The sequence below is a fragment of the Triticum urartu genome, chromosome 7A (assembly GCF_056163025.1).
Source record: "Triticum urartu cultivar PI428250 chromosome 7A, HENAU_Tu73, whole genome shotgun sequence".
NCBI lineage: Eukaryota > Viridiplantae > Streptophyta > Magnoliopsida > Poales > Poaceae > Triticum > Triticum urartu.
The window spans coordinates 106,850,740-106,922,320 of NC_141879.1; the positions used below are offsets into that span (position 1 = coordinate 106,850,740).

At 45.7% G+C, this 71,581-nt stretch overlaps 4 protein-coding genes across 9 annotated transcripts; 2 read left to right on the top strand and 2 right to left on the bottom strand.

The window, feature by feature from the left end:
• Positions 1-3,719: 3,719 nt before the first annotated feature.
• On the top strand, positions 3,720-13,197 carry LOC147958331 (uncharacterized). Its single transcript, XM_087536986.1, has 3 exons — positions 3,720-11,994; positions 12,091-12,178; positions 12,260-13,197. The coding sequence occupies exons 1-3, from the start codon at positions 11,945-11,947 to the stop codon at positions 12,962-12,964; spliced, it is 843 nt and encodes a 280-aa protein (XP_087393112.1). The 5' UTR covers positions 3,720-11,944; the 3' UTR covers positions 12,965-13,197.
• Positions 13,198-30,707: 17,510 nt separating this feature from the next.
• On the bottom strand, positions 30,708-32,283 carry LOC147958332 (uncharacterized). Its single transcript, XM_087536302.1, has 2 exons — positions 32,158-32,283; positions 30,708-31,829 (listed from the first exon to the last, which is right to left on the bottom strand). The coding sequence occupies exons 1-2, from the start codon at positions 32,241-32,243 to the stop codon at positions 31,283-31,285; spliced, it is 633 nt and encodes a 210-aa protein (XP_087392428.1). The 5' UTR covers positions 32,244-32,283; the 3' UTR covers positions 30,708-31,282.
• On the top strand, positions 30,783-36,795 carry LOC125522864 (LRR receptor kinase SERK2). Of its 6 annotated transcripts, none has more exons than XM_048687906.2 (12): positions 30,783-31,026; positions 32,296-32,499; positions 33,055-33,187; positions 33,458-33,550; positions 33,851-33,994; positions 34,063-34,134; positions 34,281-34,346; positions 34,445-34,512; positions 34,610-34,747; positions 34,877-35,224; positions 35,529-35,923; positions 36,189-36,795. In XM_048687906.2, exons 2-12 carry the CDS (start codon positions 32,430-32,432, stop codon positions 36,510-36,512), a joined length of 1,851 nt encoding a protein of 616 aa, XP_048543863.2. In that variant the 5' UTR covers positions 30,783-31,026; positions 32,296-32,429; the 3' UTR covers positions 36,513-36,795. The 6 variants fall into 6 exon arrangements, with proteins under 6 accessions (XP_048543863.2, XP_048543868.2, XP_048543866.2 ...); XM_048687911.2 differs by having other exon boundaries at positions 33,479-33,550; XM_048687909.2 differs by lacking the exon at positions 30,783-31,026 and adding an exon at positions 31,055-31,070.
• A 28-nt stretch (positions 36,796-36,823) lies between these two features.
• Positions 36,824-41,011, bottom strand: LOC125522863 (Pentatricopeptide repeat (PPR-like) superfamily protein). Its single transcript, XM_048687901.2, has 4 exons — positions 38,805-41,011; positions 38,599-38,699; positions 38,302-38,484; positions 36,824-37,734 (listed from the first exon to the last, which is right to left on the bottom strand). Exon 1 carries the CDS (start codon positions 40,946-40,948, stop codon positions 38,930-38,932), a length of 2,019 nt encoding a protein of 672 aa, XP_048543858.2. The 5' UTR covers positions 40,949-41,011; the 3' UTR covers positions 36,824-37,734; positions 38,302-38,484; positions 38,599-38,699; positions 38,805-38,929.
• Between the last annotated feature and the right edge of the window lie 30,570 nt (positions 41,012-71,581).

Sequence of the window (71,581 nt, forward strand, 5' to 3'; positions counted from 1 at the left end):
CCCACATCTCATTATCTTCTCACACCCACACATACCAACATAAACACCACACACAGAGAAAATTTCTCTTGGTGCCTCTATTCCCTCCCCCCTTGCATATACACACTCAAGGGAATGGAATCTCTTGTCGTGACATCATATTCGTCTCTCTCTCTCTAGACCACTCTCATTTCTCGTGCTATCTCTCCCACCCCCCCCACCCCCCCGTCGGCCCCTCTATCCATGCCTCTCTCGAATACGTAATACACACACATACCTCTCTAGGGCCCGCCAAATGCATCAACTACACATTCACACATGTTACATCACGTACCCCATTGATCTAAAAAGCCCTCTCTTCACGTTTATTTCGCATACAACATTCCTTTTGAATAAAGTGTGGCCAAAAAATTATTTTAGAGTTTCTACATATATACAACATTACAAAGTTATATGGAGGAGTATGAACGCTAATTTGCATTGCATGGTGCCCACAATGATATTTATTCCGCACTATGAATTTGTATATTTTTATACTATATACAAAGTTAGTCATAATAAAGAGAAACGCATACCCCCCTTGTACGCCCCTTTCAGGTATGCACACAAAACTATCTCCAGGTCCTCTAAAAGTAAGCCCCTAGAAAATTCACGCATGTTTCATCTTTCTCTCGCGATATATGCAATGACGATCATTGTATTTGAAGCGAAAGCACGATACGTACATTGGACTTCAGAATCCACTCATTACGGTCACCATTTACGGGCTCACCGTACAACTCTGTATTTGCTCATGACATGACTAGTTGACCAGTTAAACGCTCCACGTGGCACCTCTAGTGTTGCATCACATTATCTCACTACCATCGTGCCCACCTGTCGACTTGTATCTACTCTACATCTACACTCTTATAAAATACATAAAATACACTCTTATAAAAAACAGAGTTGGTGATGATGGTGTGCCTGCCATCCTGCAATATAGGCCGTCCGATTTATATTTGATAGATAGGAAAGAAACTATGGCAATTTTGCAAAAAGGTACCCACACACCTCTCCACATTTGCAAATAAGACCTTCCCTCATTCATCCTTTTCTCTCACAAGATAAACAAGTCATGCAAATGCATCTTGATGTTACATGCAACGCACGGGCATCTTGCTAGTAAGAATGAAAACAAACGACAAAAAAATATTTGTACGGTGGTTCAAAGTCATGACCGCGGGCATAGCGGACAAGGTGGCCTTGTATTGGTATGCTGAGTCGTCTGTTTTAACAGACAGGAGCTGGTGTGGTGATTATACACACACGCACGCATGCACACGAACTGCATCCACGCAACACTCACACAAACACATGCACCCACGCACGCACACAACACTCACACGTACACACGCAGCCACGCACGCACACAACACTCACACGCACACACGCACGCATGCATGCACACATTAGTACACCACACGACCAACACACACTCTCACGCTCAAGTGCTCAACCTACACGTGCATGCGCACACATCAGGCCCTGATAGACACATACACAACCAGGTGATTCTCGTGCACGGGTTGGAGCCTTGTCGCGCCTGTGTAAATTTGTGTTTATCTGACCTTTTGCCTATGCGAACTGACAGGTGGGACCCACAATGAATGTGGTCAATTTAACTAGTCAACATGGTGCCACGCAGACTATTTGGCCGGTCAACAGAGTGCAATCCGATGCTGAGATGTGAGCAAGTGACCGTATAATCACCACAAAACGTAATCAGCTTATTATGAAGTTCGGTGACCGTATTACGCTTTTCTCTCTGTAGGCCCTCCAAAACTACATCTCTACACGTTCTCGCATGATACATCTAACAACTATGCAATACAGCACTACTACTACACTCTAACACAATAAATCATATGTGTTTTTAGTTTTACTAGATATCATATTGTTACTTATAATTATTCAGTTTGCATACATTAAAATTGCCTTTGAAATGTATGGTCAGTATCATCTACCGCGCGGGAAAAATCCCGCCCTTTCCTGTTTAATCGGGTTTGTATCGATGGATCGTGCGAAACAACAAAACTATAGTACTATATAGTACAAGTGACAGTTCACTGGGCCGTCGTGTTGTCTACTCCTCTATCGTAAGAGTGGAGCGCTCGCTTTCATAAATCTTCTAGTACCTTTCGCTGACATGTGGGACATCAAGCTACCGGGTCCACGTGCCATACCGGAATACAGTGCAGAGCAGCCGGGGTGAAGCACCCTAGTCATGGCGTCAGCGTAGTAATGAGCAATGAGGCGTCAAATCACAAACCTGCACCTATCCCGCAGTTAAGTTGGAGGGACGAAGCAACCATCATTTCACTCGTTGCTGAATCCGCTTCTCCCTCATCTTCCTCAACTTAACCATGTGTTGCTTCTGTCGTTGTTCTGCCTCATGTGGGACGTGGATCGGCTTGGTAAAGCACTGACACATGGGACCGCATGTTAGCAAACCTCCAGGACAACGTCCTCCGAAAATAAGAAGCCTAATCCTAGACTTACAAAGGGCTACGTAGCTGCTACGTATACTTTCCATCAAATCTATATATGCCCCCCCTGATTTTCAGGTGGGGTGGGCCTAATCCTCTCCTTTAATCCAATCAAATAGTCCCACATCACATCAGTTCGTAACTTTACGTAAACCATTACATGGATGTAGCATTGCTCAAATAAGAAACCTCCCCCGCCATCCGTGCGGCAAAATCACCTCCTTTTTACTAATCTCGATTCTATAATTTTTTAGATCAATATAATTGAGATTTGTATAGATAGCACACAGGAGCAAAACCAAGTGGTACGGTTAAGGGCATCCACAATGTGTAGCCAAATGTGAAAATAGCTTTTGGCATCGTGGGAACCATTGTGGATGGTGTTGCCAAAGCCAAAAAGATGGAACCGAAGCTCCCTAATTGATTGATTGAAGGAATAGAAAAATGCAACGTCTCTCCTCTTTCTCCCATGCTTGGACGCATGTAGTACAGTATAGAGCACAGAGTCTACTCCCATGTCCCTTCTTTCACAAATCACAAAGCAGTGAGGCGTCAAATCACAAAAGCACGGACGAAGCAACCATCATTTCACTCTTCGCTGACTCCGCTTCTCCATCGTCTTCTTCGAGAAGCCATCTCACCGCATTAGTTATAGTAGTACTAGTAAAGGACTTCCTGGATGCAAATAAGGCGGTTGTCTCGGCTTGCAGGCGGCACTTGCGAACGACTTACCGTGGTCTCCCTCAATGGTGTTCTCCGTCGAACGCACTTTGCCAAACCACCAAAAAAAATATCGTCGACGTCACCGCAATGGGGAAGTCAAATATAGTTACTACCTCCATTTTTTTGTACACAAGGCCAGTATATCAAAATTACAATTTGCAAAGGGCCACTAACACTAATCAAGGCAAAATTGATGGGGTTAGCAACCAAGGACATTAATATCCCCTGCATGCATGCGGAAGTGAGAAGGTTGGTTTGCATGGTGCTGCATTAATCAAGCGATGAGGAGTGAGATGGTTAGCTCTTTGGTCTTTGGAGAAAAAAATACGCATTAATTGACACGTGAAACGAGGATTTGTATCGATTAAATCCCGCGAAGGAAAACCCAGCCTTTCTTTTTTAACACTAGTACTCCTGGTACGTATGTACTTATCCTGTTTGGGTCTAGGCCTTGCATTGCCAAACTTCGCCACACATTTTTGCCAAGCTTGCCTAAAGTTTTCAAAATGAGAAGGAGGTACACTTGCGCACGGCTATCGCGGTCGCACCGCACCCTCACACGGTCGCTCCTGCACGCCGCAGTCGCACCGCACCCTCACACGGTCGCTCCTGCATGCCGCAAACCCAACCAAGGGAACGCACCCTCACTGACACGTGTTGTCGCATGTGAACACACCAAACTCAGCCATCCTTTCGCTGACACATAATTTTCGTTCATAGAGTATGTTTCCAACCGCATGTTGGGGAGTATCCGTACGGCCCGTGCGGTGGTCTGTTGGGGAAGAAGAAGAGGTGAGGAAGAAGAAAAGAAGGGTTAGGAGACGTAGGATATTCATCCAACCGCCTGAAATGGTAGACTGACCCAAGTCAGGCGACTTGCATAACAAATATATGTTTTTACACAGCAAAAGATCCATAAAAACAACAACATAAAGAAAAACTATCACTCCTTGCGGAAAGAGACAACCTCGTCATCTTTGGCTGCCGGCGCGAACCAGCCGTCGCTGCCGACGTGTGTCTCCGCACCGTGGTTGTCCTCGGCCTCCAGCTACTCGTTCAAGCGGAGCGCGCAGGCGCTCTGCACAGACGAGAGCACAGCCCGGTTCAAGTCGAGGACGTCTGGTTCCGCCTGCAGGAGGGCCTCGATGGCAGCGGCATCCGCGCGCTCCGCGTCGAGTCAAGCCTCCGCCGCCCGGTTCAAGTCCAGGACGTCCGGTTCTGCCTGCAGGAGTGCGCCGATGAGAGCGGCATCCGCGCTCTGCGTCGAGTCGAGCCTCTGCCGCCCGGTTCAAGTCCAGGACGTCCGGTTCCGCCTGCAGGAGGGCCTCGATGGTAGCGGCATCCACGCGCTCCGCCTCAAGTTGAGCCTCCGCCGCCCGGTTCACATCCACGACATCCGGTTCCGCCTGCAGGAGAGCCTCGATGGCAGCGGCATGCACGCGCTCCGCATCGAGTTGAGCCTCTGCCTCCCGGTCCTCCTTTAGTATCGCCATGTTGAACCGCTGGTCTGCCTGCACCATGGGGGACTCGGACGCCGGCACAAAGTCGACGTCCATCGTCTCATACCCATCGGGGGCCTTCTGCGCCGCGACCTCCGCCATGAACATTGGATTGGCTTCCTCCTCCTCGTAGCTTGGCTTCGGAGAACTTGGTGATTGGCCCGCCGCAAAGGGAGCTTGGGAACGGAGGTCTGTGGCGCCGACCGCCGCCGCGATTTCTGCGCGGCGCTCCGGCGTCAGCATCTTGTAGTAAGTGATCTTGCGGCGCACCATGGCTTTCCGGCGAACTAGGGGACGCTTGATGCGGGCTAGGGGAACGAAAGGTGGGGAATGGGCTGGAGATTTGATGTGGTTTTAGGGCAGTGGCTGGCGTAGGCCGAGCAGCGAACGTTCTGGTGTGAATAGTCGTTCCGATGATGACCAGTCAATCGGTTTTGACTGTACATCGCTCTTGTCGCGTTCGCGTTGCATCCCGGCACGCTAGACCCTCCACGTCGCTCACCGAATGGAACGCGCTTGGTCTTGCATTTTCGCTCGCTTGTGGGACCGCAGTTGAGAGCAAACCGACGTCCCTCCCCCTCCCCCGCCCGCGTCATTTATTATACCACCACTCCCTCCGTTTTATGTGGAGTAAATAAAAACAGAGGGAGTATACTACGGATGAGGATCCCTTGACATGGCCAAACCCATTGAGTAACTGACATGTGGGGCCTAGCAAGCATGGGGTCCGCCAGTAAGTGACCGAAAGGGAGGGTAAGGCAGGGATACCTACGTCAGAGGATCCACTTCCACTATACTACTTTGACCAAATTTAGAGTAATAATATATGACATGCAACTTACACAAATGTTAGAGTAATAATAAATGACATGCAACTTACACAAAGCATGCAGGGTCTAATGCATTTTTCGAGGCTAACTTTGACCAAATGTTAGAGTAATAATATGTGACATGCAACTTACACAAAGCATACGGTCAAATTCGTATGTGAAAGGAGTTTCCAATGATATAATTTTCACATTATACATCTCATGTACTATTAATCTTGTCAGTAGTCAAACTGGAAACCATCTCGAGTACAAATCTAGGAGTACGTACGAATCTAACAATATTGATTGGGCATTGTTGAATGTTGATACCTTTTTGAGCAAAGTAGATATACTTTGACCACACATAAAACTTATATGTAAACAAGAAAGGATAGGAGGGAGTATATTGTACGTTCAAAAACGAAACGAACATTGAATACCCTTTATATATGATTTGCGGATGCTATGATCACCGGTTCAAAATTTTGAATCCGCCTTAGGTATCACGTGCCCCCACTCGTTCCCTCTTGATTTCATCTCGGGGTCCGGAGATCTATTGAAAGAGGACTAGGGTGGGTACATGCGAATGATACTCGGCGGAATGTTCAAATGAGGCATGCGGGAGGATGGACTCGACTGGAGGGCGACATGATCGATGGAGAAGAGGGTTGGAGAGGAATGAGAAATAAGCAAACGCCACATGATTATACTTGAATGGCTCAAATAAACAATAAGTTGTCTCGCTTGTCCTACATAGTGAAAGGCCTAATGCGCAACGCGGAGCACTGACGCTCGAATATGGCCGGGAAACAGGGAAACAAACATGTGGGGCACACCCGTCGGGACGACGTAGCGTAGACTAGTCCAATGGAGGAGTTGGCCCACGACCTCCTCGCCACCGACAACCGTTCATGTTGGTCGTTGGGGCCAACAACGGGGTGCAGCTCCAGCACCGTCTCTGGACACGGCGACCGCGGTGAGCGACACGCTCATATCGTCGCTAGACACGGTCAGTTTCAGTTTGCCGAGGGTGGCATTAGTGCTGTGGCACGACCAACGGTATGTTTGGTTTGTGCCCAAGGTTGCCCCATCAAAGCATTGGGTGGCCAAAATTTTGGTTGAGGTATTGGTTGCCCATGATTTGGCCGACATTGGCAAGAAAAATGAACTTGAGTTGGCTAGAGTTCATTGGCATGCCAAAGAAATGGCAACCATCCAAACAAAGACCAATCTTTGGGTCATGACCAAAATTTTGGTTGAGGTATTGGTTGCCCATGATTTGGCCGACATTGGCAAGAAAAATGAACTAGAGTTGGCTAGAGTTCATTGGCATGCCAAAAAAATGGCAACCATCCAAACAAAGACCAATCTTTTGGTCATGACCAAAATTTTGGCAAGGTGCACTTTGGCCACAATCCAAACACACCCCAACACCCGGCTCGTCGAGGATGCACGGGGTGCCACGACGCGTCTGCGGAGTGGTGTAGCGCGGCCAACTGCATCCTCTGGACCTGAGACCATGCCGGGTCGTCTTGCTTTTTCAGTGACATGTGGGGATCGCATGTGAGCAAAGGGCATCTCCAACGTTGCCACGACCACAGCTGACTACCCTGGCACACCAAAACCCTCGTCCCTCGCGCCGTCGCGCGGTGCATTCCCAGCCGGCGCCAGCTGCCCGCATTCATGTCGTCCGTTCGTATGTCGTCATTAAGAGGCTCGGTGCCTGCGGAACCAACTCCGGCGACTTAATGACGCACCCGGACGCTTGGCCTCACCGGAATGCACTACTTAAAGCGGCAACGCCCAGCTAACCTCCACACCATAGCGCATCGTCCTCCTACCTGGAACCACATCCGCCATGACCGCAAGCGCGAACGCTCTGTGGGAGAGCTTGTCTTCGGGGATGGAGCTCGAGGTTGCCGCCCTCGCTCAAGTCGCCGCACAAGCGGTGGCCACGCTGGCGGCCGATGACGGGAGCACCGTTAGCCACGCGTCCTACTTGCCGCCGTCCAACGTCCGGCACCGCCGAGGTTGGGGACTCCTCCGAGGATGAGTAGGGCATGGGAGGCGGCAGGGCATGATGTGCCAACTGGCCGGTCCATCTCCCGTGTTCTACTTTTCCTCGCCGGAGACCGCACCTTCACTTCACGGGTCTTGAACCCCGCCCCCGTATATGGAGATCACAGATGGAGGACGTTGGTCGCCGCCGTAGAATAGGATTGGTGTCGGGTTTCTTTTATTTTTTTGTCCTATAAAAGTTTGAAATGTAATGAAAATCTGCCGTGTTTGCATTAATCTCGGCCGGTGTATATGAACTTTCACAATAATATACATATTGTAGGAGTACTAGCAAGATGCCCGTGCGTTGCACGGAAGATCAAGATCTTGTGGGAGAAAAGGATGAAGGAGGGAAAGCCTTATCTGCAAATGTGGAGAGGAGTGCGGGTAAATTTTCATAGTTTCCTTCATATCCGTTAGATATAGATCGGACGGCCTATATTGCAGGATCGGACACATCTTTCTACATCTACGGGAACCTACGAAAGGGTTAACGTAAATTGCCTCTCTCTCTCCTCCCCTGATTTTCATGGTGGTGGGCCCCTCCCTCCCCCCAATCTACCATCAACAGCTCACACATTTCACATTACGTTAATTACGTAACTGGGATTACGTAGGTGTAGCATTACTCGTCCTAAAAAACCCAACTAAGCCAACCTCCCAGCATATCGCGCGGGAAAAGACCCGGCGGCGCCGTTTTAGTCGGGATTACCGGATTACTAGTAGTAGTATCGATGGATCGCGCGAAGCAACAGATATTTTTTTGAGGGGGTGAAGCACCTAGTTTAAAAGGAAAAATGTGGTACACTCACAACACTCCTGTCGCGGTCGCATTGCACCCCACACACGTTCGGTCCTGCACATGGCTCACGCAAACGGAACGTGCTTCGGCTTGCCTCTTCACTGACACGTGGGACTGCACTTGGAGAAACCGACCATGCACCAAACTCCCCCCGCCCACCGCGCGAAAATCCTCCCCCCCCCCCACACACACACACCCAAAAATTCCCCCCAAATCTGATTCAACCGCCCTTCGGCCAACTAGCCAATAATATTCCCCAAACCCCCCTCCCCCCTGTCCCCCTCCACTCCATTCGCTCCGCCAAAGCCGCCCTCCCCGCCGCACCGATATGTCAGCGCCGCGGTTCGGCGATCCTCTCGCTCCCACAGTACTCTCTCGTAGACTGCCATCCTCTAGCCGCGCCGCCACCTCTGGCTACGTTCTTGTGGAGGCGCACGGCGGTCAGCACCGCCACCGCTGGCGACGTTCGTGTGAAGACGCACAGCGGTCAGCTTCTCCCACGGTACGCGCATTCTAGACTGAGGCCCCGTTCATGTCGGTGTAGCGCTGAATGTTAGTTGATAGACGCTGTTAATATCACTGTTTGCTGAAGTAGTTTACTGTCAATATGCTCTGTTTAAGAAGCTTCCTTACCCTGTTCTGCACTCAATCTGCTTAGCTGAGATGGCATGCCAAGGCCGATTAGTTGCTAAAATATCCTGCCATATATTTATTGTGACGTAGATTTCCATGGTCTAGTAGCCAATCTGTTAGCTGAAATAGCTCTACACCGTTTTATACTCAATCTTTGTTGCTGCGATGGCCTTCGATAGTTCGATGGCTGTGTGCTCAGCCTCATTGACTGCTGAAACAGCCTGCCATAATTTCGCACTCAAATCTATTTACTGAATTAGCTTTACATATATTTTGTTACTCAGATCTGCTCGTCCAAATATCTTGCCATAGCTTTAGACATCTACCTAGGTATTTTTTTCTGGACTTCATAAAAAAGCATATATGTTTTTCCTGTAATATCTAGTAGAAGAACTAATTTGTATGTCTAACAGATGGACAGGACTTGGATAACTTCTGCTCAAAGATTCTCCGCTACATATGTCGAGGGGGTTGAAAACTTCATGAACTTTATCAAAGCTGAGTACGGTGGTTCGAAATCAGATGTGCTCTGCCCATGTAGCAGTTGTATGAATTCAGTTACAAGACCCCAGTCAACTGTGCAAAATCATCTACACTTGTATGGGATGTCGGTCACATATACTAGGTGGGTTCATCATGGTGAAGCTGTGAACATCAATGTTATTGACTACGTGGAAGCAGCAGATCACCATCTTGATCTGCCTGATGCTCAGGTGGAAGCGGAGGAGGAGGTGGTGGTGGCGGAGCCAGTGAGTTTGACCAACATTGAAACAATGCTATGAAATGCTCGTGCATTCCGTGAACTTTCACCTGCAGAAGAAAAACGGTGGGCCCGCATGTTGGAACAATGCAATGTTGCTGTCACCCCAGGAAATAAGCTGTCAGTATTCTCAGCTATGGTCACCTTTCTTCAGGTGAAGACATCTGAGCGGATGACCAACAAATCATTCGATGCGATGTTGGCTTCTTTCTATGAATCTTTCCCAGATGCGTTTGAGTTGCCACACACCTACAGTAAAATGAAGAATTTCCTTCGTGTAGTTTGGAATTGAATATGATATGATCCATGTTTGTAAGAATATTTGTGTTCTGTTCCGGAAGGATTATGCCAACTTAAGTGAATGCCCGAAATGCAAATCATCAAGATGGAAAGATGGCGATGCTATGAAGAGGATTCCTCATAATGTTCTCAGACATTTTCCAATTACACTAAGATTGCAGAGGTTGTTTCATGATGTTGAAACAAGATAGGATGTACTGTGGCATTCTGGGAACCAGGAGTACAGAGATCAGAATGTAATGAGCCATCCATCTCATGGTAGTGAGTGGAAAAGCTTCAATGATAAACACAAAGAGTTTTCTACTGACCCGAGAAACATTAGACTTGGCTTAGCTTCAGATGGATTTAACCCATTTGGCCACCAGAGTGCCACATATAGCATGTGGCCAGTGCTTGTTATCCCTTACAACATGCCTCCAAATGTCTGGACCAAAGAATCAAACTACATGATAGCCTTGCTCATCCCAGGTCCAAAAAGCCCTGGAAAGGATTTTGATTTGTTCATGGAGCCTCTTGTGGAGGAACTTCAACAGCTATGGAAGGGTGTTCTCACTCGAGACCTATATAGCAGCCCACCAGCTGATTTCTTTCTGCGTGCTGTTATAATTTGGTGCATCCATGATTATCCGGCTTTGGGCACTATGTCAGGGCGAACGACACATGGTTACAATGCATGTGTTCGCTGTGACAGGAATCCGCTGTCATACGCAATACTTAGCAAGATCTGTTACATTGGACACCGCCGCTTCCTTGCCCAAGGACAAGCCACATCCTAGAAAATACCGAAGACATGTGTTCAATGCAAAGCATGAAAACCGTGATGCGCCAAAGAGGCTCACCGCCGATGAGTTGCAAGTGGAATTAGAGAAGGTCAGGCATATTACACCAGGAAACCATCCTGGTAATGGTAGCGGGAAAAGGAAGCGTGGCAGGGTAGAATAGAGATTATTGTTTACCCGCAGGTCCACTTTGTGGGACTTGGAGTATTGGAAAGATTTGGATCTAAGGCATAATCTTGATGTGATGCACATCGAGAAAAATATATGTGACAGCATTATCGGCACACTTCTTAATATTGAAGGCAAGACGAAAGATACCTTAAAATCTAGGATTGATTTGACACACCTGGGCATCAAAAAGGATTTGCGGGTGCAAGATGAAGGTAAACCACGGGATATGGCACCAGCTGTGTACGTCTTGGACAAGGTAAAAAGAAAAGAATTGTGCGAGGTCCTGTCACGTGTGAGATTCCCACATGGATTTGCTTCCAACCCTGAAAGGAGAGTCAGTGCAGATGGAAACAAGGTACAAGGGTTGAAAACTCATGACTGCCACGTCCTACTTTAAAGGGTTTTACCTGTTATCCTTAGAGGATTGGGTCGCCCTGACTTATACAGAGCAGTTGCAGAGTTGCGACAATTCTTCAGGGAACTCTGCAGTAGGAATATCAGGATAGATGCTTTGGAGCGTCTTAGAGACAAGATACCAACTATCCAATGCGACCTTGAGAAGATATATCCTCCAGCCTTCTTTGATGTGATGGTGCATTTGGCTGTTCATCTACCTGATGAGGCACTATTTAGAGGTCCAGTACAGTATGGCTGGATGTACCCTATTGAAAGGAGGCTAGGCACTTTCAAGGGCTATGTTAGGAACAAAGCTAGACCCGAGGGTTCCATTGCAGAGGCCTACATTGCTACAGAAGCGTTGACATTCTGCTCAAAATACATTGAAACAGCTGATCAGCTTAGCAAAGAGGTGGGTGAAGACAATCCGGGCTCAATGTTTTCGATTATTCTGTTTGAGTTACAGGGAAGAGTCGACAAGAGGACAAACCTAAAGATTTGGACAAAATGGTTTGGTATGTGTTGAATAACTGTCCTGAGATACTACCTTATATCAAGTAAGTGCAGTAATGCAGCTTATACATCATAATCTACTAAACTTGCAGCACATTCTTATATATTTAGATGTTTGACGCGATCACTATGTTGTGCAGCATCTACAAAGAGGAGTTACTGCTGCAAAATCCAAGAAACATTGACAAACTGGTTATGGCAGGATTTGCGAAATGGTTCAAGAACCATGTAAGATTTTGAAGTACACTGTCAGTTTTTTTGATATATTGAGTACATAAGATGATCAGCTTGTCTATTTTCTAACCATAGGTTAAGAAGATGCGGGAGGATGGGCAGGCGGTTGATGATGCCCTTTACTCACTAGCAATGGGTCCTGATACTTGGGTAAGACATTATGAATCTTGCGTTGTTGAAGATGTGCGCTACAACACCCTTGCACGAGACGAAGGCAGGAAGACACAAAACAGTGACATCATGAGCACGGATACGTATGACAAAGAGACAACTGAAATGTATGCTAACATAACAGACATTATTCAGTTGCAGTATATCTCCAGTTTCGAGGATCATCGGTGTGTGGTTCTATTGTGCTGTCGTTGGTATAACCTGTTTTCCAGGATCGCAAAACCCAGAGCTAATGATTATTTCAAATCCATCAATGTCAAGGCGACGTACCATACCAACGAGCCTTTTATTTTGGCAAATCAAGCAACACAGATATTTTTCTTGGAAGACACATTTGCACGTAGCGATGACTGGAGAGTATTGCAAAGGTTTGAGCAGAGGAATTCATTTAATGAAGTTGCGCAACAAGATGATGCTTACACTAATCCTGATGTACAAGATAACACAGATGTTCCTAATATCTTTGAGAACCATCACGTCAATGACGCCGGCGAAAATATTGCCTGTCGTGTTGTGGACATACAAGAGTTGATCAAGAAGAAGCCAATGTTCGAGGACGTTGAGGACGAAGAAGAAGATGACACCGTGGGGAATTACGATTCAGACTGATACACATGGCAAAGATGTTGACGCTGCTGCTGCGGATGATGATTACATTGCTTTTGTCGTACTTGCCTATCAGAAGACGTTTTTTATCTACTATGTGAAATTGTGTTTGCTATGACAACTGAAACCTGATGAACATGTTGTTTAGTATTTTGCTATGAGAACATCACTTGTTATGTATGCTGATTTGTGTTTGGTGATTGTATGACAAATAAAACATGATGACATGTTGTTTAGTTGTACTCATATTTGGCTGTGAAACTTGAATTTGATGACATAGTTTGCTGTTGGACTGCAATTTGCTCGACGTCTTCGAATGAGAACAAAGCTGACCCGACAGGGCCTCTGCTATTTATTTATTTATATGAGCAAAAGGGGATACCCCCTGATTTCCGTTAATAGAAATCATTAGATGTTCACAACACTACACCCAGCTTGCTACACAGGTTTCATTCATTACTAGTTTCAGCAAAGTGCTCATGTCGTAGCCAGTGAATACATCACGAGTGCTACATACACTGCAAATAAAGAGACAATCATCCTACAGAGCACATCAATTTTGCCCATTATCTTCACAAGCTCTTTCATCTCCTCATTGTTGTCAAGGCCGTACACCAGCTGTTGCTTGGCCATGATCAGAGGAACTGCATCTTTAAGCTTCTGCTCTGCATCTTCCTCTTCTGTCGTTCCTTCGGTTACTTGTCCAACACCCCAACTTGCTGGTATTGGGATTCCTCGGCTAACCAAATAATCAGCGTAGTTGCATTCCCCCACATCAGCAACTTCCCAGAAATACAAATCACACGAATCTTCCCTTTTCTGCACGAATCAAATTGGTAGATCATCAACCAAACTATTAAAAAAATCAGCAACTGAAAGCAACAGAACAACACTTAAACATATTATTACCCCATGATTTGGGCATTTGTAGAAGACTCGGCCAGGGTTGCGGATTGTGGTTGAGACGCGACGGATGACTCTGCGTGATTTGCAGCAGTGGCACCACACCAACGGCAGCGGGTTGCGATGAGCAATCGGCTGCGGTGCGCGTGCCGGCGAGGGTGTGATGAGACCCACGGGCGATGGTACAGGTTGCGACTTGGCGCATATCTGGTTGTTGCCTGCTGAAGAGCAGGTGGACGAGTAGCCAGCGGACATGGTTGTTGCGGCCAGAGCTTCTGATGCTAGGCAGAGTAAGTAGAGAAGAGGAGAAGCGAACGTTGGATATGTCAGTTTCATTACTTGTAAAGTAGCATAGCACGATATATAGTCATAGTCTAGGTTTGGATTCGAACCAGCTACAGGAGCATGTCTTTCTTTTTTCTAAAACTCGGCAATGTCTCATTACTAGTACACTAGCTTGTTTTGTACGCCTTCCCAAGTCTTTGATTTTCTTTCCCTTTTTTGCGAGGAAGGAAGGAGGAAAAAATTGAGAGTTCCTGGGACTCAAACCCAAGACCTCTCGATTGAAAACCAAGGGTGCTAGTCACTTATGTGGCGAACGTTCCCTGTGAGGAGGACGGCAGACGAACGCATTTTCCTCGCAGTTTTCTTCCTATATATAAAAAAGTATGCTACTTGGTGTCCGCTTAGTCAACAAAACGATTGTGCCAACCTTGACCATTGGATTGACATTCAACGTCTGTCGCGTTTCTTCAGTCTCTTCTTCCTCGAGCCGCCAAAGCCAAACCAGCGTCGGCGGGACCGCCTGCTCCCGCCTCCCACGGCTGGCTGTGATCTGCCCCGGCTCCTGTTCGTTCCCGTCCGAGGCCTCACCATCGTCCTCCGCCTTGGTTCGCTCGCCGCGGTGCCGCCCTCCGATGTTGTCAACATGGTCAACAACCGAGAGGAATAAGGAGATGATTGGACATGGTGAGGATGACAGTAGGGACCCAGCAGCGCCCGCAGTAATTTTGTTTTTTCGGGACGGAGAAGGGTATCAAATGGGTTGTCCAGGACCCGTGGCCCGTTTAGCCCAGGCTTTTATTTCATATGTTTAGCACATGACCAGCCCAGTTTGTTTTTTTCCTTTCTGAAAATTGCTAGCCAGCTATTTTGTTTTTTGCAGAATAACCAACGTAGGCCTACTTGCTTTTCTACGCCCTGCTGGGCCGGAAATCTTTCAAGATGAGGAGGATGCATTTTGCCCAGAAAATGGGCTATAAGTAATAAGAAATGGGCTATAAGTAATAATAAATGGGCTGTAGAATGAAAAAATACAGCAAACAGACAATTAGTTCCAAAATATTGTTTTCTTTCGGATATTCATATTTTAAATTTCATTGTTTCTGTGCGGGTAAAATTTCATTGAATTTAAATTAAGGTATATTTAGATTTAAAATTAATTTGAATCTGGCTAGAAATTTCGGGCTTTATGCTATTTGGGACAGATTTTGAGGCTGACTTGTGGGTCTACTAGGTTGACGTGTACTTTGGCTTTGTCAACTTAGTCCACAAACGATTCTAGCAGCAATGACCGTTGGATGTCAATCCAACGGCCGTGCTGCTTCTTCAATATCTGATCTTCTTGCTCCAGCCGCCCAAACCAGCTCCGGTGGGACTACCTGCTCCCGCTTCCCGTGGCCGGCTGTGTTGCCGTACAGGCCGCACCGCCCCACCCTACTTCATTGCTGGCCAGGCCATTCCTCCACTCACCCACACCTCCTGTTATTTTCCGGCGACGGCAGCCGGACCAGTAAACCCTCGTACTCCCCACCGCGTGGGCAACCATTGCTGAGTCTTCCCCGGCTCCGTGTCATTCCCTTCCTAGGCCTCGCCGTTGTCCACCGCCATGGTGCTCTCGGCGCGGCCTGGTCAACTTGGTCAACGAACGACATCCATCGGCCGTGGACTATACGCGCAAAATAATGATTCCTCCACCTAACAGCTGGGACCCACCGGAAGGGCCTCTGTATTTCGCAAAAAAATGTTCCCCCCGCTGACATGTCGGACCCACCAGCTATATCTTCGCACGCAAGGAAGTGCCTCCTTATTATGCACACAAAAAATGAATACCCCCTGCTAGTTGGGACCCACCATAGTGGGAGGATGACTTGTGGGCCAACAAAGTTCACGGGGACGGAGGGCTTTGTCAACTTAGTCAATATGAACGATTCTAGCTCCAGTGACCGTACGATGTCCATCCAACGGCCGTAGTGCTTCTTCAACCTCTGGTCTTCTTGCTCCAGCCGCCCAAAGCAGCGCCGGTCGTGTCGCATGCTCCTGCCTACCGTGGCCGGCTGTGCTGCCGCGAAGGCCTCACCGCCCCCTACTATTCCCACCGCTGGCCAGGCCCTGCGGCGACGGCAGCCTCACACCGCAGCCGAACTAGTGAACCCTCGTACTCCTCTCCGCGCGGGCTTCCACTGCCGCGTCTTCCCCGGCTCCGCGTCGTCCCCTTCCTAGGCCTCACCGTCATCCACCGCCGTGGTGCTCTCCGCGCGGCGTGGTCAACGTGGTCAAGGAACGACTTCCATCGGAAGAGTACCGCACGTGGAGAGGCTCACAGCTGGGTCCACGTCCACAGCCCAGTTTTTTGTGATTTGCCAAGTAAGTCGCTTTGTCAGGCCTATTGGGCTGTAAATCTTTCAACACGAGGAGAGCTTTCATTCGGCTGGCCGAGAAAATGGCCCATCAGTAATGAGAAATGGGCTGTACATTTTTAAAACACATCAAACCGGCAATTAGTTTCAAATATCTTTTTTTTCATTTCAAGATTTTAAATTATATTAATTTTTATGCGTGGAGAATTTGTTGGATTTTATATTGATATACATTTATTTTTAAAATCAGTTGGAATGTGAGTCGAAATTTCGGGATTAAAAACAGTTCGGACCGCACCGAAATATGCAAAATTTCGTATAATTTTTTAACCGTGGCCACAATTTGGGCTGTAATGCTAACAAAAGGAATATGGGCTCCAAAAAAACCTTAAGAATTAGCAAATGGGATGAAAATTATTAGAAATAATGGCATATGGGTTGTATGATGTTTTCCACAGATTTGAAGCTTTCCTAAAAAAAGGTTGATGCACAAGCAGTGACTATTGGATGTCCATCCAACGGCCGTCTTGCTTCTTCAATCTCTGCTCTTCCTGCTCCAGCTGCTCAAACAAGCGCCGGCGGGACTGCCTGCTCCCTCCTCCCCGCGGCCGGCTGTGCTGCCGTGCAAGCCTCACCGCCCCACCGTACTCCCATCGCTGGTCTAGCCATCCCTCTACTCAGCCACACCTGCTGTTATTCTCCGGCGACGGCAGATGAACCAGTAAACCCTCATACAGTCGTACTCCCCTCCGCGTGGGAAACAACTGCCGAGTCTTCCCTGCCTCCGTGTCGTTCCCTTCCTAGGCATCGTTGTCATCCACCGCCCTGGTGCTCTCGGCGCGGCCTGGTCAACGTGGTCAACGACCGACATGCATCTGAAGTGGACTGTACGTGGAGAGGCTGACAGCTGGGTCCACGGTCGCACGCAAGGAAATGCCTCCTTATTACACGCAAAATAATGATTCCTCCACCTGACATCAGGGACCCAACGAAAGGGCCTCTGTATTTCGCGAAAAAAACGTTACCGCCGCTGACAGCTTAGACCCACCAGCTATATCTTCGCACGCAAGGAAGTGCCTCCTTATTACGCACAAAAAAAATGAATGCTCCCCCTGTTAGTTGTTACCCAGTATAGTGGCAGGCTGACTTGTGGGCCTACTAAGTTGACGGGGACGGAGGGCTTTGTCAACTTAGTCAATATGCACGATTCTAGCTCCAGTGACCGTATGATGTCCATCCAACGGCCGTAGTGCTTCTTCAACCTCTGATCTTCTTGCTCCAGCCACCCAAACCAGCGCCGGTCGTGCCTCGTGCTCTTGCCTCCCGTGGCCGGCTGCGATGCGGCGGAGGCCTCACCGCACCCTACTACTCCCACCGCTGGCCAGGCCATCCCTCTACTCACCCACACCCCCTGTTACTCTACGGCGACGGCAGCCTCACACCGCAGCGAACCAGTGCCCTCGTACTCCTCTATGCGTGGGCATCCACTGCCGCGTCTTCCCCGGCTCCGCGTCGTCCCCTTCCTAGGCCTTGTCGTCGTCCACCGTCCTGGTGCTCTCGGCGCGGCGTGGTCAACATGGTCAAGGAACGGCTTCCATCGGACGTGGACTATACGTGGAGAGGCTGACAGCTGGGTCCACGGCCGCAGCAAGGAAGTGCCTCCTTATTACGTGCAAAATAATTATTCCTCCACCTGATAGCGGGGACCCACTGGACGGGCCATCGTATTTCGCCCCCCTGACTGCTGGGACCCACCAGCTACATCTTCGCACGCAAGGAAGTGCCTGACAGTCGGAACCCACCTGGTCGAAGCGTACGTAGCATTGTCATTCTGGTCGCGAACATGTACGTACATATATACTGGTGGATGTAGAGGCGCACACGCGTCATAGTAGAGGCGGCCAGGGTGCAAGAAAGAAAATACGGCCACGTATGTGTACATATGGGCGGGGTCTCGAACGCCTACTCGCGCATACGTACGGCGAGGGCTCGTTGACATGGCTGGGTCGGAACGGAGAAACATCGTCGTCGTCATGTTCATGGCGAGGCAACGGAATGCGTCGTGTTCATGGGGAGGCAACAGAATGTGTCGTGTTCATGGGGAGGCAACGGAACGCGTGGGAGCCAACTGGCTGGGTCGGAACAGAATGCGTGGTCATGTTCATCGGGAGGGCTTGGACGGAACAGGCGATGGAAACAAGGCCTGGCGTACCGCACAATGGAGGAAACGGACCTCCTATGTTTGCAACAGGGTCCTATTGATCGAGAGGGGTCTGGCGTACCGCAAAACGGAGGAAACGGACCTCCTACGGTAGAAACGGGGGTCCTGTTGATTGGGAGGGGTGTGGCGTACCGCAAAATGGACGAAACGGACTTGTGTTGGAGCGCTACGGTCAAAACGGGGGTCCTGTTCATCGGGAGGGGTGTGGCGTACCGCAAAACGGGACTCCACGAGATACTATTCATCTCCACCGTCGACCCCCTCGAGCCTCCACGAGCTACTGTTCATCTACCGTCGACCTCCTCCAGCCTCCACCTGCGACTGTTCATCCACGGGCTCCTGTTCATCCAGCCTCCACCGCGTGCTACTCCACCAGCTACTGTTCAACCAGCCCTCTCCATGGGCTCCTGTTCAACCACCCCTCCACGGGCTACTGTTCATCCTGCCCTCCACCGTCTACTGTTCATCCTACCCTCCACGGGGTGGTCCTGTTCATCCAGCCCTCCACGGGGTCCTGTTCATCCAGCCCCAACCGGCTCGATCGATCGGGGTCCTGTTCATCCAGAGGCAACACCACGGAGTCCTGTTCATCCACCCCCATCGGGAACTGTTCATCCAACCCCCCTGCAACACTCACTGTTCATCTAGAGGCAGCATCGATCGGCTTCAGTTAGCAGCAGTAGCGAAGGAATCGCTCGATCGGGTTCAGTTAACAGCCATCAATCGATCGCTCGGGTTCAGAAACGCGTAGCCTGCAGTGCAATCGCTCGGGTTCAGTTAGAGCCCAACGCCTCGCTCGGGTTCAGTTAGAGCCAATGCCTCGCACACACGCGCGTACGTGTACGAGAGAAACGCACATCGCTCGGCCCCCGACCTCCCACTGTAACCGGGAACTCCCCGAAATTTTCCACGCCCTCGCTTCTACCATGGTTTTTCAGTCATGAACGGCCCAAAGAATGTCATGCAGCTGCGTCTCCAGCCTGCCCAGGACGAAAAGCCCATTTTCTGTCATGATTTTTTGTCATAGAAGTAGGAGCCCACCACATCTATGATGATACCGGGTTTTGTCACAATTATCATCATAGAAGTGTCATATGTATGACAGAAAAAAAATTTCGTTCGGCCCAAAATGTCACGGATGTGTCTTTTTTTTTGTAGTGTAGGTTGAGCATCAATATGAACATCATCATTAACATTATCACTAGATTCATGTTCATTACCAGATTGTGTTTCAGCATCAGAAATAGAAATATCATTGGGATTCTCATGTGTGTCAACAACGGGTTCACTAGAAGCATGCAAAATCCTATCATTTTTTTCTTTTTCTTCTTCTTAGAAGGACTAGGTGCATCAAAATTAGTTCTCTGAGAATCTTGCTCAACTCTCTTAGGGTGGCCCTGAGGATACAAAGGTTCCTGAGTCATTTTACCCCCTCTAGTCACAACTCTAACAGCATTATCATTTTTCTTATTATTTAATTCATTGAGCAAATCATCTTGTGCTTTAAGCACTTGTTCTACCTAAGTGGTAACCATAGAAGCATGTTTACTAATAAGTTTAAGGTCACCTTTAACTCTAGACATATAATCACTGAAGTGTTCAATCATATAAGCATTATGTTTCAATTGTCTACCAACATAAGCATTGAAGTTTTCTTGTTTAACAATAAAATTATCAAACGCATCCAAGCATTGGCTAGCAGACTTATTACAAGGAATATCACCTGCATCAAATCTATAGAGAGAATTTACCTTTACTACCTGTGTCGGGTTATTTAGACCATGTATTTCTTCAATAGGTGGTGAATTCTTAACATCTTTAGCTTTAATACCCTTTTCTTTCATAGATTTCTTTGCCTCTTGCATATCGGGACTGAGAAATAGAATACCCCTTTTCTTCAAAGTTGGCTTAGAAGTTGGTTCAGGAAGTGTCCAATCATTATCATTACTCAATATATTATTCAATAGCAATTCATCTTGCTCAATAGTTCTTTCCCTGAAAATACAACCAGCACAACTATCCAGGTGGTCTCTGGAAGCATCGGTTAGTCCATTATAAAAGATATCAAGTATTTCATTTTTCTTGAGAGGATGATCAGGCAAAGCATTAAGTAATCGAAGAAGCCTCCCCCAAGCTTGTGGGAGACTCTCTTCTTCAATTTGCACAAAATTATATATTTCCCTTAAGGCAGCTTGTTTCTTATGAGCAGGGAAATATTTAGCAGAAAAGTAATAAATCATATCCTGGGGACTACGCACACAACCAGGAGCAAGAGAATTAAACCATGTTTTAGCATCACCCTTTAATGAGAGCGGAAATAACTTAAGGATATAGTAGTAACGAATTTTTTCCTCATGGGTGAATAAGGTGGCTATATCATTCAATTTAGTAAGATGTGCCACAAAAGTTTCTGATTCATAACCATAAAAAGGATCAGATTCAACCAAAGTAATTAACTCAGGATCGATAGAGAAAACATAATCCTTATCAGAAATACAGATAGGTGAAGTAGCAAAAGCAGGGTCATATTTCATTCTAGCATTCAAAGACTTTTCTTTCAGCTTAGCTAACAGTTTCTTAAGATCATATCTATCTTTGCAAGCAAAAAGGTCTCTAGCAGTTTCTTCATCCATAACATAACCCTCCAGCACATCAGGCAATTAATATCTAGGGGAGAATCTTCATCATCACTTTCATCAATATTATCTGTTTCAATAATTTCATTTTCTCTAACCCTAGCAAGTTGTTCATCAAGAAATTTATCTAATGGCACAGTATTATCAAGGATAGAAGTAGTTTCATCATAAGCATCATGCATAGCAGAAGTGGCATCATCAATAACATGCGACATATCAGAATCAATAGCAGGAGTAGGTGTCGCAAGTTTACTCAAAACAAAAGGTGAATCAAGTGCAGAGCTAGATGGCAGTTCCTTACCTCCCCTCGTAGTTGAGGGAAAAATCTTGATTCTTTCATCTTTCAAGTTCCTCATAGTGATCAACAGATATAAATCCCAAGTGACTCAAAGAATAGAGCTATACTCCTCGGCAACGGTGCCAGAAAATAGTCTTGATAACCCACAAGTATAGGGGATCGCAACAGTTTTCGAGGGTAGAGTATTCAACCCAACTTTATTGATTCAACACAAGGGGAGACAAAGAATATTCTCAAGTATTAGCAGTTGAGTTGTCAATTCAACCACACCTGAAAGACTTAATATCTGCAGCAAAATATTTAGTAGCAAAGTAGTATGGAAGTAATGGTAATGGTGGCAAAAGTAACAGTAGTAGTTTTTGTAGCAATCGTAACAGTGGCAACGGAAAAGTAACTAAGCAAAGATCAATATGTGAAAAGCTTGTAGACAATGGATCAATGATGGATAATTATGTCGGATGCGATTCCTCATGCAATAGTTATAACATAGGGTGACACAGAACTAGCTCCAGTTCATCAATATAATGTAGGCATGTATTCTGAATATAGTCATACGTGCTTATGGAAAAGAACTTGCATGACATCTTTTGGCCTACCCTCCCGTGGCAGCGGGGTCCTATTGGAAACTAAGGTATATTAAGGCCTCCTTTTAATAGAGTACCAGACCAAAGCATTAACACTTAGTGAATACATGAACTCCTCAAACTACAGTCATCACCAAGAGTGAACCCGATTATTGTCACTTCGGGGTTGCCGGATCATAACACGTAGTAGGTGACTATTGACTTGCAAGATAGGATCAAGAACTCACATATATTCATGAAAACATAATAGGTTCAGATCTGAAATCATGGCACTCGAGCCCTAGTGACAAGCATTAAGCATAGCAAAGTCGTAGCAACATCAATCTTAGAACATAATGGATACTAGGGATCAAACCCTAACAAAACTAACTCGATTACTTGGTAAATCTCATCCAACCCATCACCGTCCAGCAAGCCTACGATGGAATTACTCACGCACGGCGGTGAGCATCATGAAATTGGTGATGGAGGAAGGTCGATGATGATGGTGGCGACGGATTCCCCTCTCCGGAGCCCCGAGCGGACTCCAGGTTAGCCATCCCGAGGAAGATTAGGGCTTGGCGGTGGCTCTGTATCGTAAAACGCGATGAATCCTTCTCCCTGATTTTCTTCTCCTCGAACGTGAATATATAGAGTTGGAGTTGAGCTCGGTGGAGTCTCAGGGGGGCACGAGGCAGGGGCGTGCCCCAGGGGGGGGGGGGCTGCACCCTCGTGGACAGGGTGTGGGCCCCCTAATGCTGATTCTTTCGCCAGTATTTTTTATTTATTCCAAAACGTGTCTCCGTGGATTTTCAGGTCATTCTGAGAACTTTTATTTCTGCACAAAAATAACACCATGGAAATTCAGTTGAAAACAGCGTCAGTCCGGGTTAGTTCCATTCAAATCATGCAAGTTAGAGTCCAAAACAAGGGCAAAAGTGTTTGGGAAAGTAGATACGTTGGAGACGTATCAAGAAGCCACTAGTGAAATCTACGGCCCCCGGGTCTATTCTTTATCATCTTTGCCTTTGAGATATATTTTTATTTGCTTTTGCTTTTAGATCTATTATTCCACAAACCCAAAAATACATTGCTACAATTAATCAAGACATACGTGAACACGTGATGTGTCAAGCTCTAGACAGGTGATGTGTCAGGCTAATCGGATGAATTCTTGAACAGGGTCACCTGTTCAGCAATCTATCTTTTACCCGAGAGGGATTGACAACCCCTCTTACGTGTCGGGTTGCAAGTATTTGTTCTTTGTGTGCAGGTACCGTTTACATAGTGTTGCTTGGTTCTCCTACTGGTTCAATAACCCTGGTTTCATCACTGAGGGAAATACCTACCATAGCTATGCTGCATCATCCCTTCCTCTTCGGGGAAATACTGACGTGGACATGAGCCATCAACCGCCTGTCCCTCCAGTCCTGCAGAAACAGTAACTCTTGCGAGTACCCCTCAGGGCCGATCCGTCTTTAACATGGTTCTGGGGGTAAAGTCAAAGTAACCATGTGTCCATAACACCAAGGGGGAATCCGAGGAATCACCCTCGATGGATTCCACTTGATGTAACTGTCAAGGTGAACTTGGAGGAATCACCCTCGAGGGTTCACACTTGATGTGTTGCACAACAGAGTCGTTATCAGGAGTGGTGAAGGAGGAATCACCCTGCGTATACCACGACCGATTAATTGCACTACAGAGATCTCACGAGAAGTGCTATACGAGGTATCACCCTCAGCACTCGATAGTAGCTCTGCAGAGTCGTACAACTAGGGGGTGTGAGGTGATGTGTCAGGCTCTAGACATCGATCACGTTGGTCGAGTCATCGATCATAAAGCGGGGGCAACAGGGACAAGGTGAGGGGTCACTGGTGGATCACTAACCAACATACACTAAGCATATAGGATAAGCAGGTAGGTAACAATAGCAGGTTACAAAATCAGGCTATGCATCAGAATGGGTACAAATGAACAACAGTAGCAAAATCTAATGCAAGCATGAGAGAAGGAATGGGCAATATAGGAATGATCAAGGGGTTTTTGCTTGCTTGGAGACTCTGTTGAGAGTGGCTGCACATCAGGGGTGTAGTCTTGCTCGGCAGTAGCGTCAGTCTCGGTGTCTGTCGGATAGAAGAGGGGAAAGAAACAATAAATATAAGGCAAACAAGTGCATCATGATGCATGACATGGCAATATGCAGTGCTAGGGGTGACCTAACGTAGTACTACACGTTACAGAGGAAGCGGGAAAACATATGAGAATGTTTTCCCGGTGTTTAGCATTTTTCGGACACATGAATTGGAGAGGAAGGTTTCATGTTTGCGGTGTTAGAGGCATGTGACAGGTATGTGGATGGCATATTCAGATTCGTCTTATTTTTTGATCATTTTTCATATATATAAATTATTTTCATCCGAGATATAGATTATTTTATATGATCTTCTAAAGTTTTAAACATCTTTTGAAAATCATGAAATTAAATCAATTTGAAAAATAAACAGTGCAATAATTTTTTTTACACAACAACGGCTAGCCACTATGTATGACATGTGGGTCCAGTGAGACTGGGTCAGCCTAGTCAATTGTTAACTAGTTGACTGGTGAACGAAGTCAAAGGGAGGCCAGGGGTCCCACTTGTCACTAACTGGGACTACCCAGTCAACAGGTTTGACTGGTCCACTCACCAGTGAGGCCCCGTGGTCAGTATATGTTAGTTTAACAGGGGTTTTAAATTAAACTAGTTCAGCTTAATTAGGATGCGGGCCCAGGTTGCCAGTGTATGTATTAGGGGGCCATTAGCACTAATTGTCAGCCACGTCAGCAGCTTACCGCCGGCGAGGCAGAGAACGCCGGTGCGCTCGCCTCCGGCGATGGCTCGCCGAGCGGTTGGGGGCTATAGATGTGGCGCGATGAGGCGCGTCAGACGGCGGTTGTGGGGTGGCCGGAGATGGCCTGCAGCGATGTCGGCGTCGAGGCTCCGGCGAGGCCAAACGCGGCAGCGACACGGGGGTTTTGTCCACAGGCGACCAAACGAGCGGCTGAGCATATGGATCAATCAAGCACGGCGCCGCGCGTGCAACGATGCACGCTGCGCATGCTAAGGCGGCCAGAAAGAGTGACAACAACGAGGATGAGCGGTGGTGGCTTCGGGAGCTCCTCGGGAACAGCGGCCAGCTCTAAACCGAGCTAACCAAAGGGCCGGGCCGCACCACTACGGTGCCCTGAGCACGCTCGCGTGCTCGGATGACCGGGAGAAGGGCTGCAGTGAGGGCAGCGAGCGCGGCACGAAACTGAGCTTCGGTAGCAATGGCGATGGTGGCTAGGGACGAGGGACCGAGTGCGGGAGAGACGGGGAATGTGCCTAAGCTCACAGCGAGGACGATGGGATGGTCAGCGGGCTCGGGGAAGGCTGGTTGACGACGTTTCAACGGCGGCGATCCAAGACGTCCGAGGAAGAAGATGAGCTTGATTGTGACGGCGTGGGCTGCACCATCTTGATCCAGAGCGTGCAGCCGATGTAGTCGACAACGAGGAAACTCCCGGACATGGATCTATGCCGCGGGGAGCTCGGTGGCCGCGACAACGACGAGGTTCATGGCGGTGGTGGCGTCGGGTGTGCGCGAAGTGGCGGATCTAGGGTGAGAGGGGGAAAGCTGCGAGGGGGAGTGGGCGCGGAAGAAATCCTAGGGGCAGAGTGCATCCTTACCATCGACGAGGAGGCGTGGGATGGCCGGCGCGTGCGGCATCCGCGCCATGGACGCGCTCGATTTGTCCACGAGGGGCTCGATGAATAGGAGGAAGGCGACCGGGGGGAAGTGGGCTGAGGTGGAAGGGGCCTGCACTTGGCACTTGTGGCCCAAGTGCATAATGGGGCCTTTTCTTTTTCTTTTTCCTTTTTCTCTTTTCAGTTTTTCATCTTTAGTCTCTGTTTTGCATTTTCTTCTAGTACCAAATGAGTTTTGTTTTAAAAAAAACTTGGCACATAAATCTAACACAATATGTTGAGATGGAAAAAAACTTTGGGGTCAAAAGGAGTTGTCTAACCATTTTTAGAAATTGAGAAGGCCAATTTAAATGCTGCTGGACCACTAAATTAATTTCCATGGGCATTTTGGGAATTAAAAAGAGGCTGGTTTCAACATGACAATGATCAAGAGAATTTATAGGATAAGGTGAACATTTTAGTTTTACTGTTTGAGGAAATAAATATTTGACTTGCATTTTCAATTCGAATTTGAGTTTGTTTGAAACAAAGTGAGGATTAGCAACTTAATTATGATGACATGGCATCATTAGGCATGAGATTATTTTTTTTGCGAGGGATTAGGCATGAGATTACTGTAGCATGATATTAGGGGTGTTACAGACTATCTAGATGTTGCAGGTTGAAGGATGGAAGATTGAGGAAGTGCAGATCCAGGCCCCATGTGCGCTCCTGTCTATGCCTCATGAGCTTACTAAAGTGATCCAGCAGAACCTTTGGTTTGTCCTCGTGATCGGTTAGCGTCTCGGTGCCAACAGTCAGCGAGGGAATATGGTTTTTTCTTCTCCTCCCGTTTGCTCTGAGGTGGAACCATTTTGTATTAGCATCTCCCACTTTGATCTTGGTCACCCTGGATCTTTGTCGCCATCTGATTTGGTCGAGCGCTAGAAAACCCAGCAATTTAGCCTTGAGATCTCTCCTTAAACCCCTTTCATCCTCGGATAGCTGACTACTTTCTTGGGCAAGGTCCGGCTGGAAAATCACTTCATTTGCAATGTCCTCTTGTATCCTTCTCTTTTTCTTTCTCAAATCTTTGTTCCATTTCCTCAAGGCTGAAGCGGTTCTAGAAAGTTTGGTATGAAGCACTCGGATGGCATCAGTGGAGATTACCTCCTTGCTCCAAGCCTGCTGACCCACTTGCTGAAAACCCTCAGTTTATTGTGTTTGGCTTTTATTAGCAGCTTTGGTTTGGCCTTGTAATTCTGGACCATTTGTTCTGCCCATTAACATAGACCGGTGAGACAAAAATAACTTCGAACCCTGCCTGTCACATAATAGTACTATCATATCATTGAACATGTTCCAGTGTTGGTGTGGGACCTGGTGCATGTTGACTGTAGTTCAGTCCTCCACTTAATCTGATAATGATCTATATTTCTGGTCCCAGACAAAACCTTGCCCTGATCCAAGCCTGAAAATGCGTCCTCAGTCAAAGAGTACCCACAACTAGTTGCATGGGTCGTATTCCTGGTCGTGCCGTTTCACTTTCATGAAAAGGATGGGTATGAATATATGGGACGCGCGTGACAGAGAACAGAATGTCTCCATCAGGCACATCAGGAATAAGAATGTCCTTCTAGCATGGACCCACAGCTCGAGAAAATTGCCGTATGCCTCGCCTGCCACTTGACCACTCTGCACTGGCCCATCTTTTTGTGAACATTTTGCGTATCAGACCACCTACGCGGATAAATTGCTAGAAAGGACCACCTTCAAAAACTATTGCCAGATCTACTGTGACGGCAAGCCAGCCAAATGAACACAAGCTTGCCAGGAAACAGGAAACAGGGAATCCACGCGCCCCTCCTTCCTCTGGCGGAGAGGGAGGAGGCCTAACTTGTTGCGTTGGCTAAAGGCGTCTCCAAGGCTGACCCTCAAACCTCCTGCAAGCATCCGGACTATGGTGTCTGGACACAGTTTGCCATCTAACGCGGTCCTACATCGGTCTGCCGAACGGTTTGAATGTATTTTTTTGATAAATCCAAGATAAACATGAGGAGCTTGGCGGGAGTCTGGACATGCCGTTTCACTTTCACGACAAGGATGGACATGAATATATATGGGCCATGCGTGACAAAGAACAGAATGTCTCCATCAGAAGAATGTCCTTCTAGCATGGACTTAGAGCTTGAGAAAATTGCGTATTCCTTGCCTTGACTAGTAGTGGCACTTGACGACTCTGCACTCCCCAATGTCTGTGATTATTTTTGCGTATCAGACCACCTACATGAACGAATTGCTAGAAAGGGCCACCACCTACGAAAAACTATTGTCAAATCTATCGTGGCGGGAAGCCGGGCAAGCGACCACAGCCTGCCAGGTAACAGGAACCCACCTCCTTCCTTTCCCACATCAATCAGTTGATCCAAGACCGAAGGCTCAAGCAGAGTGAAAAGAAGAATCCGGGCAGAAAGCAGAGCACCTCACTCAGACGTGTCGTACTTGCAGTGTTGAGAATCCATCCATGCTTATATTTCTTTTTTTAGAACGAAGGCTCGCGAAGAGCCCGGCTTTGAATTAACAAAGCCATCAACCGGCCAGGAATTACAAACATACACCAAACCACATCGGCCCAACGATACAAGGAAGCACTCTAGGAAGCTTACAACTCAACGCAGCGCACAAGCACGAAAGGAAAATACAACCGAGCCCATAGCTTGTACTAGCCGAAGACAGCAGCAAAACTGATAACAAAGCTAGCGACTGACAGAGCAGGATGAAGACATGCTAGAACAGAGTGTGGGCATGAATCCATCCATGCTTATATTTCTCTATCCTTCCAGTCTCCTTGGGGCTTGGGTGGTATAGATCTCTCTTTCCCTATCCTTGGTGGTATGTAGACTGGTAGCATACAGGAGGACTGATGCATGCTCTCGTTTTCTCTTGTCCTACGATATAAAGAGAGACTGCTAACAAGACATGTGTTGGATTCTTCATTTCCTGAGCAACCCAACTGACCAGGACGGAGCACTTCACACAGGAGAAGAGACCTTTCGGTTGGTTCTGGTTGGCCCTCCGAATTCTTTCTAACAAGAGGCCACAAACTCGATCAAAGTCGCAACATCCGGTCCAGCATGTAAGAACTTGAACTTTTGCTTAGATGGAAACAGGTGTTCGTTCGGATGAGGACGCATTTCGAACATAATAATGGTGATGATGATGAGGCGGCAGCAGCAGCAGCAGCAAAGTGGGAGCAGAATTTTTTTTTTTTAAACAAGTAGTGGGAGCAGAATTGATACGCCCACTACTAAAGATTGTCTTGCCCATTGTTTGTTTAACCTTTTTTGCCCCCTTTTTTGTTTGGAAGAAAGAAAGAAAAGGAACTATATGGTAGAAACAGGAAAGGAAGATTAAATTCTGCAGTAAAGCCTTTACCGCCGTTATTCTTTATTTATCTCTTTTGCCAATGCTATCTCATAGGTACTTAAGTTCTGGAAACATTCCTTATGGGCTACATACTGGATTCCTGGTGTTAGACTACAGAGAGCATATGGGATGGGATAGATTTACTTGATTGGCATTTCTGTACTTTACTACTACATGTCGCCATCCGTAATTCTCGATCAATTTGAAGAAGAAAAAGGATGATCCCACGCCCTAGAAAGGGAGCTAGTGTGAATATTGCTTCTCCTACAGAAACTAACAAGTTCTTACCCTCAAAAATGGGGCCACAAGGACTTTCTTGATTTTTCCTCTCTTCATTTTCCTTAGAAAAGTGACTTCTCCACGGTCAAGATGAGGAGTGAATTCAGAGACAAGAAAATCGGTGAGCTAATTTTCTGAAACAAGCCTAGGAAACCCTTCCAATGGGCAAAATCCACATTAAAAAACAATTCGATACAGACCGATGCTTAACCCCATTGTGTAAAACCAAAAGGCATATAGCTTGTTATCACATGGATGAAATTATAATCAAGAAAAACAATAATTCTATAATTATTTCATAATCCAGTAACTGATGGGACAGCAACAAGCAAAATAAAATAGAATTTGCCAGGGAGCAACACGCAATAAACAATACCAATAATTGAGTGGCAGTAATAGACAAACCGGTAATTTGTGGTGCCATGGTCATCATGAAAGGCACATCTTGGGAAGATCTAACACACAGGGCAGTGGACAGTGACCTATAATTTGTCTCATAGACTGTCGTTTCATAATCAGGGAACATATTCGACTATATCAATATCAGCGGGATGGCTGGAACCAACAAACCCACTTGGTTTCTTCAACAAAATATAGACTAGATTAGCTGGTGCACTTGCTCCAATAATTTGTACAAAAAAAAGAACCTTTTCAAAGTATAGCATCAGCATAGACTTAAAAGTGTGATGGTGGAGCCTGGCTGAGCATGTTGCGCACAACGATAAACGAATACATGCATGGTGCTTTGGGTGACTATTCGTTGCTTATGCTAGTCGATGCCGGAGGGAAGCACGGTGCCCTTAGGAAAAATTGGGGCTCTAACACCCATAACTTTTCGAAATCACATCTGGCCTATATCAGATCAACCAACTCCCATAATTTTAGTTGAACACTATGCTGACACCTGAATGCTCAACTGGCTCTTTCCATGCATGAAACCCTATGCCGAAAGATAGTATGGACCGTATAAATGCCATGAGATTTAGAAGATCTATCTGCTAATCAGCTACTTAAGTAGTGTAAAGCTCTCGTCGCAATAAAATAAAATAAATAAATAGAGAGACATAGTAGGTAAAGCTCTAACAGAAAACTTTGGATACCCCAGCCCAAAGGGTATGGCCCGGAATCCGAATCAATTAGTCACCATGAAGTACGTGGGGCATTCAATCTGAGATGCCCGTTCCAAGATATAACGAGACAAATGGACTTGATTGCTTCTTCCTGCAAGAAGTAGGCTGTTAAATTTGACCCACTCAAGTCACTCCTGCAAGAAGGACACTTGGCTCTAAGCTTAAAGCTCAGATTCCTCCCAGTCTTCTTCTAACATACACCTCAAAGAAGAAATGTCAAAGGAACGCAGTAGCACCACAAGCTTCTCTCTCCCTTTCCTGGTAAGTTCATGACGCTCTTCTTCCCATGTACACATGGTTGACTTGTAAGTCTTTCTCTGCTTCTTCTTCTTCTTCTTTGCTTCACTTGATTGCTTGCCTTCCTTTAGAGCAGCTACTGTGAGTGTTCATCTTCTAAAGAAATGGTCGTGTGTTTTCTTTCTCTGAGGTTGTTTGTTCTATTGCTTCCCTTGTGATTGTGGAGGTTTCTTTTCACTAAAACACTACTGGAGCATGGCGCACTAGATATAGATTATGCTCAGAAGCTTCTACCTGCACAACTAAATGAGTAGGAAACTGAGTGTAGTCGCCGGAGGCGGGGCCCGACGGGAAGGGGGCGTCCTGGGAAGTCCTCTGGAGGGGCAGCGTGCGGCTGGTGGTGAGCTTGCTGGCAGGTGCGCCAGGGCAGAGGCTGTGTGGTAGTGGTGCTGCTGAGTGCAGTGGAGGCATGGTGCTGCGTACAGCGGCGTGGGCTGCTCCTGCGCGGCCGCGGAGGTGCGCGGGCGTGGCGGCGCGTGGAGCTGTGGTTTAGTGGGCGGCGGCCGAGCTTCATCTTTGTCCTGGTGCTGCGGTGCTGCTGGAGCTGGAGTTGCCGCTGATTCTGCTGATTGGAGAAAGTGGAGGTGTTGTGCTGCTGCTGGTGGTTGGAGTTGGTGCTACTGGGAAGCTTCGTGATACTAGCGTGCCTAGAAAAGGTTCTCATAGCTAAACTGAGTAGCTGAAGTGAGTGATCCTGGTGGTGATGTGGCTGCTGATTGCAGAGAGAGCTGCTGCTGCTGCTTCTGGGTACTCCTCTCCTCCTCTGTCTACAGAGAGACAAAGTCCATTTTGGATATCAGTCATGAATCTTGATACTGAAGTTCTTAATAAGTACCAACAAGTTGTGAATTTGGGGAGGTTGCCATGTTATTGCAAAAGAAAAAATGACAGGAAAAAGCATGTTTATTTCGGCTCAATTTTTCTCCCCGTAACATATCAAGATGCTTCTTAGCTAGCAAAGTATCCCGTCATGTTTGAGATTGCGGCTTTTAGAATCAGTTATCTCATTGCAGTTTGCAACTGAGAAGCAATCAAGATGATTGATAGGTTGCAATTGAACCCAATTTTCATCGTTGCAGGTAGGATTTAGTTAACCCGAATCTTCCTTCCTGCTTTTCAGCTGTAGGTTTTGTAAAACTTCTCTCTGTAAATTGATGGCTTGATTCTTTGTGATTTTTCATTCTTCTCAGTTCCCTCTGCTGGTCTTCTCATGCGCTTCATTTTTCTTTTCAGTAATGCAGCTACCTGCCACTGATTCAGAATAAATTGAGCGCTTCTGTGTTCCATCGAGCAAACAGATACAGATTAAATCGAGCAGTGTTTCTATTCCCAAAAAATAAAACAAATTGAAAATAGCTTCAGAAAGCATGAAGCTAGTAGCTTTGGGATTAGTTTTATTGGGGTGCCTCCAATCTTTGGCAGCTCCTGACTTCCAAGGTAAAGCCCTTATATATTTGACATATATAAATATCTTTGCCACATCAGACATTATTCTACAAGGTCCGCACTCGGTAAGGCAATGTCATATTTAAATTGTTTTTTTTACTCCAAGCTGTCTATTTGACTGGAGTATCAGTTGGAGATTTGTCTTCCTGCCTTAGACAAGTATATTTCGTATACAACAATATAACTGCCATAGTAATCCTACGGAACTCTGGTGTTGTAATTGGGGCATAAAAGGATACAACATATACAGAAACTAATGCACCAATGGTGGCTGGTGGATATCAACCACACCTTCAATTGCTTAGAAAATTTGCAGTTCTGTTCCAAAGGAACATGAAACTGTAAAAGCATTTCTCATCAAATATTGATTATTTTCTTTCAATGAAGTGGCCTGCCTTTGGTTTGCTCTGCATCAGTTAAGCTATCCAGATTGCGAGTGGAACACTTAACAGGTGTCAACTCAGAAGGATTGGCCATTTTCCATTCTCTTGCATTTAGTGTCTACCTCGTAATACTACAAACAAAATGACATTTTTTTAATCTCAGTCATAGCACTGTATGAAATGAGGATGATGCTCACTGACAGCCGCGGTGTCTTGAAAGACTGGAACAATAACCAAGTGAGCCCCTGCTATTTTGATAATGTTAGATGCGATCAAGATGGCAGCGTTATTGGAATGTAAGTGAAAGAATTCATCTCAAATGCGTACTTCAAGAAAATTCACATTCTGGCCTATGAACATAGTGAAGTGAAATCTTCAATACTTCTAGTAAAACATTTCTAAAGTGCTTGATGCCAACTTCTAGTTAGATCACTCAAAAACTTCTCATAACAGAACAATGGTTTTACTTCAACAGCACATTCTTCATGGTCTACTATCTCCTACTTTTACTATTATAATACAGTTCACTATAGCATTTACTTGTGTCCACGTGACTATGTGCCTAGTTTCTCATTTCCAATATGCAGAACTTTGAGCTCCTCAGGGTTAAGTGGAATTTTATCACCCAGCATTGCAACATTAACAACTTTACAGCAGCTGTAAGTTCAATTATCTACTATTGCAAATATGTATTTCAAGATTTATTCTTTATAAAAAAGTGTATTGCACCAAACGCTGGTGGTTGTTTCTTGTTGTAAGTGAATTCAATGAAAAGATCCGGAAATAACGAATAATGAGAAAATTCATTTATAGATATTTTGTTCTCGTTTCCAAATTTCTGCTTAGTTATTCCCATCATCTGGTAACCACAGGATGATCCCAATCTCCTTTTAGTCAAAGATAAATCTCACTTCTCCTTCCAAAATGGATGACATTTTCTTATTACTATATGGTTTCAGGTTATTGGATGGTAACAGCATAACTGGAGGAATTCCACAGGAGTTAGGGAACCTATCAAACTTAATGACTCTAAAACTTGGAAGAAATAGCTTAAATGGCTCAATACCTAAATCTTTTGGCCTTCTATCAGAACTCCAAAATCTGTAAGTCAGCCCATTACTCATGTTATCATGACTGAACCACAACTCTAACAATGTGATAACTTGGACAGGGATCTAAGCGAAAATCTGTTGATTGGTAACATTCCAAACTCTTTGTCAAATCTTTCATCGTTGAACAATATGTAAGTTGACCTTTTCATGCTGACAAATCCATAAAACCTGCCTAATAGTGAAAGTTATCAATAATATTCATTGTTACTACTTTTCCACATAAATAAAGGATATCTCTATTATCTTATGATATATCATAACTCATTGTGTTTTGCAGTAATCTCGCATATAACAGTCTTAGCGGTGAAATACCAGAACAGCTACTTCAGGTGTCCCAATATAAGTATGGCATATCTTTAGTATTATCAGAATATATTATACAAACAATTTCATGTGTACCACTTTATGTTTTACATAATAAGTGAAATCGAGTCTTTACAGCTATACAGGCAACCATTTGAATTGTGGCCAGCACATAATTTCATGCAATGGAAGCACTAATAAGACAGGTGATTTAGATAGCAACATAGCAATCCATATTGAACCCTACATTTGGAGCAAGAAACTACATACATTGTCAAACTAAATGCTTGGTAATACCAACAGGTGGATCAAGCAACTCCACTGTCAAGGTGATTCTTGGAAGCATTGGCGGTGCAGTCGTTCTCATTGTTTCTGTAGTTCTATTTCTGCTATGGTGGCAAAGAATGCGCCACCGTCCTGATATATACATTGATGTTCCAGGTTCGTTCAGCAAGATAACTACGTTATTTTCAAAATTACTATAATTAAACTTTCAACAATATTACCATACCAGAAAGGACTCTGAACATTTTTCAACCAGGAAATGATAAATATTTACAACATTTTTAGGTCAGCATGATCACAACCTAGAGTTTGGGCAGATAAAGCGTTTTTCATGGCGAGAACTCCAGACTGCGACCAATAATTTCAGTGAGCAAAATGTACTCGGCAAGGGCGGTTTCGGTAAGGTGTACAAAGGAGTGCTTCCTGGTCCAGACAGCAAGAAGGTTGCGATCAAACGGCTATTTGAAGTAGGAAGTCCCGAAGGCGAAATGGCTTTCCTCAGAGAAGTGGAATTGATAAGCATTGCTGTGCATAAGAACATATTAAGATTAATAGGATTCTGCACGACACCAACAGAGCGGCTCTTGATATACCCCTTCATGGAAAATCTGAGTGTCGCTTCCCGTTTAAGAGGTACTGCTAAGCTAAGATATCTCTTCATCACATGAGTTTATTCATATGTTTATTTAATTGGTCCTTTTTTTACGTGTGTCAGCTGAGTTGATGCATGCAATTGTAGTGTAGTGTATTGCCAGAACCTTGGAGTGCATGTTATATGTGTTGAATAAGAGAGAAAACAGAAATCATGAAGAATTCAGTTATCTCTAACTTTTATACCAGACACTACAGATTTTCATTATATGTTCTTTTCAGATAATAATATAGCATATAATTCATTTGTGCAACATACTGCTGATGAAACTCCAACAATACGCAGATATAGAACTTAATGAACCAATATTAGATTGGACGACAAGAATGACGATCGCACTTGGAGCTGCCCGTGGTTTGGAATACCTTCATGAGCACTGCAACCCCAAGATCATCCACCGCGATGTCAAGGCTGCCAACGTCCTACTCGATGGGAACTTTGAAGCAGTCATAGGAGACTTTGGGCTGGCAAAGATGATGGACATGGGGAGGAACACTGTGACGACAGGGATCCGTGGGACAATGGGCCACATAGCTCCCGAGTACTTTAAGACCGGGAGGCCATCAGTGAAGACGGACATATTTGGATATGGTGTTATGTTATTAGAGATTGTGACAGGCGAGCGTGCAATTTTCCCCGATTTCCTCGAAGGAGCTGGCGAGGTCATGCTCATCGATCAAGTAAGCATACATTACGGAACTGCTTATAAGTACCACAAAAAAGATTATAGGTGTTACTGAAAGCTTATGAAACTAAGAAACTAAAAGCATTCTGAAATCTCAGTCAGTGTTGCTCACCTTAATAATTAATATGGGCAGAAGTTAGGTCCTTAGAATGGAGGATGTTAAGACGCCCCGTATGAACAATGCCTTGCACTTTCCAGTAAAATTTTGGCTTGCACGCTCACATAGTTGACTCATATGAGATTGCTTGATTAATCTGAAGGTGAAACTGTTGATGCAAGAAGGGCGATTGGAAGAAATCGTAGACCGCAATATAGGCTGTGGATATGACTTTCAAGAACTAGTAAAAATTATCCAAGTAGCACTCCTCTGCACCAATATTGACCCTTGTCAACGCCCTGCTATGTCGGAAGTTGTGCATATGCTGGAAGAAAAAATTGTGCCAGAAGATCAGTGGGAGGAGTGGCAGCAAGCTGAGCTTACCCGTCGACAGCAGTACGAAAATAAGCAGCACCACAAATTATTCACCTTCAGTGAGGAGTCACTGAACATCTATGAAGCCGTTGAGCTATCTGGTGGCAGATGAGCTGCAAGATCATCAAAACTCATCATGATGTTCACTTGTTTCTTCATTAGAAAGAGTGAAAGGAAATATAAAACTCAACAGTGCCTTTTATAGATGCTATCTATCTGGAGTACAGAATCAAAACAAAGTTTTGCGAGACTATAGAATCATTAGCAGAATTATGTATAAGTAACTGTACCTAGAAGTGGTGCTGTGACACAATGTTATACTTATAAATCTAGCTCAGACACTATTAACATATGTATGCGTGTATATAATCTATAAACAGACTTATTTGATTTTACCTGTGTGCACACGTCTTGCATAGGAAATTTTCTGATGACTATTATTGCTTATTATTAAAATTTGGGTGTTATATAGTCCTTATGTAAGGGCCAGCCTATCCAACTTTATTTTTGAACTGTATTATTGCTTATTAGATATGCTTGGCATGTAATATCTTGAAACTTTAGCCAAAAGTCCAGCAGCATGCATTTTTCAAATTCCAAACTACAGATAAGTTAACCAACCAACGAAGGCCTAAGAGAACTGCACAGCAATGTGTTTCCCCCACAAACATCCGAAATTGTAAGGGTAACTCGAGCAATGAAAGTGACCATCAATAAAGATAAAATCAACAAAGGAACTCCAAAATCAAGATATTACTTATTATACAAGGAAACATGTTGCCAGGCGTCAATCTAGATGAAGTGGTTTTCCTTCAGAAGTTAGCGTACATGTGTAGATTAAAGCAATGATCATATGGAGCTCTACATCGGACATGTCCAGTGAGGACCCATAAGAGGTCAAGACTGAGAAAGACATTGTCACTGCAGCCAACAACTGTGGTGCAGCTGACATTGCATAATAACATAACCGTGTAGGCACCAACAGTCCCCTTAAATACCAGCAAGCATCAAGATTTTGCTGACTAGGCATGAATTTCCCGAGTTATGGACATACTTGTCTGTTTTGCTCAGTTTTCGGGCTGTTCTTTCATTGAAAGGGGCCTTTCACAGTATTACTTGCAATTGTCAGATATTTTAACTAGAAAGTTCTCAGTTTTTGCAAGAGAATTTCTGATATGCAACCAGTTTGACATTGAGCATTCGGATAAGAGCCCTCATGGGAGGCAAGCATCCAAAGCCCAGCTGCACGCAGTTGCCGTATCTGGAATAGTTTTAGAGCCAGTGAGGGCAGACAACATCAACAAAGAGCGAGGTTCAGATACCAAGAATCATGTCTGCAGAAAGTAGAATAAAATCCATGAAAAAATATGATGCGCAACGTTCAAATCTGCAGCACAGCTATGTTAAATGAATAATATTTGCATTTACAAACACAACTACCCTAATTATTATTTTTGCCTAATTAGGTCCGCAGAAAGTGGAATAGAACTCGGGAGAACTATGGATGCGTCTTTTTTTGTGAGAAAAAATATGCCCTGCATCGTTCAAATCTGCAGTGCAACTATGTTAAGTGCATCGTATTTGCGTTTACAAACACAACTACCCTGTAAAAACTTTGCCTTAAGTAATAAGGATGTGAACAAGGAAGCTTTGAACGAAATTATGATCATGTGAAGAATAGTAATCAAGAAATTTAAAGCTAACAACTATGGTCTAAGGTGAACACAGAATAACAGTGAGAATAAATTTCAGAACCTTGCAACTTCTTACAAGAATTTTCTGAATGAGAACTGAGACAGCTGAATTTTTGGCCATGTGGTGCAAAAAGAAAACATAATTTACATATCAACACAGGAAACAATATACTCTGCTAGGAATAGCATAGGATCAAATTCACGAACCTATCTGTGTATCAGAGGCTTCGGATTGTAGAACATATGTGACGTGTCAGTGAACAACTCACTGCTATGAATAAGCATACCATGAATTGTATCTTGAGAAGTAGGAATATAGGGTATAGAAAATTAGAGATAACCTTCATATGCATATGGATTTTGTTGAATATCTCCAACAAAGTTGTTCTCCTGTACAAAAAGAAACATTCAGAATGGTAAATCATACGATAATATGCATCAGGCAACTTAAATCTAGACTCAATGCTGAGCCATCACAGTTTCTTCAGACTATCAACAACAAACCTTCTTTCTTCTCACATGTTTATGCACAGGGGACGCCATTCCTGCCATCAAGCAGTTCTTACTAGATACACTAGTGAAAGTCAGGTCATATAGATCTTGGCCTGGAAGAATTATAAGACCAGTGAGTATGCAAGATGAGAATTTTGACCAACCAATATTGTGAAATAACTTTCTAAGGAGTCATGGCACATATAAGAACAGCATACCATTTTACTATAGCAAGCTGCAGAACAGTGACCACCTACTGTAGAATATTTCTTCCATATCAGTTGCAAGCAATTAGATTGTTCTCCCTAACTAAGCAATAAGTGCAGCATTCTTTTCTTGAAAGCTAGAGGGTTCTTTTTGAGATCTTATCAGATATTTCAGAAGCTAGAGCGTGTCTATTGTTCGCGTAGCATGAATTGATGAAGCCAGTATAAGTTACATGGTCAACAACTGAATCCCCATCCAAAACCCTTTTTAGGAAAAGACTTGCATCGTCCACATTTGCCGTAGCACTGAGCTTTCTAACTAGCACATTTGTTGCATGAATCTGTCGCCGTTTGTCCAGTCTATCCAAGATTGATAGAGCAACACTTGTCCTTCCCCTCCTGCAATATTCAAAAGCTAAAGTGACAGGAGTTACTTCACATGGCACCAAATGTTTATCAAGCATGCCCTCATATAATGCCCGTGCTTCCTCTAGTCTTGATTCCTTGCAGAGCCCACTTATTAGAGCTCCATAAGTTATAGAGTCGGCGAGGCATCCATTTTGAACCATTCTATCAAAGACCCTCAAAGCTGAGGTTGATTTGCCAACTTTACAGTAGCCTGCAATCATTGAGGTATAAGTTTGTGTGGTTGGCACTAATTCTAACGTGAGACACTTGTCAAACAGCTTTTGGCTTTCTTCCATTTGTCTCTGCTGGCAATATGTAGCAATAAGGGTGGTGTATGTTTCTATGTCAGGATGGCAACCATTTTCAATCATCCGGTTGAACAAATCTAGAGCATATGTTATGTGACCTTGTTTGCAGTGTTCAGTTATGAATATAGTATATGTCACTTTATCAAGCTCAAGCCCTTGAGTAGTGGCCCTCCGGAGCACCTTATAGGCCTCTTCAATTTTTCCTTTCTTGAGGAGGCCATCAATGACAGCATTGTATGTGTAAATGTTGGGCAGGAAGCCTTCATGAGTCATCTTATTCATCAGCTCAAAGGCACGATCGAAGCTGCCTGTTTTGCAGTGGCCACTGATCAGCGTAGTGTACGTGTTTGTGTTTGGTGCCAACCCCTGCTCAACCATCCTTCCAAGAAGCATCTCAGCTCGAGCAAGCTTACCCTCATTACAGTACCCTCCAATCATCACAGTGTATGTATGCACATTCGGCTTGTATGAACTACTCTTGATGAGCTTCAAGAAAAGCCTGAACGCCCGCTCCGTCCACCCAATCTTACAGAGCCCATCAATCAACGACGTGTGTGTGTACACATTCGGCTTCAATCCTTTTCCGACCATCTCCTCCAGTACACGGAACGCCTGCTTGACATGCCCTCTTTTGCACAAACCATCAATCCACACAGTGTAATTCACCACATTTGGTGGGGTGCCCGTCTCCAGCATCCTCCTGAAGAACTCAGACACATCCCTAAATCGGCCCTTCTTGCAGAAGGTGCGCACGACCACCGTGCACGTCGCATTGTCCAGGCAGAATCCCTGCCCCCACATTGCCGCCAACAGGGCTTCCACCTCCTCCACCCGGCCTTCCCTGCAGCACCCTAGGACCAGCGCCCGGAAGCTGCGCTCATCAGGGCACACCCCGCCACGGGTCACCATTCCGTCGAACACCTTGCGCGCGTAGGCGAAGTTCCTGGTGTCCAGCCCGGCCCTGAGGATCCAGTTGGCCGTCTCGACGCAGAACGGGAGCCCGTGGCTGCGCATCTCGAAGACCATGTCCGCGGCCTCAGGGAGACGGCCCGCCTCGGCGAAGGCGGCGACCATCCGGCGCATGGCCTCGTGCGCCATGGGGAGGCTGCCCCTCGCGACGAAGGCGGTCGCGGCGGTGACGTAGAGACGCATGAGGTGGCGCACGTCCGGGCGGGACGCCAGGCGGCGGAAAAAGGCGAGCGCCGCAGCGGAGCCATCGGATTCCGCGAGCGAGGAGAGTGCCGCGATGGCATCGTCGGGGGCGAGCGCACCGGGGTCGTGGTCGCCGAGCGAGAAGATGTGGGGGGCGGCATCTGGGGTGCAAAATGGAGGCGGAGGCGGGGGCGGGGCGCTGGCCGTGTTTGTGGTGGAGAAAGGTGGGGGCTTGAGTACGAAATGGAGGAGGGGGCGCCCATGGCGATGGCGAGAGAGCATCTGCATGGAGCTTCTTGCTGCTCTGCTGGTGCGGCTCCTTTCCTGCCCTCTGAATAACTTTTTTTTTCTTTTGAGGGGTGCCTCTGAAAGAACCGTAGCGGGGGAAGGCGAAGCCCGTGCAAATGCTTGCTGTGGACAAACCTGGCCAGATGGGCCGGCCCGGCACGGCACGACCTGGGTTATACGGGCCAGGCACGGCACAGCACGGCTAGGCACGCTAATTAGATGGGCCGTGCCATGGTGTCTTCCATAGCCGAAATCACTATTTGAGTGAAATCATTAATAGAGGAGTACTTCTTTTAAAAGCACCCCTCAAAAAAAAACTTCTTTTAAAAGTCACTTGCATCTCCGTAGGTTGCGACAAATGGCGCGTTGCATATGTGCCACTTGTCGCAACCTGAGAGTTTTCCTTTTTTTAGATACGTTTATTCAAAATTTTTATCTCCTAAACTGTGTGTCTGAATCTCAAGCCATTTTTATCATTGGAGCGTCGAGATCTTCACAATTAGATCTCATGTTCATAGGTTTTGACAAAAAAAATCTCAAAAAACCTGGACGAAAAACCATGCCTCTCACGAAAGAAGAAAAATAGAAAACGTGTTTTTTCCTGTTTCTGAGAGGCAAAACCGTGCCTCTAGCGGAAGCACAACTGTGCATCTCATGTAATGAAAAAAAAGAAGGGAAAATGTGTTTTTTTTCATCACGAAGAGACACGGCCGTGCCTCTCGCGGAAGCAAAACCGTGTCTCTCATGGAAGGAAAAAAAACGTATTTTTTCGTTTCTGAGAGAAACGGCCGTGCCTCTCGTGGCAGCAAACCCGTGCCTCTCACGAAAGGAAAAAACGCGTTATTTTCGTTTCTGATAGGCATGACAGTGCCTCTCACAGAAGCAAAACCTTACATCTCACGAAAGAAAAAGAAGAGAGAGAACAAGTTTTTTTTCGTTTATGAGAGGCACATCCGTGTCTCTCTCAGAGGCAAAATCGTACCTCTCATGAAAGAAAAAATAAAAACGAGTTTTTTGCGCAAAAAAGTCGAATCATACAAAAGCTAAGAAAGACCTGTGGAAAATCAAAATGCCAAAAAACCGGGAAAAACCCGGCTAAAAGCCGAATATGCGTGTGGAAAAATAAAAAAAATCCAGAGGGAGCACCCAGAGCGCAACACGTAGCGGCGGCTGAGAGCACGCCAAGTGATCGTTGGGAGGCTTCCGAATGAGCGCTCGTCAACTAGTTGCTTTCCTGATTGAGGAGTACTTCTTTCAAAAGTCACTTCGCCCTATGTGCGTTATTTGTCGTGATTTCGGAGTTTTCTCTTTTCCGTAGATCCATTTATTCAGAATGTTTTATCTCTTAAACCGTGCATTCAAATCTTGAACCGTTTTTGCCATTGGATTCCTCGCGTCGAGATTTTCAAAACTAGAGCCCATGTTGATAGGTTTTGACGAATTTTTTTCCAGAAAAAACGGACCAAAAAACTGAGCCTCTCACTGAAAGATAAAACACGTTTTTTTACTTTCGAGAGGCACGGCCGTGCCTCTCGCAGAAGCAAATCGGTGCTGAAGCAAAACCATGCCTCTCGCATAAGAAAAAAAACACGTTTTTTTGTTCCCGAGAGGTTTTCTCACAGAAGTAAATCGGTGCTAAAGCAAAAGCGTGCCTCTCGCATATAAGGAAAAAAAACACGTTTTTTTTTGCGAAACCGTGCCTCTCGCGGGAGGGAAAAAATAAAAATATATTTTTTTTCGTTTCCAAGGGGGCATGGCCGTAAGTTTCGCGAAAGCAAATCTGTGCCCCTCGCGAAAGAAAAAATATAAAGAAAACACGTTTTTTTCGTTTCCGAGAGGCATGGCCGTGCCTCTTGCGGAAGCAAATCCGTGCATCTCGCGGAAGCAAAAAAACATGTTTTTCGCATAGAAAAATCATTTTTTTTCAAAAGCTAAGAAAGACTGGTGAAAAACTGAAAAGCAAAAAAAACATCTAAAAAATTAAAAACGTGTGCAAAAAAGAAAAAGAGATTCAGAGAAAGCGCCAAGAGTGCGACACGTGGCGGTGGCTGAAAGCAAGTGATCCTTGGGGGCTTCTGGAGGAGCTTCCCTTGATTAGTTTTTTTTTGAGGGATGCGTCCCTTGATTAGTTGCTTCCCACAACACTACTATTAAACAGGCTACCGCTCAAAAAATACTATTAAAGGGGCTGGGCCATTGGCACGTTTAGCCGTCAGCCCACCTATTATTCAAGCTATTGAGCTGCCTATTGGCCTAAAAGAAAAAACTAAATGGATCTTATCATGCCGGTACCGGTACGTGTGCCCAGCCTCCAGGCCCGGGCAAGGCCATAGGCAGGCCACGTGCGGGGCACGACCCCGTTAACCACACGTGGGGCCGGCCCATCATGGGCCGGGTACATGTGCTAACTGGCCGGTCTGCCAAGCACAACCCAGTTGACGAGGTTGGGTTGTGGACGGGGCGCGGCTTTTCATGATAATACCCCCGCTAAACTAAATGTGAATGAATGGGAAGGTTTTGCAAGAAAAGGTTATTTTTGAAGGGTGAAAAAGTCATATAAGGGATCTGCTAGATGTCCTTAATCATTTGAACCGAATTTTTTCACCTCAAATATGGTATCTGCTAGAGATGTCCTTATGTACCAACATTTTACATGGAGGTGCATTGTTTCCTTGAATAATCAGAAAATGAAATGAATGCAAGGCGTGTTCCTATTGTATATACTTGCAAGATTTCCCTCTTTGGCAATTGTCATTTATCCGTGGATTAACAAGTGCTCCTCTTGCCAATCAACAACGCAAACGCATTGGCCTACCGCCGCAGCAAGTACACGGACCAAGAAAAGGAAAAGGAAGGTAGGAGTATACAACGGATGCCCGAATAAAAGTGAAATTTATTCTTGATTAAAATAAAATAAATAAAAGGGAAACACGCGTTACATTTGTAAAGTACTATATATTTTATTCGTTGTCACAGCATCTCATGTCATGCACACTGCATATATAGATGCATGCAACACGTGCTAGCTGGTTCTCAGGGCTCCAGGGTACGCATGTGGGCGCGGATCACTCATCGCTGCAGGTACCGAAGCAGTTCCTCTCGTTCGCGCCACGACAGGCGTCGCAGCTTCGAGCTGCATAGTTGCACACCTCACAGCTGCCGGTGCATGGATTGCCGGTGCAGTTGCTGCCCGCTTCGTTGTTGCATGCACCGCTGCAGTCCTCGCGACTGCAGATGCCGCAGACACCGGCAACGCCGTTGCACGAAGAGCTGCAGATCGAGGCGACGGAGGCTGCACAGTCTTTGCAGAGCATCGTTTCCGACGCCGGTGCCGGAGGTGGCGATGGTGGTGATGGTGGAAGAGCCGGAGGCGGTGGCGTTGCTGGCACTTGAGAGTGACCGCAGCGCCCCAGAGAAGGCACGACCAGAATGGCGAGGATGGCGGCGACGGCGGCTGCCTTGAGAGCGAGAGCGGATGAACCCGGAGCCATTGCTTTGTGGTGTGGACTGTGCACAGCAAAGCAAGGGTAAGCTTGAGTGGAAGATCTGCACATCAGCAAGAGAGGGAGACACGGAATGACATGTGATGGCTTGATATGCACATACGATGGTATTTATAGGCGCTCAAGATACGAAATCTTTGGTATGGCTATTATAACTTGTCCTGTCATGTAGTCTAAACTATTTGTGTATAGGTCAAGAGCACCAAGTTGGGAGTTGAGATCTGCGCCATGCATGGCAGGTTGACTTCAAATCATATTCACCTTGACCGGGCAATGTCGGTTGGATCTCTCTGGAGGAGACTAGAGCAAACTGAATTACTCTTGAGAGTATCTTGAGTCTCGAGGGCTGCCTTGTTCTGGAGGATATTGAACATATATATTTTTTTGAACATACTAGCACAAATGTCCGTGCGTTGCAACGGAAGAAAAGTTGATGTGTATTCAATTATGTGCGAAACACATATGTTGTTCATGAAAATTGTGCTTGCAAAAAAGTCCCTTGTGTTGCAATGGATACTATAAAATAAATTTGAGAGTTTGTTTGGTCACCTTTCCTTTTGTGTGAAACTACTGGCATGTAATGTTGATCCTTGAAAACAAAAAATAATATGATTTATATTTACATGTGACATTGACTTATAAAGTTTTTACCATATTATCAATCAAATAGAAACCATTTTCATATATTACACAAGCAATTGAGAAATAAAATTATTATTGTGTTTGGATCAAAATTACTACCTTTGCTTCCCAAGAAAAAAAATCCACTACACATGATTCTCAATATGAACAAATCTTTGTATAAATCTATGCAAATCAAATCACTAAAGTTACTCACCAAGATGCATGATGTGATTTCAAAGCAGCAAGTGAAATATAAATTTGTAGAATTTGCTTAAAGGAAGATAATCGTCTGCCCCAACATTTTCCGTCTGCTATGAAACTGGGTCCCTCTATGTCTTCCATATTCCATAACTGGGGCCCTTCTATCTTTGAATCTGTCTTTTGGTGAACAAATTGAACTTATTTAACTTGTATGTGGAAAATATTCAAGAACCAGCCACGTCAGCATCGTCTACCTGGTGGAATATATTCGACCACTCGCTTACGGGTACGCCTGCACTGGCCAAGTCAGCTTAGGGCAACTATATTCCATCCATATATATCAGATAGCACCCGATACAAATATATATTGTTTCGGGCACCGGCCACGTCAAATTAGATTTTGTTTCTTTTCTTTTGCACTATTTGAACTTGGTCATCGTCACCATTTAAAAAAACAAACTTTTATATGTTCCCCATCAAAGGTAAATTTCGGGTGGATTGTCAAAAAGAAAAAGGAAATTTCAAGATGCAGAGTTGTTAGTTGTCACATTCTCTCTACTCTTGGGTAGAAATATATATTTACAATATTTCACTCATTTACTTATTCTATCCGCTGATGTATTCATAAGATGTTGTAGGCTCGAACATTAAACTATATAGTAACAGCAAAACAACAACAAGTAATTATATCGGTGCTCATTAAAAAAATACAATCAGTGCTAGCACGCATGACATTCTCCAGCAGCTTCTGGCCGGTGCAGCCATTCAAAAAAGGCAAAATCCACAGCAATAATCTCCACCGAGACCACTACTATTGTGCGGAGCCGTGGACATGTGCTGCTCTCCTTCCTCCTCGTCTCTTTTATCCATCCATCCAGCGCCCTCCCACCCATTTGTGCTTCTCTCCTTCCTCTTCTCTCTATCCGTGGCTCGCGCACACAACACACCACGCACCCTTCTACTCCGGTCCATGGTGCCACGTTCTCCTCTCTCTTCCCTCCTCCACATCGCAAAGCACCACCCCTCCCTCCCTCCCCGCCCCTGGAGTTCGTTCTGTTGACCCCATCTCTCTCTTCTCCTTCACCGATGTGACCACCCCCATCTGCAACAGCTGGACGATTCGATTTCCCAGGCCGTCTCGCCCGTGACCGATGGCTGCTTCGCGTTCGTCGGTCGGTTGCGGTGCGGCCGCATATGGGCTCCTAGTGACCGGGCTTGCGCGCGGGGGAGGGGGGTTGGCTGGGCCTGTGGTGGAGCCGCGACAGTGGTGGCCTGCTTCAGGGTCGAGCTCGGCGGCAGCTTGACGGGGCCGCATGGATCTGCGTCGGGGCTCCGGGCTCCGGATCGGCGTGGTCGTGTCCAGCCCGCCCTCCTCCACCGGTGCCTTGCTGTGGCGTTCCGGGCCAGATCTCGGATGGCTTGAGGGGCGGCTTGGATCGTGGCCTGTGTAGTGTGGCTGACCTGGTGAGCCCCAAGTTTTCTTATCCGCAAGAGCGTCCATCTGTATTCAGATCTTGAATGATAATTTTTTGCTGCTACTTTTTTTGATTCATCTAGTCTTTCGAATTCGAGTAGGGACTGGTCCTGGGCGAGCATGCACACGACGCTGCTGTTCGGCGAGTGGAGGTGCCACGGGGAGTGGCGCTGCCTTTCTGAGGACAGGGCAACTTCGACGGTGAGCTGGACGTGTGGGCGTCGTTCCTGCCAGGTGGCGTCCTCCTGCGGCGGTGCCGCGGTCACCGCGCAGCCGGACTGGAAGGCGATCGGTGAAAGCTTTGCACGACGGAGCCGTCGCGACTGACTTGGACGCCTGACGCCAGTGGCGACGGCCTCGAGGCTCTTGGAGACGCCAAGCCACGCCTGGCCCTTTCCTCGAGCCTCCTATCGCGCCCGAGTGGATCTCCCGAGGCAGCCCCATCGGCCTTCGGGCGCCGCCGGTAAGCAGAGCCGTCGTTCGTGGGCTCCCGCAAGCTCAGACCGCTGCGACCAGCCAGACGCGCGGTGGTGAGCCAGTCCAGTAAGAGATAAGGGTCGCGGCCATAAATTTCTAATAAATGCAAGGGGTTTACGCAAAATTAAACATTTTCTAGGGTGCCACTTAAACAGGGATTGCGGGTTTATTCAAAGAAACATAGGGGCTTTTCGGAAAAACGCCGACGACGTACGACCAGAAGTAGTAATTGCTTTATTAGTAGGTAGAGAAATTAGTGGGAAGAGCTGGCATCATCTCAAACACTTGGACAGAAAAGTTTTTTCCTTTTGAAAAGTGGGGGGTGAGGGAGTCCTGAACTAAGGGGTCCTTGTGCGTCCGACCTGTTAGCCATGGGTCGGACTGGTGGGCTGTGAAAGATACGAAGACTGACGACTGCACCCGTGTCCGGATAGGACTCTCCTTGCCGTGGAAGGCAAGCTTGGCGACTAGATATATAGATTCCTTTCTTTGTAACCGACCTTGTGTAACCCTAGATCCTCCCGGTGTCTATATAAACTGGAGGACTTAGTCCGGAGGACAGACATTACCATAACCATACAAGCTAGGCCTCTAGGGTTTAGCTATTACGATCTCGTGGTAGATCAACTCTTGTAATATTCATATTCATCAAGATCAATCAAGCAGGACGTAGGGTATTACCTCCATAGAGAGGGCCCGAACCTGGGTAAAACATTGTGCCCCTGTCTCATGTTACCATCGACCATAGACGCATAGTTCGGGACCCCCTACCCGAGATCCGCCGGTTTTGACACCGGCATTGGTGCTTTCATTGAGAGTTCCACTGTGCCGTCGTCGAAAGGGTTGATGGCTCGATTTATCGTCAAGGAAACTATCACCTCCGGAGGAGCTCTGGCCTCAGGCCAAACCCTTCGGCTGGGCGGTTTATCATGATCGCCCGTTTGGCCCTTGAGCCAACGATGATGACCTCTCGAGTCATCGAAAATCGCCTCTGCGTTGATTCTGAATACACCAAAAAGATGGATCTGATGGTGTAAGTGCATCTAGTGCCACCCCTAGTTGGTTTTGGAGTATTGATGACAAACCTGGTTGAGGGACTAATGTGTTTGTGAGAATTGCAGGATAACATAGGTAGAAGTCCCTCATTGATTCGGTTTTCCTACCAGAGATGACCCCTAAAAATGTATGAAGACATTGAAGTCAAAGGTGGTATGTGAAGACATTCACATTGAAGACTATGACAAGAGAAGACATCGCGTGAAGACTATGGAGCGCGAAGACTTAGCTGTTTCATCGTTCTTTTTCTTCTTCGTTGAGTCATAGGAACCACCGTACTATTAAGTGGGGTCCAAGAGAACCAGTTAGAATGACTGAAGTGATGCTTAACCAAAATCCTATGTCTTCGAGTGAGGACTATGAGAGCAAATCTTATCCAGAGTTGGATAAGTCAGCTTTGCTTGTAGCCCAAGTAAAGTTGCCGCGTGTGTTTGAAATCTGACCATTGGAACACGTGCCAGTTCCTTAGTGACCCAGGGTCATTTCGGACAAATCAGGTCGGGTTGCCTAGTGGCTATAAATAGCCCACCCCCTACAACTATAAATGGTTGGCTGCTCAGAGTTAGTATACGGCTTTTGTCATTTGAGAGCAACCCACCTCGAAGCCTTTGAGAGAGAATTCCTTGCGAGGATAAAGCCCTAAACACCCAGAGCCAAAGAGTGTTAGGCATCACTTAAGTCTTCCTGTCTGTGTGATCTGAAGACTTATTACACTTGAGGACTGTGAATCCTCCAGCCGGTTAGGCGTCGTGTTCTGAGCATCCAAGAGTCATTGTGGATCGCCGGTGAACAAAGTCTGTGAAGGTTTGGAAGTCTGCCTTGAAGACTTACCAGAGTGATTGGGCGAGGACTGGGTGTCCTTAGCTCAAGGGGAATAAGGTGAAGACACGGTCTTCTGAGTTGAATCTCAGCCTCCCTAACCAGACATGCAGTTGTCACAGCAACTGGAACTGGTCCAACAAATCATTGTCTTCAACGAGTCACTGGTTCTATCCTTCCCATCTCTTTATTTACAGTTGGTTCTTGTGAAGTCATTGTTCATTTGCATTGTCTTTTGTCTTCACTGAGTGACTTCTTGTTCTGATTGGCTTCGTACTATCTTCCTACCTGATCCATACTGCCTAGCTGCCATTAGTTGTTGTGCTTTCACTTTATTGAATACTTGACTATGGTTTGCTTAGTGTAGTCTACCTTCCGCTGCATGGTAATAGATTTATTTCTATCGTTTGTCTTCAAAACTTCCATGTTTTGAAGACTTTGTTAAAAATCGCCTATTCACCCCCTCTAGTCGATCACTAGCACTTTCAATTGGTATCAGAGCAAGGTACTCCCTTGTTCTGTGTGATTCGGTTTAACCACCTAGAGTTTTAGTTATGTCGACTGCAGGAATAATCAAAGTCTCCGCTGCGTGCCCAGTCTTCGATGGAACTGAATATCCCTACTGGAAGAATAAGATCCGCATGCATCTTGAAGCCATTGATGTCGACCTATGGTATGTCGTCAAGAATGGCGTTCCCAAGGCTGGTGAAGGTGTCACCGCTGTTGATGTCAAGAAGTTCGTTCAACTGGACTCCACTGCCAAGAACATCATCTGTGGTCATCTGACCAAAGGACAGTATGGTCGTGTGAGTGCTTTGGAAACATCTAAGCTAGTCTGGGACTGGCTCTCCAAGGTCAATGAAGGCGTCTCAACCCAGAGAGATCAAAGAATCAGTGTCCTTCGCAACCTCTTCAACCGCTTCAAGAGAAACGACAATGAGAATGTTCAGCTCACGTTTGATCGACTCACTGACATCACAAATGAACTTCAAGCCCTTGGCGCTACTGAGATCACCAAGCATGAAGTCGTCAAGACACTCCTGAGGTCACTTGACAGCTCGTTTGACACCCTAGCCCTGATGATTCAAGAACGTCCTGACTTCAAGACACTCGATTCGTCTGACATACTTGAAAGGCTCAACACACATGAGTTTCAGCTTTCTGAGAAAAGAGACATCTATGGTCCCAACTATGGGCGAACTCGTGCCCTGAAGGCAAAAGCTGTCTCCTCATCTGAAGACGAATCTGACAGCAGTTCTGATGATCCTGAAGACATTGGAAAGGAGCTTGCTATGCTTGTGAAGAAGTTCCAAAAATTCACCAAGAAGAAAGGCTTCAGAAAGTCTTCACGATCAAGCTCAAGGAATGATGAAGCGTCTGCTCATGACTATAAGAAGAGAACATGCCACAAGTGCAAGAAACCTGGCCACTACATCTTTGAGTGTCCATGGTGAGACAATGAGAACAACAAGAAGAAGAAGAGCAAGGAGTATGATTCTGATGACAAGAAGAAGAATAAATACTCAAAGTCTTCTTCCAAGTCTTCCTCAAAGTCTTCATCACACAAGAAGAGCTCATCTGGCAGGCTCGTGCGTTCGTTGGTAAGGAAATGGATTCAGAGGAGGAGTCCGCTTCTGAGGAGGCGGAGGTGGAGTCTGAGGAGGAGTCTGATTCTGGTGTTGCAAGTCTGGCTACAACATACGTTGCCAAGTCCATCTTCAACACTGAAGACAATGGCTTCATCACCGACGCCGATGAAAATGACAAGGACTACTCCGCTCCCACCTACTGCTTCATGGCACGTGGTGCCAAGGTAAACACACGTACTACTCACTATCAAACATCCAGTGAAGATGACTCTGATTGTGGTTCCAAACCCAGCTACAAAACACTTGCTAAAATTGCAACTGAACAGCAGAAAGCTATGGAACATATTCAAAAACTGTTAGACAAAAGCGATGACCTGTTAGACGCTGAAATGACTCGAACTCAGTCCTTAATTGAAGACATAAAAAATCTTCATGTTAAGTATGAGGAACTTGAAAGTCGTCATGAAACGCTCTCAACAATTCATGAAAAGCTTTCCTATGATTATCTTTAAAGGAAGCAAGATCTTGAGAAATTGAGAGCGGCTAATGAAGATCTTCAAAAGGAAAACGAGTCACTTCGCGCCAAACAGATCAGTTTCGCTCAGGAAGGATTTGAACCACCATGTCTTAAATGCATTGAGCGTGACAACGCTACTTCTGTTGCGTGATGTTCTACTGCTGCTACTATTGCAATATCTTCAACTGTTGATGTGGTAACTAACCCCTCTGCCGAGGATACCACTGCTAGTGCTGATGAAAATACTAGGTTGAAGACATTGCTTGAAACAGGGATGTACAAAAGTCTCAAAGGGCATCAGACACTATGTGATGTCCTCAAAAGGCAGATCTTGAACCGAAAGCCTAGGAAAGAGGGTCTTGGGTTCGAAAGGAAAATGAATGCTGATGGCTCTTACTGGAAACCTGAGCAGTACCCCAAAACCACATGGGTTGCTGCAAAGGAACCTTCAGTGGATCCATCCACCATGTCTGGCTTCACTTGTGCTAATCCCATTGTTATTGATGAATCCTTTGATGCAAACTATAAACTGTTTAAGAATCAAAATGGTGAAGTGTTTGCCAGGTATATTGATACTAACTGCAGGAATGTGCCACCTATGAAGAAAGTCTGGGTGCCGAAAAAGTGGTTGGAGAATCTTCCTGTGAATGTCATCATGACACCACAAGTGAAGAAGACAAACCCCAGACCACAGGCTTCATATGGTCCAAAGGCTTCATACAGACAAAGGACTCACCTGAGTCGCACTAACGTAAATGGTTTGCAGGGAAACCATACTCAGGCCTATGAATATGAGCGCGTTTCATCAAACCGCCATGTTCATAAGACCAAGAGCTACTCTGCTTATTCTTATGAGTACTCTTGTCCACCGGCAAGACTATTTGCTAGGGCTCCAAAGCCAAAGTTCTCAGATGCTGCACTTAGACTCATTGCTTCGAAGCCACCCTTGAAGATGTGGGTGGCTAAGAAAGCTTAACTCTCTTTGCAGGGAAGGGTCTCCAGCCGAAATTCAAATTCGTCTGAAGCTATTGCTGGGGACCTTAAACATCTTGTAGGGCGCAAGATCAAATGCCCAAATGGTCTTATTATGTATTTTGTTCCCGAGTCGCTTGCTACTTGCCCTATCAGTCCTAACCTCGATCTAAGCTTTCATAATCCACTTGCTCGTCAAATGTTTATGCTTCACAATTCTCTTCGTGAAGCCTACCCCCCTAACTGCACTGTAGGGTATGACACCAGCTTCTTCAGAATGGATTATTGATAGTGGGTGTACTAATCACATGACTGGCAAGCGAAGTCTTCTCGTGGACTCAACTTTACGTCCATCTGACAAGAGTCACATCACATTTGCTGATACTGGTAAAAGCAAGGTATTGGGTCTAGGTAGAGTTGCAATCTCGAGGGATCAACACATGGATAAAGTAATGCTTGTTGAATCCCTTGGTTTCAACTTAATGTCTGTCTCAATGCTTTGCGATTTAAACATGATTGTGATATTTGGAAAATATCGTTACCTTATTCTAATGGAATCTGACAAGTCTCTAGTCTTTGAAGGGTATCGAAAAGATGATTTGTACGTGGTAGATTTCTCAGCAGGACCACAACTTGCCGTATGTCTTCTAGCAAAAGCTTCAGAATGCTGGCTCTGGCATCAGAGGCTAGGGCATGCTGGCATGAGGAACTTGCACACTCTTGCAAAGAAGAAGCATGTCATAGGCATCGAGGGCGTCAAGTTCAAGAAGGATCACTTATGCGGTGCTTGTGAAGCAGGAAAGATGACGAGGGCCAAGCATCCCTCGAAGACAATCATGACAACGACTCAACCCTTCGAACTGCTCCACATGGACCTCTTCGGTCCCACTCACTACTCAACTCTTACTAGTACTGCTTGTCTCTATGTCTTTGTCATTGTTGATGATTATTCAAGATATACTTGGGTGCATATAATCCTCTACAAGACTGAAGTGCAGGATGTCTTCAGACGCTTCGCCAATCGAGCCATGAACAACTATGGCGTCAAGATCAAGCACATCAGAAGTGACAATGGCACTGAATTCAAGAACACTGGCCTCGACACTTATCTTGATACTTTGGGCATCACTCATGAATTCTCAGCTCCGTACACGTCGCAGCAAAATGGTGTCGTGCAACGCAAGAACAGAACACTTATTGAGATGGCCCGGACGATGCTCGATGAATACAAGACTCCAAGAAAGTTCTGGCCTGAAGCCATTGATACTGCATGCCATATCATCAACCGTGTTTATCTTCACAAACTTCTGAACAAGACATCCTATGAGCTCCTTACCGGCAAGAAACCAAATGTCAGTTACTTCAGAGTATTTGGTGCGAGGTGCTGGATCAAGGATCCACATCACACTTCAAAATTTGCACCGAAAGCGCATGAAGGTTTTATGCTTGGATATGGAAAGGATTCGCACTCCTACAGAGTCTTCAACCTCTTTCACTATAAAGTGGTTGAAACTATGGATGTGCGGTTCGATGAGACTAACGGCTCGCAAAGAGAGCACCTGCCAAATGTGCTAGATGAAGTTCCATCCAGTGAAACCATCAAACTCATGGGAACTGGAGAAATCATACCGTCTGAAGCTCAACCTGAAAAGGAACTCATCATCTCTGCACCAGATCAACCTGAAGACAATGCTCATCCTGATGACAATCCTTCTAACGATGACAATGATCAGCAAGAGCAAAATCTTCGTTCTGTTCATCCTCGTGTTGCAAATGAAGTACAGATTGAGAGAATAATTGATAGCATCAATGCACCAGGTCCACTCACTCGTTCAAGGGCAACACAGCTAGCTGTTGGGGAACGTAGTAATTTCAAAAAATTCCTACGCACACGCAAGATCATGGTGATGCATAGCAACGAGGGGAGAGTGTGATCTACGTACCCTTGTAGACCGACAGCGGAAGCGTTATATTAACGCGGTTGATGTAGTCGTACGTCTTCACGATCCGGCCGATCCAAGCACCGAAACTACGGCACCTCCGAGTTTCAGCACACGTTCAGCTCGATGACGATCCCCGGACTCCGATCCAGCAAAGTGTCGGGGAAGAGTTCCGTCAGCACGACGGCGTGGTGACGATCTTGATGTTCAACTGTCGCAGGGCTTCGCCTAAGCACCACTACAATATTATCGAGGATTATGGTGGAAGGGGGCACCGCACACGGCTAAGAAAACGATCACGTGGATCAACATGTGTGTCTAGGGGTGCCCCCTGCCTCCGTATATAAAGGAGCCAAGGGGGGGGGGTGCGGCCAGCCCTAGTAGGAGGCGCGCAGGAGGAGTCCTACTCCTATCGGGAGTAGGACTCCCCTCCCTTTCCTTGTCCAAGTAGGAGAGGGGGAAGGAAGGGAGAGAGGAGAGGAAGGAAAGGGGGGGCGCCGCCCCTCCCTCCTTGTCCAATTCGGACTAGGGGGAGAGGGGGCGCGCGGCCTACCCTGGCAGCCCCTCCTCTTCTCCACTTTAGGCCCATGAGGCCCATTAACCCCCCGGGGGGTTCCGGTAACCCCCCGGTACTCCGGTTTTATCCGAAACTTCCCCGGAACACTTCCAGTGTCCGAATATAGCCGTCCAATATATCAATCTTTATGTCTCGACCATTTCGAGACTCCTTGTTATGTACGCGATCATATCCGGGACTCCGAACCAACTTCGGTACATCAAAACTCATAAACTCATAATATAACTGTCATCGAAACCTTAAGCGTGCGGACCCTACGGGTTCGAGAACAATGTAGACATGACCGAGACATGTCTCCGGTCAATAACCAATAGCGGAACCTGGATGCTCATATTGGCTCCCACATATTCTACGAAGATCTTTATCGGTCAGACCGCATAACAACATACGTTGTTCCCTTTGTCATCGGTATGTTACTTGCCCGAGATTCGATCGTCGGTATATCAATACCTAGTTCAATCTCGTTACCGGCAGGTCTTTTTACTCGTTCCGTAATACATCATCTCGCAACTAACTCATTTAGTTGCATTGCTTACAAGGCTTAGGTGATGTGCATTACCGAGAGGGCCCAGAGATACCTCTCCGACAATCGGAGTGACAAATTCTAATCTCGAAATATGCCAACCCAACATGTACCTTTGGAGACACCTGTAGAGCTCCTTTATAATCACCTAGTTACGTTATGACGTTTGGTAGCACACAAAGTGTTCCTCCGGTAAACAGGAGTTGCATAATCTCATAGTCATAGGAACATGTATAAGTCATGAAGAAAGCAATAACAACATACTAAACGATCGAGTGCTAAGCTAACAAAATGGGTCAAGTCAATCACATCATTCTCCTAATGATGTGATCCCGTTAATCAAATAACAACTCTTTGTCTATGGTTAGGAGTTTAAATAAGTTATTAAAAATAAAAAAGAGGTGCAATGTTGGTTAATTTGCTTCAAGCCATTCGGAATAGTGTAGACTAAACTGCACATATATAGCTCAGTGCAATCTATGCTATTCCGCAAGGCTTGAAGCTAATCAACATGTAGGTGAGCATTGCAACTCTTCGTCATTGTCTGTGCACTCACGGCTTATAAACCGCTCATACTGCCTCTCTCTTGGCGAGGTGGGACTAAAAACAGCTTGCCATAACCTCATTAGTACCGGTTCGTGGTAAGAACCGGCACTAAATGGTGATGGTGGGGCCATAGCCTGACCGCAGGCTGATGCAGCCTCTTTAGTACCGGTTCGTGGCATGAACCGGTACTAAAGGTTCGCCACAAACCGGTACTATTGATCGCCGCCACGAACCGGCACTAATGTACACATTAGTGCCGGCTCTAATTCAAACCGGCACTAATGTGCTTCACGTTTGACCCTTTTTCTACTAGTGTCAGCGGATCTAATTTTCTGATCTGGGAAAAATTAGGAAGATCTACACCGTTATAATTTGGCCCCACCATATATATATATATATATTGGACAGGAACTCAATTGGAGGACTACATATCGTATATGCCTAGGACAGTTATCACGGTTGCATATTTCACGTGAAGAATAGATTGAACATCCAAAGACTAAATTTATCTGTTTTCTCATAATTAGTCCCACCAGATCAGCGGATCTAATTTTCTGATCTGGGAAAAAATAGGAAGATCTACACCGTTATAATTCGGCCCCGTCAGATTAACGGCTAGTAAATTCTAATTAACGTGGGAATTCTTATCGTAAACCATAACCGATCATCACGTGAAATGGAGTAGTTTTCAATGGTGAACATCGCTATGTTGATCATATCTACTATATGATTCACGCTTGACCTTTCGGTCTTAGTGTTCCGAGGCCATATCTGCATATGCTAGGCTCGTCAAGTTTAACCTGAGTATTCTGCGTGTGCAAAACTGGCTTGCACCCGTTGTAGATGGACGTAGAGCTTATCACACCCGATCATCACGTGGTGTCTGGGCACGGCGAACTTTGGCAACGGTGCATACTCAGGGAGAACACTTTTATCTTGAAATTTAGTGAGAGATCATCTTATAATGCTACCGTCAATCAAAGCAAGATAAGATGCATAAAAGATAAACATCACATGCAATCAATATAAGTGATATGATATGGCCATCATCTTCTTGTACTTGCGATCTCCATCTCTGAAGTACCGTCATGATCACCATCGTGACCGGCGCGACACCTTGATCACCATCGTAGTATCGTTGTTGTCTCGCCAACCTTATGCTTCCACGACTATCGCTACCGCTTAGTGATAAAGTAAAGCATTACAGCGCAGTTGCATTGCATACAATAAAGCGACAACCATATGGCTCCTGCCAGTTGCCGATAACTCGGTTACAAAACATGATCATCTCGTACAATAAAATTTAGTATCATGTCTTGACCATATCACATCACAACATGCCCTGCAAAAACAAGTTAGACGTCCTCTACTTTGTTGTTGCAAGTTTTACGTGGCTGCTACGGGCTTAAGCAAGAACCAATCTTACCTACGCATCAAAACCACAACGATAGTTTGTCAAGTTGGTGCTGTTTTAACCTTCGCAAGGACCGGGCGTAGCCACACTCGGTTCAACTAAAGTTGGAGAAACTGACACCCGCTAGCCACCTTTGTGCAAAGCACGTCGGGAGAACCGGTCTCGCGTAAGCGTACGCGTAGCCGCTTCGTCCAACAATACCGCCGAACCAAAGTATGACAAGCTGGTAAGCAGTATGAATTATATTGCCCACAACTCACTTGTGTTCTACTCGTGCATATAACATCAACACATAAAACCTAGGCTCGGATGCCACTGTTGGGGAACGTAGTAATTTCAAAAAATTTCCTACGCACACGCAAGATCATGGTGATGCATAGCAACGAGGGGAGAGTGTGATCTACGTACCCTTGTAGACCGATAGCGGAAGCGTTATATTAACGCGGTTGATGTAGTCGTACGTCTTCACGATCCGACCGATCCAAGCACCGAAACTACGGCACCTCCGAGTTTCAGCACACGTTCAGCTCGATGACGATCCCCGGACTCCGATCCAGCAAAGTGTCGGGGAAGGGTTCCGTCAGCACGATGGCATGGTGACGATCTTGATGTTCAACTGTCGCAGGGCTTCGCCTAAGCACCACTACAATATTATCGAGGATTATGGTGGAAGGGGGCACCGCACACGGCTAAGAAAACGATCACGTGGATCAACTTGTGTGTCTAGGGGTGCCCCTGCCTCCGTATATAAAGGAGCCAAGGGGGGGGGGGGGTGCGGCCGGCCCTAGTAGGAGGCACGCAGGAGGAGTCCTACTCCTACCGGGAGTAGGACTCCCCTCCCTTTCCTTGTCCAAGTAGGAGAGGGGGAAGGAAGGGAGAGAGGAGAGGAAGGAAAGGGGGGGGGCGCCGCCCCTCCCTCCTTGTCCAATTCGGACTAGGGGGAGAGGGGGCGCGGGGCCTGCCCTGGCAGCCCCTCCTCTTCTCCACTTTAGGCCCATGAGGCCCATTAACCCCCGGGGGGGTTCCGGTAACCCCTCGGTACTCTGGTTTTATCCGAAACTTCCCCGGAACACTTCCGGTGTCCGAATATAGCCGTCCAATATATCAATCTTTATGTCTCGACCATTTTGAGACTCCTCGTTATGTACGCGATCATATCCGGGACTCCGAACCAACTTCGGTACATCAAAACTCATAAACTCATAATATAACTGTCATCGAAACCTTAAGCATGCGGACCCTACGGGTTCGAGAACAATGTAGACATGACCGAGACATGTCTCCGGTCAATAACCAATAGCGGAACCTGGATGCTCATATTGGCTCCCACATATTCTACGGAGATCTTTATCGGTCAGACCGCATAACAACATACGTTGTTCCCTTTGTCATCGGTATGTTACTTGCCCGAGATTCGATCGTCGGTATATCAATACCTAGTTCAATCTCGTTACCAGCAAATCTCTTTACTCGTTCCGTAATACATCATCTCGCAACTAACTCATTTAGTTGCATTGCTTGCAAGGCTTAGGTGATGTGCATTACCGAGAGGGCCCAGAGATACCTCTCCGACAATCGGAGTGACAAATCCTAATCTCGAAATACGCCAACCCAACATGTACCTTTTGAGACACCTGTAGAGCTCCTTTATAATCACGCAGTTACGTTGTGACGTTTGGTAGCACACAAAGTGTTCCTCCAGTAAACGGGAGTTGCATAATCTCATAGTCATAGGAACATGTATAAGTCATGAAGAAAGCAATAGCAACATACTAAACGATCGAGTGCTAAGATAACGAAATGGGTCAAGTCAATCACATCATTCTCCTAATGATGTGATCCCATTAATCAAATAACAACTCTTTGTCTATGGTTAGGAAACATAACCATCTTTGATTAACGAGCTAGTCAAGTAGAGGCATACTAGTGACACTCTGTTTGTCTATGTATTCACACATGTATTATGTTTCCGGTTAATACAATTCTAGCATGAATAATAAACATTTATCATGAAATAAGGAAATAAATAATAACTTTATTATTGCCTCTAGGGCATATTTCCTTCACTAGCAAATTTCTGTGGGCACTTCACATTCGTCTCAATATCTGAACCCAAGAATGTTGATGAAGCCTTCATGGAACCTGCAAGCTATGCAAGAAGAGCTTCAACAGTTTGAGTTGAATAATGTATGGGAACTGGTCAAGCGTCCTGATCCTCGTAAGCACAATATCATAGGCACTAAATGGATATATCGCAACAAACAAGATGAGCATGGTCAAGTTGTCAGAAACAAAGCTCGTCTCGTTGCTCAAGGATACACTCAAGTTGAAGGAATTAACTTCGATGAAACATTTGCTTCTGTGGCTAGGCTTGAAGCTATACGCACACTGCTGGCCTATGCAAATCATCATAACATTCTTCTGTATCAAATGGATGTGAAGAGCGCCTTTCTCAATGGCAAGATTGAAGGAGAAGTGTATGTTGCACAACCGCTTGGCTTTGAAGATCCAAAACATCCTGACATGGTTTACAAGCTCAACAAGGCACTGTATGGCCTTAAACAAGCCCCTCGAGCTTGGTATGACACACTCAAAGACTTCCTGAAGAGCAAAGGCTTCAAACCTGGTTCCCTGGATCCCACTCTCTTCACGAAGACATATGATGGTGAGCTGTTTGTGTGCCAAATATATGTGGATGACATTATCTTTGGCTGCACTAACCAGAAATACAGTGAAGAGTTTGGATATATGATGCAAGAGCAATATCAAATGTCCATGATGGGTGAGCTGAAGTTCTTCCTTGGACTTCAAATACGACAGCAATGCAACGGCATCTTCATATCTCAAGAGAAATACCTCAAAGATTGCCCGAAGAAGTTTGGAATGCAAGACTGCAAAGGCTACACGAAGCCAATGCCAGCTAAACACCATCTAGGTCCTGACGACAATGGTAAAGAGTTCGATCAAAAGGTATACTGCTCCATGATTGGTTCTTTGCTTTATTTATGTGCATCTAGGCCAGATATCATGCTTAGTGTTTGCAAGTGTGCCCGGTTCCAAGCGGCACCAAAGGAATCGCATCACTTAGCTGTGAAGCGAATTCTTAGATATTTGGCTCACACCCCAACACTAGGATTATGGTATCCAAAGGGCTCAGAGTTTGATCTAGTTGGATTCTCAGATGCTGATTATGCTGGTGACAAGGTGGATCGCAAGTCTACATCAGGAACATGTCATTTTCTAGGACGATCACTTGTATGTTGGTCTTCAAAGAAGCAGAACTGTGTATCTCTCTCCACTGCTGAATCTGAATACATTGCTGCTGGATCTTGCTGTGCTCAGCTTCTATGGACGAAGCAAACACTCAAAGACTATGGCATTCATCTGAAGCAAGTGCCACTCTACTGCGACAATGAGAGCGCCATCAAGATTGCTAACAACCCAGTTCAGCACTCGAAGACAAAGCACATTGAAATTCGTCATCACTTTCTCAGAGATCATGTTATGAAGGAAGATATTGATATCATACACGTCAACACTGAAGAGCAATTGGCAGATATCTTCACAGAGCCCTTGGATGAGAAGAGGTTTTGCAAGTTACGGTGTGAGCTAAATATCTTGGAATCCTCAAATGTCCTGTGATCAGGCACACTTCCTAACACTTGTGCATGTTGATGACTTAGATGTGCAACACACAAAGTAACGTATGTCTTCAATCAATGAAGACTTGCATTCTGAGTGTGAATACATTAACGTGGAATTTGACTTCAGAGTGCCACGATAGTTGTGCGCCGTGTCTGGGTCCAATACTTCCTATACGGAGGGTAACACCACCACCAAATTCTTCCCTAAGAAGTGTTTCTCGCATGGCATTACATTTGCAATGTCTTTGCTTTCTGTTTGTCTTCAATGTTAACATGACCTCATGTTTATACTCAACGTACTGATTTGGTTTCTGTCCTCTACAGCATTCACTTATAGCTATGGCTTCTTGCTGAATCTTTTGAACTAAGTGAATGTGATCGGACCCTAACCCCTCTATGCTTCTTTCCTAAGTCTGTCTATCCAAATCATATGCATTCTATTGACACTGTCAAAATGTCTTCTCTGCGTCCTTGTCAGCAGAAGACACAGAGACAAACATTAATTTGTTTTCAATGCAAAATCCTTCCACCTAAAACCCGAAGAAGTGGGAACGACCACCCGACAATCCAGGCGGGTGGGAACGTGTAACAACCTCCGATGTGTTGCATGATAGCCATGTGTCCTTCAGATGTGAACCGCCAGGGGCACCTGTGTAATAATGCTGTGCCGTCCCTGTCCCTATAAATACACGCCTCATCCCAGTCATTATCCTTTCTTCCACTCTCGCACAAACCCTAGCACCACCGCTAGCCCTCGACGACGCCGGCGACGAAGCGCTTAGCTGCCGTGACCTCACCGACGCCGTCCTCAAGCCGACCGCGGACATCGTCTTCTCCGCCGTCGCCGTAGGTGTCCTCCGTCGCCAAGTTAGGGCACGGAAGATCGAACTGCTCGGCCTCCTCTCCCACTCCGTCTAGTAGTTCCTCGTGTGGTAAATAAAAAACCTCCTTTTTACAGTCTCTTTGATCCGATAGATTCATCCTTTTCTACCACAAGCAGTTTCTGTTCACACAAGTTAGATCTATTTCATACTGCATCTCATAATATGCCTAGTATGTTCACTTATGCTTCACAAAGTAGTTAGATTCCTCACTTGTACTTATTCGTGGATTCATACAAATTTGGAACCAACTCTCTATCTATGAGTGAATGTCTTCGCACTATGAGGTCAATGTCTTCTAAACTGATTTATCTTCAAAATATTCTAAGAATGCATATGACCTCTTCCCCTTCCCTCGCACCTTAATGCTGTCACAGGTACATGTCCGTGGGAGAATCCCTTGGTTCTCATAGTCTGCATTCATTTGCAGAATTCTTACAACATCATATAAATTCTCCTGAAGCCAGTTCTTTGTCTGACCAGTAGACGGAAGACTTTGACAGTTTTGAAGCCTTTCTGTCTAAACTTCATGGCACCAGAAAAATCTGCAAGGAAGGGTGGCAGAGAGCATCGTGGTAACACCTCAAGAGATCTGCCTCCTGACCACTATGAGCTGTACAAGACAGATCCAGAGGAGGACTACAATCAGCGGAAAACTCGAATCCAATGGATTCGAAGATATTGGGCAGAACAATGGTTCAAGTACAGGTTCGTGACCCAGGAGTATGCTGAGAAGAATGCCATCAAGCGGCCGTGGGGAGACATCCTATACAAAAATCTTCAACCTAGGTCCAGAGCTGAAGCCATTGAACAAGGCTTCTATCCCTGCATGGTCCGTGGACCACAGCCTGCAGATGTCGACCCATCGTCATTGCTATGGTGTCGTGACGACAATCTGTTCAAGCACAACCTTCAGTCTGCCAGGAACTCGGCCAAAGAAAACAAGAAGTCGCGGGGATTAGACTTCAATCCAGGTCCCTCTGCTCCTCGTGCCGATGGCTCACGCGAAGCTGAACCCAATCTTGTTGGGCCCTTCTACAACCTGGAAGGTCTCATCACTCATATTATGGTTCAAGGTGTAGTCGTGGATCAACCTGCAGACGACGTTGAATCTGACGAAGCGCCTGCACCACCGAAGCCAAAGAAGCTGAAGAAGCCTAAAGCTTCGAAGCCTGCCCCTGCACCAAAGGTTTCACGGGTGAAGCCTCTGGCCACTGCACCTCCTGAACATAGTGTGCAGTCTGAAGATCTGTCACGCATCTCCAAGCCCTCCAAAGTGAAGATGCCCATACAACCCACCAGCCAAGCACTGACCCCTGCTGCTGTTCTGCGAAATGATAATGACGCCATTGATTTGTCCAGCGACGACGATCTTGGCGATGACGCTCTTGAGCAGTTGATCAAGAGCAAGCAAGAGGCAGAAATCTTCAATGAGCTCCCTCTCTTTGATGTTGAAATCATCAACACATTCATTGATGAGTGGTTTGACAGCCCAAATGTTAGCTTTGATGATCTTTAGCTTCCCATTGGCCTCAACGTCGCTTTCCATGGAGCCATTGCTGCTGAGCTGGCTCTAGCTCAGAAGATTGTTGAGCTGAAGCATAAGATAGATTATGAGAAGGCTCAGTTCAAGAAGCATATGGCTAAGCTCAATGTTGAAGACATTCAGAACTTCCAAACCATGATGCATGAGCTTAAGGAAGCATTCCGAACCAAACGCAAAGAAGCCAAAGGTTCTCGTGAGCGCATGAAGGATCTTGCTGCTAAATGTGTTCAGGGATATAATGAAGCTGAAAAGCGCAAGGCTTTGGGGCGACCAGGCATCGACCCCAGAATGGCGGCCAAGAAGAAGAAGAAGCCAGCTGCGGCAGAACCCAAAGCACCAAGGCATGAAGTACATCCAATTGTCTTCCCAGCCAGTATGAGAGGCTCGAAGCCTAAGATCCCCACAGTGGCTTCAGAATTGAAGAAAACAAGGGAAGCTGAAGCTGAAGCCAGAAAGCGCAAAACCAAGGCCACCACTGATGATGCTCCTCCAACTAAGAAACGCAAAACCAAGAAGAGAGATCGGGCTCCTCCCACAGAGCCCCTTGAGGTCGAACCAATCTTAGTGACTCGTCCTGCGTATGAAAATCAAGAACGCCAAGTCATAGTTCATGAGCCTGCTTCCCCAGATGCTCCTGAAGCTGAAGACAATCCAGCTGTTGACCCCACCGCAGCTGAAGACATTGGTCCTCACGACAATGTTGAAGATGATGAAGTCCTTCCTCAGATCGAGCACCAATTGGTATCATCGCCTGTGCTCATGCACAGCAAATTCATCAGCATTGGTTGTCCTCTGACGCCAACTGCCACTACAAAAAAATACACTTCCGTGATGATACGTGTTTGTCACAGTAGGTCGCTTTTTTGTCATGCATGTACATCCATGAAAAATTTATGACAGAATCAAGATAGTCATACCTGTGCTGTTGTAGAAGTGTTCCATGACACTACCAAAATTATCATCACGGAAGTGTCCACTTCCATGACGATAAATCGCGCGTCACAGAAGTGCTTTCGTCAAGGGTGACCGACACATGGCATCCACCGTAACGGAACGCCGTTAAGCTATCTGGTCGGGTTTTGGATCCGATAACCCGTTAACAGCCCCGACCAATGGGAAATTTCCACGTGTAAAATTCTTATTGGCCGGACGAAACACGTGTCAGCTCGTCAGTGGGTCAGATAGGCGCCTATGTTACGTCGACACGTGGCACGGCCCAACAGAGGCCCATTCCTGTGTAAAGGCCGGCCCGTTTGACTTGGTCAAAAGCTGGCGGTCCGGCCCATGGAAAGCCTGTTAACGGCCTGTTCGAATATAGCCCATTTACAGCCCGCTAACCCAAATGCCCGTTACGCCCTATCCGAATTAGGCCCAGTAGCGTCATCTGGGCCATCCAATATGAGTCCAGCCCGTTTTCACTTCTGGCCCATGTATGGCCCATGACGTCTTTCGGCCCATATGAGGCCCTATGTAACTCTTGGCCTACTAACGGCCCGTGGTGAAACTGACCCGTAATGAACAGCGTATCACTTTACACCCATTAACGGCCCATGGTGAAACTGGCCCGTAATGAACAGTGTATCACTTTATACCCATTAACGGCCCGTTATTCCGTTGGGTCGTTTCCAGCCCATGTTATCTTTCGGCCTTCTCAGAGCCCATTTATTCTTGGGCCCATTTCCAGCATTCGTTTACTTACGGCCCATTACTGTCATTTTCTGCTTGTGGGCCAAATTTAGCCCATGGTTATAGTCGGCCCGTTTGTGGTCCGTTAATACGTTGGGCCATTTTCATAGCGTCATCAAATACGGCCTATTAATGATGGCCCGTTATGGTCGGCCCATGAACGGATGATTCCAACTCTAGCCCATTTACGGCCATAATGCGGCCTGTTATTGGCCCATGTTTGGCCATCGATCATACTGACCGTATAAGGCCCATTGATGATACAGCCCGTACCCATTGTTTCTATGGCCCATAGAAGGCCCATTGTTTCTACGGCCCGTAGAAGGCCCACTGTTTCTACGACCCGTAGGAGGCCCAGTGTCACTACAGTAAATATCAGCCCATGGTTATTGTGGCCTAGTTTTAAAAAATAGGTTAATGCAGCCACTAGCAAACCGCGGAAAAAGAACTGCAATGACTAGAAGAAAACAAATAAACAAGACAACAAGGAAATAAATAAGCAAGCAACTTATGCTAGGCTATCACGGCTATCACACATATTACATCCATTGGGCATCAAAGTTCGCCACCAGTGCAAATAAACGCGTCGACAAAAGAATATACAAAACTAAGAGCACTTCAGAAGGCACTAGGCCTGGCCAGGTCGCCCCCCCAAACAGCTGAAGAAGCTGAGTAGACCTCAGTTGTGTCAACGATAGATGCATCAACACTAGATTTAAGGCATGATGGTGCGCACGGCAGTCCTCTAACATCTTCATTGCATCTTTGACTTCAAGTCGGAGCTGAGCTGAAGCAAGCCTTTTCGCTTTAAGTTGAGACTGAAGAAGTCGAACTTATTGAGGCAGCGACTGCACAAAGGTTGTCTCACACCTGCTGGTGAGTAGCTTCAACTCACTGTCTTCATCAAGACAGGACCTTGGGGTCATCTCGCTGTCCTCAAAATGGTTTGGCTCACTATCTTCCCTAAAGTTCTTCCTGACGTAAGAGATACGAGTCTAAAAGAGAAACAAGGAGACACGTAACAGGTTTCACAATTATATAAGCAAATAAATGGATCTGTTCTGCATAAGGAACATGTTTTTACAACTATAATTTGAAACTGGTAGTTGTTGCAAACATCCAATCAGATGTAAACAGCAAAGCAAACAGTAGTGGAGGAAATGATGCCTATCCTAATCTAAACTAGAACAAAGTTTGAAGGCTTGAGAAGGATGAACTTACATTACATGTTAACACGGGCTGGACAAAGCCCTTCTCCATGTTGATGGAAGGATAATTCAATAAATTCCCCAAAGAAAATTCTTTATAAGCGTTGCCATTATTCTACATTTTGCAAAGAGTAAATATAGATCAAATAATATTGGAAGAAACAGAGGATAATGAAGATCAGGTGCAGACTGATGATACATAATCAAATAGCAATTAATTAAGTACAGCATCACAAGGCAAAAGGGAGAGAGGTACTGACAAGAGCAATGCAGAGCCCATTATTGTTTTGAGATTGTATGATCCTTTGAGCAAGGAGATTCATCTGAAATTAGTTTTCATACAAGAGAGAAGGTAAGGCACAAGCAGAAATTTAGGAGTTCAAATTTTAAATTGATATCATAGACAGTACCCGACGCTGGGCTCCCAGCAGTTCTAATAGGGGTTTGGCCACTAGAGTAGGGGTAAAGTGTGGTACAGTTGGGCCTGCGTTTTCTGTGGCTATTGATCTATCTGATTTAACAGGTATCACTACCTTTTCCAAATACCTAGTTTGTACTCCTTGACGACCTACACTCACCCTCTTCCTTTTGGACACCTATTACGAAAGAACAACATCTGACTGGAAACACATAGTGTGACGACACATGGAATAGGTACAGAAAATGGATAGTTATGGCATATACTCATATATGATGCTTAAACTAAGCAGACGGTGTAATAAAGTAGAAGTAATGCAAGAGGTCAGATGCAAAATATGTGCGACCAATACAACTTTGCAAAGTTAGAGCAAGCACCTTGATGGGTGAATAAGATAGGCCATCCTCCACCATGCCAAGTTTGATAGCCAGTGGATCGTTCCGCAATATTCCTCTCGTGCGCCCATTCTCATGTTCATTTTGATAATGTTCAACATCTGACATGCATGAAAACATAAAAACAAGTGAGATTTTCTTTGTAATGCAGAAGTGATTCTAATCCAATACTACCTCCCTGTAAAACCCTTTGTGCTATCTCTGCAATTCTTTTAAAAGATGACATGCATGCTGTAATTTGTTGTGTGCATTAATATAATGTGGCCTACTACTCAAAATATGAGAGCTCCAGAAGTGATGACACTTCGCAGATGATAGCTTCAACATATAGTAAAGAAGAACAAGTCGACCTGACCTGACAGATTCAAAATATACTAAGGGAGAACAACTCGACCTGACCAGTTGACCGCAAGAGAAGAGTATCATCTTAAAGAAGAGCAAAAGAGCAAGCAGATTGAAGATATTACAAGTCTTTTAATACAATGTCGGTTGGCCACCCATGATGAACCAGAGCGCACAGAGAAATACTATTCTTTCCAGTCTCTCCATATGTGGCTCACATGCATTTCAAAACTAAAGTAGGAACATTTAGCTAACCAATTAAACATCTCTCAGTTTTACTATTATCAGCAATAATATCAGATATGAATTTGTACAACTAAGCTTGTTTAGCTCGATGGGTGGAGCAGTGCTATTACGACACGAACCACGTAGGCTGATTGTGGTCATCATAAAATGGGGAAAACATAAGCATGATGAGTACATTGTTGACCGTGGCAGTGGGATGGCAGATCTGAAGCTGCAAACCGTGCAAAGGGTAGTTAGCAACCGATGTTTGCTTTGAAATAACAACTAAGATTTGGTATGGACAAGAAAGTACGGTCAACAAGTGACAAAGAAATGCAATTATGCTGTCTCTCTATATGTCGCGGCATGCATTTGGAAACTCAAGTGGGACCTTTAGGTAAGCAATTAAATGTGTCGGTTAACTAATATTAGTATCATATCACAATCATATTTGAACAACTAAGCTTTCGAATTCTGAGTGTTGTGTTGTTTAGCTTCAAGGGTGGAGTAATGCTAGTATGACAGAAAGCACCTACACAGATCATAGTAGAGTATATAAAAGGGGAAAACCCTAAGCATCAAGAGAAAAATCAGGAAAGTGGAACTAGCTGGACCAGTGGGTGGCGCACATGCTTTTCGAAACGAATATAGGAACATTAGGTGACCAATTAAACGTTCTCTGTTTTAGTGATATTAGCATCATATCAGATTCGTATTTCAACACGTAAGCTTTGGGTTGAGGTCTTGAGGAGCAGTGCTAGCACGACACGAAGCACCTACGATGATGGTAGTGAATATGAAGGGGGGAAACCATAAGCTTTACGAGTATAGTGCCCGTGCCATGGCAGATCTGAAGGTGCAAACCGGACAAAGCTACTTCGCAACCAATGTTTGCTTTCAACTAGCCACTACGATTTGGTACGGACAAGAAAAGTACAGTAAACAAATTACGATCTATTTTCCGGGAGAGATTAGTAACTTAAGCACATATGGAAGAGTACCAGCTCTCTTGCGACGCCATGTAGGCCTATGCTGATACGTTGAGGGTGCTGCAGGTGCGATGGCTGTCGGCGGCGGGGAAAAATACTTTAGACGGCAAACGGCCGGGTCGGGGGATATATCCTATTGTCGTGGACGAGGTGGTCGTAGGAGCGGCAACGGCAAGGTGGACGACGGCGCCGATGAAGCGAGAGGAGGCGATGAAAGGATCCTGGTCCAGCGCCGTGGATGAGAGACGTCCATCTCTTGCAGTGGACGATGGGGTAGGGGTAGCGGATCCGGCAAGGTGGAGGATGGGGTGGCGGACGGAGGAGGCTGGCCGCAGTGCGGAGGTTGTCGTGCCGCCGACGGTGTATGAATGGGGAAATGGAGGGGAGGGGGGATCTCAAACTTCGGGACGCGCTTCTCTGAAATGGGGGAAAGTTACGAACTTATCCCCCATTTAAAATTTCGGACATCGCGTCGGTTGGGGATAGGACGGTAATCTCGCATCTCCCAAATATTTGTCGATAACTATTTCGGGCGAGGAGAGGGTGTTTTGCCGCCCACGGTTGGCGCCCACGGTGTGTGAACGGGGCTGACAGGTAGGGCGATTGTGTCATGTCTGATGGAAGTTACACATCTGCCCCTATTTAAAATATAAGCCTAAATCGATTTCGGATGAGGAGAGTTTGTTTTGCCGCCCACCGTGTATGAATGGGGAAATGGAGGAAGAGACACATGTCTTTCGGACGAGCTTGCATCAAATGTGTTTTGCCGCCCACGTTTGACGCCCACCGTGTCTGAATGGGCTCAGAGGCCACCGTGTCACGTCTGATTGAAGTTACTAGTCTACCCCTATCGACAGCAGTGTAAATCCTGTCAATAAGGATGTCAAGTGTCAGGGGTAGACAGTAATTTCCATCTCGCAAACACTTGCTTCGGGCAGCCCACAAATTATAGTGGGTGTTTAGCCGCTTCGTTCCAAACTTGGGAGAATTAGCATTCACGTTTGCCCTGGGACCTGGCAAACTAAATTCAAATCCAATTTGTATTCGATTACGAATATCCACAGATAATTATACTTTTTGTTATTTATTTCTTCAAAACCACAACAAAGATTTATTCCACCTTTATATATGATTTTGATTTAGAAATGTCGTGATCTTCGAATTCAGTAGGTTGGATACACTCTGAGTCAAACAGTTATTTCATCCAATACAATATGCTCACACGAAAAACAGTTCACCTTATGTCAATCATACAAGTACTGAGGATTACCTCGCCTAAAAAATTCGGATCATTACAACACATGGACAACATAGGGGGTCTTGCAACATAATCCATTCAGAGACATGACACAACATGCAAGTACAATAATCTAATGAAAATTTCAACTGCTATCTAAAGAAGAAGCAGGATTATCTTGGGCTTCAGATAGGAGAAACAGCAGGACCTCCTCCGTCTTTAAATGCAACATTCTTACTTCCTCCAATTCTTGGGTTGCTTGCATAATGCGTGCCGCTAATTCCCTAATTTCCAGCCTCAAGATAAAGATTACCTCATTCATGGCAGCCACACCATCTCTTTCTGCCTCTAGTAGAGCCTCAAGCACTATAATATCTGTGCTCAGACTGCTCTCCGGTGATGTTGCCTCTGAACTGCTACCATCTGGTAACATGGATGGCGCACTGCTTCCACAAATAGATTCTGGGTTTGTACATTGTGTCCTAGTGTGAACGGCATCCTGAAAGGTTTCCGCTGGACATCAGTAAGAGATAGTTATCGTATGATCCAGGCAGTAAGCTTACATGGTAAACGATGGACGAATTATTGCCGAGCATGGCAAACTATATTTAAATGGTTCGAAGCAGCATCAGCCGAAAAGAAATTAAAATGGTGAGATGAAACTAGGGATGTAAGATGAAAATAAACGAAATCCGCCAGTCCCATCTAGTTAGTTTTTTCTACCTCCCTAGTTCATTTTCCTCGAAAAAACAAAAACTCTTTTGAACTATCATACCACTAGTGGACTTTAATCGGGATTAAACCGGACCCAGTTGACATCCCTAGTTTAAAGGGAGTGTACAACCGCTATATTTAAGTTGCCAAGGCATCTAAGCAGTTGAAATAATCTGAGAAAGCACTTAACAGTGTGGCCTCATATAAACTACAAAGACAGTCTTGTGATGAAGTTGAGAGGAAAAGTTAAGGACTCAAATGAAATAGGCATGCATTTCTTTACGATAGTACAACAGGCACTGCTGACATATTGGCTAACTCAGGTATAGCGTAACAACAAATAAGCATTCGAATCAAGCAATACAACAAAGTAGACAACTGAACTATTTGTAATTCGGTAGGATTACACATTGAGGGCACAAGCCAAGAAGCAGCCCACTCGCATTACATTTCACATGTACTAAAACACACTGGCTTACCATATGTTGCTGTGAAGCCTAGCTGTTGTTGCAATGTTCTTTGAAGATATCGTCAGCATCCCGTGGTCGCAAATCTAGTTGTTGTAGTTTATTCTGCACCATCTATTTAGGTAAAATTAATTTTAATCGCATGCACTGGTCCGAATTGATCATCAATGGTTCATCTAAACTAATGAAAGAAGGGTGTGTGCATACACGACAATACTCCCTCCGATTCTTTTTTACTTTGCGTATAACTTTTTCTCAGTTTCCTCGTATTAGTCTACGCGTTGCCGATTCCTAGCGCTGGTTTCCTTTTGTGCCCCGCCCCATCCGCCTCTGCCCTAATTAATTGGCAAATTAGTCCAGAAAAATTAAACCAGTGCCCTCCTTGGTATGCATGTCAAGAGTTATGCACAGAGTAAATAGAATCGGAGGGAGTATATCTGCTTCCCTATATTTTTATGCTTGTTCGAGGTGCTAGCCCCAAAAGAACAAATATTTTGCTTGATGGGGTTGGCAGCTCCATAATTAATAGAAGCATCAAATTAGTCATGCAACTTGGGAAGATCAAGAACACACAAACAAGTAATGAACAGAGGCTCGGAGCAGTGATGTAATAGCTAGCATCAGAAAATGTAGGGTAAAACGAACAAAA

Excerpts from the sequence above, each read along its gene's own strand:
- LOC147958331 (XM_087536986.1), top strand. The coding sequence starts at position 11,945 with ATGGTTTGGTATGTGTTGAATAACTGTCCTGAGATACTACCTTATATC. Across the intron at positions 11,995-12,090 it reads GAGATACTACCTTATATCAA|CATCTACAAAGAGGAGTTAC; the intron begins GTAAGTGCAGTA and ends TATGTTGTGCAG. Across the intron at positions 12,179-12,259 it reads CGAAATGGTTCAAGAACCAT|GTTAAGAAGATGCGGGAGGA; the intron begins GTAAGATTTTGA and ends TTCTAACCATAG.
- LOC147958332 (XM_087536302.1), bottom strand. The coding sequence starts at position 32,243 with ATGAAAAATCACAAAGAATCAAGCCATCAATTTACAGAGAGAAGTTTT. Across the intron at positions 31,830-32,157 it reads AAGCAGGAAGGAAGATTCGG|ACAGAGGAGGAGAGGAGTAC; the intron begins GTTAACTAAATC and ends GTCTCTCTGTAG.
- LOC125522864 (XM_048687906.2), top strand. The coding sequence starts at position 32,430 with ATGAAGCTAGTAGCTTTGGGATTAGTTTTATTGGGGTGCCTCCAATCT. Across the intron at positions 33,551-33,850 it reads TTAACAACTTTACAGCAGCT|GTTATTGGATGGTAACAGCA; the intron begins GTAAGTTCAATT and ends ATATGGTTTCAG. Across the intron at positions 34,513-34,609 it reads TGGAAGCACTAATAAGACAG|GTGGATCAAGCAACTCCACT; the intron begins GTGATTTAGATA and ends TAATACCAACAG.
- LOC125522863 (XM_048687901.2), bottom strand. The coding sequence starts at position 40,948 with ATGCAGATGCTCTCTCGCCATCGCCATGGGCGCCCCCTCCTCCATTTC.